Genomic DNA, 71,862 nt, shown 5'->3' with positions numbered 1-71,862 from the left:
GAAAGCTTGCCCCTTAAGAAGGCTTCATTAAACTTCTCATCCACAATCCTTATAACCTGCAGAGAAGCACCATGGCCTAACTCTACTTCTTTTAAGTTTTTCTTGATACTGAAAGCATCCCCTCGTGAACTGATTGCCTCAGATTGCAGCTTGGACATGCTCCTACCTAGACGAGCCCTGGCAATCTGTCCCCAAGGCAGACCAGACTTTCATCATACTACCCCAGCATTGACCATCCCGAGTAGTAAATGGACTTCCAGTGGAGAAAAGACTGTCTGGAAGGTGAGGCCAGTCCAAAGCCAGATCTCTTGGAGGTTGAGGAAACTCATTGAATCCATGTAAGGTGTTCTGTGACTCCCCTTGCCACACCAACTCCAGTGTCGTCCGTGTGACATGAACAATTATGTCAATAATAGCGGACGGGGGATACGTGTCCCACGGGACTAAGCTCCCTGGAGGTCCCTGGCAGAGTGCCCATGTTATGTCTTGTTCTCGAAGGAGACGTGCTTCAGAGATCATGAGCTCCCTGGGCTATGGGTTCTGTATAACTGCTTTTCTGATAATGTTCTAATTAATCTATAAAACACAGCCAAAATTAATGAATGCTTGGGTTGTGAACTGTGGAGGAAAGGGGAAGCTGGACATGGACCTTATTTAGATATAGCAGAATGAACTATTCCTTAAAGACCTCAAGCCTCAAGCCGCTAGATAATAGAAAGTATAATATCTCAGACACTTCTAGGGAATGAACACTCACCCACTAGGAATCCCAACTAAAGAGATTTATGGCAAAAAACATTATTTCATAGGAGGCAGATGGTGGGCCCCTCTGTTTAGGAAATTCAACATGGGAAACTTAAGGACTACAGCAGAACTCCTTCCCCTGACAGGTGTAAAAGTACAAGAGTCCATATTCCAGCAGGTAAAAAAGTTTTATATTAGAGGAGATATATGGTAAAGAACTAAAGAAATACTTAGGGAAGATCTGCAGCATCAAAATTGGCTAAATGGGTCATGAGAACCAGAAAAGTAAAAGTTCATAATAAACTAGAGAGCAGCTGAGATAAAGATGAAGGACACAGCCGCAACCGCAAAGAAGCCTCCACAAGTCTAGGGACTGTACTAAGTTTATAAAACACAGACTGCTCTTTAGGTCATAAAGTTCTTGTGAGTAAAGGGATATGTCTAGCGCCGATTAGCAACTGTGTGCTTGATTTTTTTTTTTAAAAAAAAGGAGATAATGTAATTGAATTATTGCCAAGCTCTTGTTGTTCCCTGTATGACTTGATAGTTTTCTTTTCTGTATATAAACTACTGATTTGCAGAAGTAAAATTGCAGCAAATTCAAACCACTTTTGAGTGTGTTTGTTGTCTGTCTGTCAGTCGCCGAATCCTTGCCTTCCTGACTACCCAAGCCCTGATTCTCCTACGGTCGTGGTACTCCCGGTGGGCCAGTCCGTGACATCCCCTCTCAGGTGTGAAATCAGAGGTTAGAGCAACAGTGTGTGTGTGTGTGTGTGTGTGTGTGTGTGTGTGTGTGTGTGTGTGCCAATGTGAACCACAAAGAAGAACACAGTGGAGGGAGAGAGCAACCATACATTCTCTTTCCTTACCTATCTGTTCCCTACTCCCTAACCTGATCTGCTCAGTGTCAAAACTCATGGTTCCTTCACTGACCTTGTTCTCTCTCTTCTCCATGTAGATAAAACACTGTAGTATCCAGGAATAACTTGTTTTATCCCTTACAGCAACTCTGATATCAATGTAGAAGTATCTCTTACATAGTCTCCAAATCTGAGTTAATTCAGAGATATTTGGATTGAAGTGGGGATCAGCTCTTCTTGAGAATGGACTATGACTCTTTGTACCAACTAAATATTTGATTTACATTTACTTTATTCTTTATGTCATGGTCTTCTTATGTTGCCCTGGATGGTATCAAACAGCCCACTTTCCTACTTCAGCCTCTTGGCTCATTCCATGTTTATGCTTTAAATCTTCTACCAAATGGTTCCTAGCCCACCAGGGATCTACAGCCCTTTATCAAATGGACCCTACACAGCAAAAAAAAACCACTATTTTCCTAGGGATCACTGAACATCTGTTTTGAGTGGATATTAATCCTAAGGAATAATATTGCTGTTGTGGCTCCTGAGGTCAGAAGGACTTATTGTGGTCAGGGGACAGACCAAGACTAATTTCAAGAAGGCTTTGTGGTCCACAAACACATTCATTTCTTATGGCCTTTTTGCTGGAATGCATCATGTAGCAGGTGCATTTAAAGACCTCCAAAACCCAACACGGACTCTGACCACAAATTGAGACTCACTGTGGTTAAGATGGGCCATGGAGAAGTCACTTGGACCTTCTTCTTCTGCCAAGATAGTAAAGTGGAAGTCACACTGCATGCTACAGGGCACTGTCAAACTTGGAGTGATTAAGAGAGACATATCTATCACACCCCCATTCTACTCACCTGACTGGAATGTTCAAAAGTCAGATGCACCTTGCAGAACAGCCATAGGTGATCCTAAAACTATTCAGAAGGTGACTATAAGATCAGCTGGTCCACAGCTGTAACTTGTTCACTGAATCATGTGAACACATTCCATGGTATTTGGGAAGCAGTCATTCATCTGCCTAATGCCTTTTTCTCTAGAACAGCTGGTAAAGACAGAAATCACTTCCCTCTTACCAACAGGAACAACAGGAAATCTTTGCAGCCCTACCTCGGGGCTTTCTGCTTTCTGTTCGAATACAGTGTAGTTCTCAGAGATCTGGCTGTTTTAAAATTTCGGAGGGGACCACTGTAAGTCACTGTGTTTGAGTTGTTGGCTTATGGTGTCTAGTATTCATGAGTACATGAGTGCAGAATGCCACAGGGAGACTTACACAAAGTGGAAGAGGTAAAGTCAACCAGAAGCTCTCAGGGGACAGCCACCACGGCGAGGCTCCTTGTGGTTCTAAAATGTGAGCAGTGTTGAGATGTATCATCTGGGTAGAGGATCAGCCACTACACATATAGCTCTTCCCATAAAAGCCAGTGCTGTGTGTGCGTGTGGGTGTTATATGAATGTGTTGGTGAGTACATGTGTAAGAGTGAGTACATTCGCCCATGTAAGTAAGTGCATGTGAGAGTTAGAGTTTGACATGGAACATCTTCCTCCATCCGTTTCTACCTTACTTTTTGAGACAGGCTCCCTCACTGAACCCTGGGGCTCACTATTTTGACTAGACTGGTTGTCCAGTGCAGTTATGAGATCAGCCTTTCTCCTCCATGCTCCCATGAAGAGACTGCAGCCATATCACTGCACCAGGCTTTTTTATGTGGGTGCTGGGCATCTGAACTCAGATCCTCGTGCTTCTGTAACAAGCACTTCACCCAATGTGCCATCTCCCTAAGCTGCTGGTCAATGTTCTTTACACCTTTCTAGTACATGTTGGCTGCCTCAAGCCAACAACAGATCCCAGAGTCTTCCTTCTTGTTTCAAGTGGGAACCATAATGATGGGAGGCCCTGTGATGGTTCTGCATACCACAGAAGCTGCGTGGCTCCCTGAGAATTCCACATTAGACAAACCAGTGTACTCACTGGATGCTCTGTCAACCTTCTTTTCCTTTCCTATGTACATCCCTGGGTTTGGACGTGGTAGTGCAATGTTTTGACAACATCTCTTGCAAACTAAGAGACTGGAATTTTGCTAGACATCACAGTCAGAGTTAACAATGCACACTTTAAGAGAACAACATAAACCGGGCGGTGGTGGCGCACGCCTTTAGTCCCAGCACTCGGGAGGCAGAGCCAGGCAGATCTCTGTGAGTTCAAGGCCAGCCTGGACTACCAAGTGAGTCCCAGGAAAGGCGCAAAGCTACACAGAGAAACCCTGTCTCGAAAAACCAAAAAAAAAAAAAAAAAAAAAAAAAAGAAGGGGGAGAGAGAGAGAGAGAGAGAGAGAGAGAGAGAGAGAGAGAGAGAGAGAGAGAGAGAGAGAGAGAACAACATAACAGCCAACCTAACTTGCCTTGGGTTTCCCATATGGTCAACTTTTATAACCTAATCCAATGCATAGCTATAATCTTAACTTACATACTCTGAGTCAGGTATCATTTTCTGAAGGCAGAAAATATAGAAGTTGAGAGCAACTTCCCAAAATCTGCCATAAAGGTTGAAAGCAACAATTTATGGATACTGGTTGATAAACAATAATGTTTGTTGTGTGGGTCAGTTGGGATCAGTTGGATCCAGTCAGTGACTTAATCCCTAATAAAACTCTATTAAAGGTTTCTATAAAGTGTCCCATTCTTTCCTCATGTGATTCCCTTCTGTGCTGTCCAATAAATATATAGTGAAGCCCTATGTGAGGGACAGGCAGTCACACTGCCCACATACAGACACTATACTCACACATTCACACACACACACACACACACACACACACACACACACACAGTCCATATAACAGCCAGCCAGCCATTGGGATAGATACACAGAGATGTGCCATCATGACTATCTAGATAAGTTTTTATACATATCAAGTATTTAGGGACAGTTGACCAGTGTGTGCAAAGACTAACAACTGTGGCTTCCTCCTCCTGGATGTTTACAACCTGAGACTTCCCACCCTCAGACACCTCCTATGGAGACTAATAACCCCTTCTTCTTGCTGCATGTAATAAACATGCTGAGGTTCCAGATTCCCAATGTATCAGTAGTGTTAGCAGAACCCCATCAGACCCCAGTTTTGTACATAAGTCTGTGTGTCTGTCTTTTCTTCACTACCTCTCTACTGCTAGGCAGGGTTCTGGGACCCAAGCCATTTGGGTCTTGTCAGTTCTGCTATAAGTTAAAAAAAAATGCTTTGAATTTTTAGTGTGTGATGTAATTAAGTATGTTACTGACCCCACCCCACCCCAAATTATACATTTAAAACTTGGAAAAAAAGCTCATATGACTAAAATACATTCTCTGAGCACTGGCATTTTTCAGAAGATCATCAGAACAGATCTGCTCCCTTTACTTGTCATATTGAATGTGCTAATCCACCTCTCAGATTGAGACCTGGGGCGGCACAGTATGAGAAATGGAATTCTCTCAAGTATCTCTCAGCACACAATATCTGCTCCACCATGACTATGCTACAACGGTGAAATACTGGCTCAAAGACCTCATCAGAAATAAATTGTATTCACCAGAATAGTGGCCAAAACACCTTGAATCCCAATGGCCTCATAAGGGAAAAGTCACTGCTCAGGGAAGCAGATGCTCCCGATTCTCTGGACTCCATATATCATGTGTACAATTAAATAAAGTAAATAGAAAATCCACCTCATGGGGTGGCTTCTGGGAAGGGCCTGCTGCATGGGGGCAGCCTGACCAACTTGGATGCTCTCTGGGCCCAGATCCGGTGCTTCGAATTGGTCAACCCCAACACTTACTCCATCCACGAGCTGCTGTACTGCAAGGAGGGGCCGGTGTGCTGCAGAACCAGACCCAGGAGCACATCATTGCCACAGAAGATGAAAACCTGAAGCATGGTTGTGATCAAAGAAGTCTCGGTGATGGTCCAGTGTTTATGGCGCTCCAGAGACCAGAGACCTTGAGCTAGACCAATGACTTGTGACAGTAAGTACTTGCATGTGTGGAAAAATTTTTTTTACTGAGTGACGCTCTGCAGTTTCCAATGCCACTGCGATGAACGAATTTGCGATGTAAGGGTGAGGAGGATGGCGGAATGGAGCAGTGCCTGTGTAGTGGAGGGAGGCTGAACCATGTCGAAGTCTGAGGCCTGAGATACAGCCTGTAGGACACCTTGGTGTGCTTATACATGCATAAAATACATACTTGTTTTTCATATTCATAAGGCAGGAGAGGGATTATTTCTGCTTTGTTTCCTTAAAATATAAATACATAAAATTCTGCATGAGGCCATGCATGGAGATACATGCCTTTAATCACAGCAGAGGCAGAGGCAGAGGCAGAGGCAGAGGCAGAGGCAGAGGCAGAGGCAGAGGCAGAGGCAGAGGCAGAGGCAGAGGCAGAGGCAGAGGCAGAGGCAGAGGCAGAGGCAGAGGCAGAGGCAGAGGCAGAGGCAGAGGCAGGCAGAGCTCATTGAGTTCAAAGCAACCCTGGTCTACCTATCGAGTTCCAGACCAGTCAGGGATACAGCCAGACCTTGTGTGGTGAGGCAATATTATAAAAACATCTCTTCCTTTCTAAGAGACTGGAACTTTTGCTTGACATCAAAGCCAGAGTTAATAATACATCTTGGGATCACTTAAGATTTAAGGCTGAGATCCTATTGTGTACTCAACCTGGTTTTTGTTTTGTTTTGTTTGTTTGTTTCAGATAGGATCTCTGTATATAGCCCTGGCTGCCCTGGAACTCACTCTGTAGACCAGGCTGGAATCAAACTCACAGAGATCCACTGCCTCTGCCTCCTGAGTGCTGGAATTAAAGGTGTGCACCACTGTGCCCAGCCTCATCCTATTTGTTTAATTTGTCTTAAGAGAACAATGTAACAATCAGCCTGACTTGTCTTGAATTTTCCTTGTCATCTGCTTTTACAACCTAAGCTAATGCACAGCTCTAATCTTAAATTCTATAGTCTTCCATGCCTCTGACCCAAGGTGATGAATGTGTATTATTTGCTGAAAGCAGCAAATACAGAAGATAAAAGCAGCCTTCCAAAATGAATGAATACCTACCATAAATGGATAATGATGAACACATTTGGATATTGCTTAATAAACAATGATGCTTGTAAAAAAAAATGCTTTGAATCTGATTCTGGTTTCCATGTATTCTCAATGTATCTCTGAAACTATAGTAGTCTAATTTGATAGCTTGCAAGTCAGATAAAAATCTCAGACTCATTTGGAGGTTCTTTGTCACTGCCTTGAAATGGTTCTCCCTTGACACTCAGAGCATTGTTGAGTTTCTTCAGGGGAGGAAGCTAAAGGAGTATTAGGAAGGATGGGATAATCTTTCTGATTCTGGTGTGCTGATACCCCCAGGTATCTGTAGCACATGGTTCTCAAGCATTGGGCTCTGCTCACAATAGCTTCTCTAACTGTACAGTCTACATAATGAGTTCTTTCTAAGTATCTGGCTTCTGACATCACACCCAAGGGCGAACAACCTCTCTTGTGTGATGGTTAGTGCTGTCAACTTGATGAGCTCCAGAATCGCCTAGAAGCTGGGTTTCTGGACATGCCAATTAGGGAGATTCTTTTAATTATATGAATCGATGTGGAAAGATTGTCTTAACTGCCATGACCATTCCCTGGGGAGGGGATCCTGGATGGTGTGAAGTAGAGGAAGCAAGTTGAGTTCTAGCATGCATATGCTCATGGCTCTCTGCCTCTTGATTCATTGTGACCAGCTGCCCCAAGATCCTGTTGCTCTGATTTCCCCCCACTATGCTGGGCTGTACCTTGAACTGTGAGTTAAAACAAACCCTTTCTGCTCTAAGTTGTTTTTATTCGAGTGTTTTATCGCAATAGGGAGAAAAAGTGAATTGCTTAATAACCACTCAGTCAGGTTTGCGGCAAAGTCAAGCTACTATCCCAAGACACTCCTAACACCAATGACATGATGCTGACTTACTTATGGTCATTCTCCAATATAATTGCCACTTCTTTCTCAAGAGCATCCTCTGTGCCTTGTATCTAAGAATCATTGTCTCCATATGTCTTCTGGCTGGAGCCTAATTACTCCACTCTCTAAAGCACTTTCTAATTTCTGTTCATAAGATGGAAACTGCAGAAGGTCTTCAGTGCAGCCGGGTGGGATGGGGTTTGGAAAACGGCTGTCATGGTTTCTGCACAGTGTGTCAGGGCACAATACAGGACAGACTGTGTCTACAATGGTGAATCGAGACTGCAAAGGTGTGCTACTTGCTGGCCCCGCCACAGAAAGGCAGATAGTTTTGCTCTTGCTGACTGATACGGAGAAAAGGGCACAGAGTAGGTGACCTGGTGCTTTTCCAAGTGTCTGGCACTGTGTTTACCTGATTCAGTGTAGACAGTACAGCTGGGGAGCACCTATAATTGGAGTCACCAAGTGAGTAACTTCCGGGTCATCCACGCTCATTCCTCAAGGTCTGTCTGACTTATGAGCATTTCAGGTGGATGAGTTAGAGCAAGGAACGATGTGTGCTTTTTTGAAGTCTTTTATGGTGATCTTGAGGTCCACAGTGCTTTGTGAAATACAGCATGGCTTTTCTTTATCATTTTTGCAAAGGGTAAGGTCCACAGGGCTCCCCACAGTGACTCCCATTCTGTGGCCAGAAAGTTAGTGGGCAGGTCTTTGAGTTTCCCAATATACCTATTGCATGGACAATAAAGCCAGCAGGTGGGCACACCAAAAAGAACTGTCTATGGATCAAGGAGCCCTGTTGAGGCTGGAGGTTGTCTGTCAATCACAGTAAGCCTCAGGAGCCTCAACAGCCATGTTATTCCTCAGTATTAATATTCATTCAGAACAGATGCCTAATGATTCCTGGAAAATGGAGAATTTTCATTTTTCCTGTGTAGAGTGAGTCTAAATTTCTCAGGATCTTCAGTATAAAGTTTTGGGGAAGACTTAAAACAGAGATAGAGCTGGATGGACAAGTTAGTCCTTATATGTAATATTAGTTCCCCAGGAAGCAAATCAAGGTTCCCAAGTTCAAGTCCAGGCTTACCATCATAGTAAGATCTTTCTCATATAATAAACCAGTTAATTAAAAATTAAATATATAGTTGTTGCAAAGATTCAGGGTCCTTCTTTATGGAGACTTGGTCTGTACTCACCTGTGTGGGATTGAGCAGCTCATGGCACTAGATTTGGATCATTTTTCTCTTACATACAATGATCCTCTAAAAATTTGGTAAAGAATTAATTTTAGGGTTACTATGGTTCTTCACTCAGTGCCAAAATCCCTGTGGGCAGATCATAATGACTGCTGGTGCATCCTTCCTACCTCTGAAGGTAAATTGTCTCTACTTAGCCCTAGTGAGGTCACTCCCCATTTTACTCCATGATCTCATCTTTTTAGCCCCCTGTCATCAGTAACGGGAAAGGGCTCATGGTGGAAAAGACAGATTACTCACACCTATTGTGATGAGAACAGAGTCTGGGGGTTAAAAATGGGATTAATAAGGGGTCTGGAGGCACATACCTTTAGTACTAGCATCTAGGAGGGAGACAGAGGCAGATGGACAAGCATCTCCATCCTATTAAGGAGCCTATCTTGATGTGGTATTCTACCATGATTACCCCTGACTTACAAGGATGAATACTCAAAAGATGTAGGTGTCCCCACCATTATGGTACAAGCAGATCTCTATGAGTTTGAAGCCAACCTGATCTTACATAGAGAGTTCCAGGCCAGCCAGTGCAACACAGTGAGACCTTTTCTCAAAACCAAACCAAAACAGCAATAACAACAGAGAGCCTTGTCCTTGTCTGGCTGGAGAGACTGATTAGTGGTTAAGAGCACATACTGTTCTTATAGAAGACCAGAGTCAGGTTCCCAGCGCCTGCCTATGCCAGGTAACTCACAACCACCTATGATTCCAACCCCATTAGAAAGAACTGTGTCGTTGGCCTCTTTTCCTCTCTTCGATCTGAGGAATTACTATTAATTGGGGACAATGTATCCAAAAATAGTACTTTTAGTTTTTAAGGAGTGTTTTGAAGGTTGATCTTGCAACCTCAAATGAGAAGTAACAGCATCGAATTGGCAAAAGTGGGTAAAACACACATTTGGAAAATAAGATAGCACGTTCGAAAGGAAAGTTTTAATCACCCATGAAGGAGCCGAATTTGACGGAAAGAATCCCAATGTGGTCTATAAGGGTCACAAGGGGGTGGTGCAAAATGTCATAGGTGAGTTTCTAGTACAGTTTTGTTTAAAACTAGCTGTGGTATGAAAATTTATGTTTCTTTTTAAAATATTTATTTTATTATTTTTAATAAGTTATTATGTGGATGTGGAAGGGAAGTTATACGCATGTAAGTATAGATGCCCAAAGAAGCCAGATGTGTCTGAGGAGTTTTAAGCATCTGTGAACCTCCCAGTATGGGTAGGTGCTGGCAGCCAAACTCAGGTCCTCTGTAAGAGCAGTGTGTGTTCTTAACTCCTGAACCATCTCTCCAGCCCTGCAGGAAATTATCTTAATGCAACAGTAGTTCCAAATATTATCAGGCATGAAATTCTGCTTGTTGCTGGAGAAAATGATCACAGAGCAACTTACAATGATACAGTCTAGTCACAAAATCCATGTACAGAGATAAGCAAGGGTAAGGAGATAAAACTATCCTGTGTAGCATGGGATGCTGGGGGTAAGAACTCACACCCACGATGTCATGGTTACACAATGTTCACATGCCTTCTGCCTCTGCCTTTCTTTACATTGGTGTATATAAGATGAGTGAGTCAGTCTAACAGATGGTGAGGCCGTCTGCACTGGAGACACAGAGAGGCAATCCTGCTGTCATTAGCGGTAAAGCCCTCGCCTACTCATCTGGGAAATTCCTGTGAGTTTTATCTGCATCCTTTTGGAAATGATGTACAGAGACATAATGAGCCATACTGGATATTACATAATGGGCAATCAGTTAGACATGTCATGCTCATGACCCAGGATTTAATCATTCAGTGCCTTTTTTACATAGATCTTATTTGTTTTTGTATATATCCATGCTAACATCTCTTTTAAATTATCATATTTTTCTTTTATTTTTGAGATTACAATATGATTACGTTATTACCCCTTCCCCTTCCTCCCTCCAAACCTCCTATATATCCCTTCTTGCTCTCTTTCAAATTTATATACTTTTTCATTAATTATTGTTATGCCCATATATGTTTATGTAATACACTAATATCTTTAGTAAGTGGCTGCTACCTCACTTACTGTCTATATTGAAAATGTCACATGACTTTTTGTGTCACCAGGGTACTTCTTGATTTACTGCCTACAGATATCACTCCCTAGACATTTTGTTTTTCAAGCTACCAGCTTATTCTTATGTCTGTACTTAACTTTTCTATTTCATCCACCCTTTTTCTTCTCTTGAAGATCAGAATCAAATATTCTTTATATGTTTTTATTTTTGTGTATGGATGTTTTTGCCTGTTCATATGTCTGTATACTATGTACAAGCCCAGTGTCTGCAGAGGCCAGAAGAGGGCGTATGATCCCCTGTAACTGCAGTTATAGACGGTTGTGAGCCACTGTGTGTGGTCTGGGAATGGAGCCTGGTCCTCTGCAGGAGCAGCCAGTGACTCTTAACTGCTGAGTCATCTCTCCAGGCACCAGAATTAATATTCTTAAGCAGTAAGACAAATACTCATTATTTCAGCCTTCTGTTTTCTCATCTTTCCAGAGAGCAAATTTTGTTTGTTTGTTTGTTTATTTTTCGAGACAGAGTGTCTCTGTGTAGCCCTGGCTGTCCTGGAACTTGCTCTGTAGACTACACTGGCCTTGAACTCATGGAAAACTCTGTCTATTGAGTGCTGGGATTAAAGGCATACGTCACCACCGCCTGATGAGAACAAAAAAATTTTGCCCAATCTGTCTCATAGAATGTACTTCCAGATCTTTCTAAGAAATGTGAGACAGAAAAACCATTAAACATGAGTGGGTTGGGAGATGTGAAATAACAGGTATTTAGTAATTGACAGAAGCTTTACAGTATGTAACTATGATCATTTGCTGTAAGATGAGGAACTTGGCCTTGGAGTCAGATTTGAACAGAATTGGATTTAAATCAAAGTGAATTTGAATTGGATGGGATTCCAGTCTCAGTGCTGCAGCCTCTTGCCAACTGGCTGGATGTGGCCAGACTACTTTGTAAATGTGGTTTTGCTTCTAAGCAAGATAGCAGACTAGAGGCAGCCTCCGTGTGACCACCAGGTGACAGAGCATCAGAATAAGAAAAACATAAACTTTGTCCCAAAGAAAGAAAGCAATGAAGAACCTCAGAAATTCACAAGAGTAACCCGAAGAGTATGGAGAGAAAAACAAAGTGGCACACAGAGAAGAAGCCAAGCCCAACACAGTTCCATGCGGCTCCCCAGCAGGCGGAGAGGAAGCAGAAGCCTCCTCCAATAGATCAGGCAGCCCTGGAGGTCCTTCCTTGGGACCAGCCAACAGTCCTCACAAGCCTCAAGACTGGTTGAGGGTTTTGATGAGACAGTGGCGCCTCTGGCAGTGCGATCAGCATTGCAGGGTGGTCACATTTTGTCACTCTATGGGACTCAGCGCACGTGGCCCTGGTGCCCTTTTGAGAAACAACCTGTTTGATACTGAAATACACTGAGGGCCCAAGACTGGGGGACAATTGGTGGGCAGGGAGCCTGAATGTAATCTACCAAAGTCATAGGAGACAATTATGAGAGGTAGATTTATAAAACTGGGAGGGACAAACAGTGATGAGCCCTAAGTACAGGTGGCCAGGGGTCACAGGTAGAGCAATGTCATTTAGAGGGGAAGATAGTCTTGCCTCTGATTACAAGGAGTAAATATCGCCAACTGGGAATAACCTGGTGTGTGATAGTTCTGGGCCCACTGCATTCCCCATCATGGTGATTAATACTTAGAAAATCTTGAAAATATGAAGACACCCCTACCCATGTACAGAGCTCAGTGCTGTGGTTCCTGCTCATACTGCCAATGCACTTGGGAAGCACCCCCGATAGACATCTAGTAGGTAGAAATGGGGGAGTCTCAGGAGGGTGAGAGAGCCTGCCCAGTTCACAGACTACAAAACTAAGTGTGGCCAGTCGAGGTCCCTGGTGTGCATAGAAAGGAAACTACCAAGAGAAGATAGCTCTGGTGGGCATTGAATGCTCATCCAATAGAGGCTGAACACCATCATAAACCACAGGAAAGACAGTGTCACGAGTCTAGCCATCCCTGGAACCAAACGCCGGCAACCTCCAGTTTCTGAAGAATCAGGAAGACTCTGCTACATTTCATTTTCTATTCTCCTGGTAATTTCTTTCTTTTTCCCTTTTCATTACACTTTCAACAGTAGTTTTTCTTACACACACACACATACACACACACACACACATACACACACACACACACACACACACACACACACACACACACACACACGAAAAGTTTTTCTTTTTATGAAAATTGGTTGACTGGATTTAAAAACTAGACCCAACTTTATCTGGTCTGTAAGAAACAGACTTCACTGCTAAAGACATCAACAGACTGAGAGTCAGACTATAAAAGCCCATCAAGGGAGAGATGGCTCAGTGGTTAAGAGCACTGGCTACTCCTCCAGAGGACTGGGATCAAATTTCCAGCACCCTTATGGTAGTTCCCAACTCTGTAACTCCAGTCCCAGAGGATCTGATGCCCTCTTCTGGCTTTTGCAGGCATTGCATGCATGTGGTGCATATACATATGTGCAGGCAAAACTTCATACACATATTTGAAAATAAAACAAATATTTTAAAACAATAAATGGATCATTTAAGAAAGCTCAGAATAAGATGGAGTTACTGACAAGTCATGCTATGACTTTAAAGAAGAGTTAATGTCAAAAATCCTCAAATCATTCCATGAAACAGAAACAAGAATACCACCCAGTCTTTTTACAAAGGCAGCAGCATCCCATACCAAAACCAGATAAATAAATAACAGTAGCAACAACAACAAAAATCCCTAGAAGCCAGTCTCCTTGATGACCATAGCTTTAAAAAAAAATCAGTAAATTTTTTGCAAGCCATATTTAAGATCACATTAAGAAAGTCATACACCATAACTAAATTGATTCAAGATTGGCTCAACATATACAAATCAATAAAAGTAATACAAAATATAAATAGACTCAAAGAGAGAAATTATACAATTATCTCCATAGATGCAGAAAAGACCTTTGAAAAGTACAACACACCTTTTTCTACACAGAGAATGATCTACATAAGATAGCTACACTCTGCTTGGCAGTGGTGGTGCACACCTTTAATCCCAGAATTTGGGAGACTGAGGCTAGCTTGGTGTACAGAGTGAGTTTCAGGGCAACCAGGGCTACACAGAGAAACCCTGTCTCAAAAAGAACCAAAACCAAAACCAAAACCAACAAAATAGCCACATTCGGTTTCAAGTGAGTGCGTTTATTAAGCATGTAGCAAGCATTAGAAGTGTTGGGTCCCGGGTCTCACAATAGTGGGGGACAGACCACCAAAGTCTATTAAACCAGAAGCAAACTTTATTCCAGAAAAATAAAAATTAAAAAACTAATCCGGGTGCCCCCTCGGAGTCTTTGGCTGGGCGGTGGTGGTGCACACCTTTAATCCCAGCACTTGGGAGACAGAGGCAGGTGGATCTCTGTGTGTTCAAGGCCAGCCTGGGCTACCGAGTGAGTTCCAGGAAAGGCACAAAGCTACATAGAGAAACCCTGTCTTGAAAAACCAAAAAAAAAAAGAAAGAAAAAAAAACTAAAGAAATAATAAAACACCACAGGGCACAAAAGCTTATCAGCTAGCTGAGACCGCAGCCAATGTTGGAATTCTGGGGCTGTGGCACCTGGAAGGGGGTGGCTATAGCTTCTTTTTATAGTAAGGGGTAAGCATGAGACATAGACAAATGGATTTTTACAATTTTGAAGCTAAACTTTTGGAGACAACTGGCTTCAGGTTTTTACAATTTTCTATTCACAAGGTTTTAGGGGGTTTTACTTAAACAATATTTGCATATCCCTGCAGCCCTTCCTGACTCAGTTCATTGATGTTTGTTCAAACCTGCAACTTCTCCTGACATAAATGGGTTCCCATAGAGGGTATACAAAACAATGCAAGGCTGGTTGTCATGTGAAACTCATTAAAAGTTAACTTTGGTTTCAGTAGTGAGTGGTAGGGGGTTATCAAGGACTAGCTAACTCCAGGGCTGCAAAGAACAATTTTTAGTAAAAGAAAACTAACGTTAGGGTTGCTGACAGAGCTGCCCATTGTAAAAAACAGAGGGAGCCAGTTAAAGGTTAATCTATTTATTTATTTAATTAATTAATTTAATTTATTTTGCTAGCCAAGCTGATGGCTGTCAGTTTTTATTCCTTAAGTTTATAATTTTGTATTTCTATATTCCTGAACCCTTCAAGAAGAACAGATAGCAAGTGGGTAGCTATCAGATCACAAAACATCATCAAATAAGATGCTTATACCATCCAGCAGAAACAACTGGAACAGGCTGATGGGGGAAGCAAGCAAAAGTCACATTATCAATTCTGGTACTTACAATATCCAGAATAAATGACTAGAAAACTCTGCTGAAATAGTATGGCGTGTCAGATTGAGTGATTTCCAGGCAGAGCAGAGCTTTTTCTCCATGGACAAGCTTCTGAGTTCTTATTCCCACCATGGGTGTTTTTATACAATGGGATAATGTATAAATGACAGTAGCCTCTGCTAGAAAGAGTTTCTCCTTCTAGATGTTCTCAAGGGCAAAAGGGTTTTACTCAAACAATTCACTCTCCTTCCATTATCAAGAGAACAATATTTTTACTCTTGAGCTGTTCCACTGTTCTCCTTTTTTTGCTTTGGTCTGGTATTTCCTTACCATTTTCAAGTTCTTCCCTTTTGGAATGGTGATGTTTACATTATAGCATTGTAATTTAGAAGTACGTAGACATAGATGACACATGATAGGAATGATATAGATATAAGGAATAATGGCTAAGGGACTACTTTGAATCTTAGAAGAAACTTTGAACTTTTGCTGGGATTGTAGGTTACAGGGACTTTTGAAGTTAGGCTGAGTGCATTTTACATGATGAGATGTCATGTGCTTATGAGGGTCAGGGACAAGATGCTATTGTTTGAATATGAAGTGTCTCCATTTTACATGATGAGATATCATGTGCTTGTGGGGGGCAGGGACAGAATGCTATGAATATGAAATATCTTCATGGGGTCATGTGTTTGAGTACTTGGTTCCCACCTGGTCACATTGTCTGGTGAAACTCTGGGACATTTGGATATGGGGTCTAACTGAGAGAAATAGAGCCACTGGCAGAGCTTGGGGATTCTAGGCTAGCTGGGCTCCCAATGTGAGCTCTCTGTTTCCTGATCCACCAAGATGTAACAAACTACAGTACAAGGTCCTGCCACCATTGAACTAGCCACTTTGGTTGCTGTGCCTTCCCCTGGCATGATGAACTGTGGTTCTGAATTGGGAGCCCAAAGAAACCTCTCCCTGATGTCGGTTCAGTCAGGTTCTTGTCACAGCAAGGGAGAAAGCAACTCAGGCAGGCACCTAACATGTCAAGTGCTAAACAGCTTGTGGGTAATGAACATCGTGAACCCTGTTTCCCTTGGAGCTTGAAGACAAAAGGGACTTTGAACAAATAAGTAAATATTCTGAGATGGTGCTGCATAAAACTTCCTGGGGAGGCCTGAAGAAACATCTGTTCGCCCCAGATAGGATACCTGCTGTCAGAGACCATAGGTGGGGAGCCTGCCCCTGGCAAGGACCCCTTTCAGATAACAAAGCCTGGAATGGAGAAGAGCCACAGGCAGGGCAAGTGACCACTACTGGATCACATACTAACTAGGCCCTTTGTTAGTCCTGGAACTCTTTATGGAGAAGGGCCCTTGGGACCCTTTAACATCTGTCTTGGCCAGAAATACAAGAAAAAACAATGTCTGTTAGCCTAGTTTAGTGATATCAGCTGAACTTGGATCCATTTCTTTCTGGTACAACATCTCTTCCTCCTTACTTTCTCCCAAAGGGCTTTAAAAAAAAATCACACCCTCTTCTCCTGAAGCTCTCTACTTCAGACCCCCACAACACTGTAGCCTGTCTGCCTGTCAGCACCTACAGCTCTTGCCTGAAGGATAATTCAACTTCATGCTTCTCTCTCCAGCTCCCCTTTTTTGTCTTTGAACCCTCAAACCCTAACACCAATGATAGACAAAATAATAATTCCACCAAAGTTAAATTGGCAGATTAATGAGGGTTTTTTTTTTTTTTGCTTATTTACACAGCATGGGTAAGAAGTTGCTACAGAAGTATGGGTCACCCCAAAATATCTATATCACCACATCCTTCTCCATCATGGTAACCTCATTGAAAGCTGTCATGGAAGTCTATCTTCAGTTAACATGTTTCTTATATACTGTAATGTCCCCCAAGATCACTTGAAGCTAGAGAAAGTATCGAGGTCTATGGGGGTCCAGGGACAGAATGCTATGAATATGAAATATCTTCATGAGGTCATGTGTATTCATTCTCCAAAGAATACTGATTTTATTTATTTAAGAAAAGCACTAAGCTGGGCGGTGGTGGCGCACGCCTTTAATCCCAGCACTCGGGAGGCAGAGCCAGGTGGATCTCTGTGAGTTCGAGGCCAGCCTGGGCTACCAAGTGAGTTCCAGGAAAGGCGCAAAGCTACACAGAGAAACCCTGTCTTGAAAAACCAAAAAAAAAAAAAAAAAGAAAAGAAAAAGAAAAGCACTGAAGAGGGGAAATAAAGCACAGGAAATTATTTGAAGAGGCAGGGAAGCATTTTTAAAAGCTCAAATCTACAAAATTACAAAGAACACTTTCAAGCAACAATTTGACAATATAAAGGGTGATGTCAGTTCAAAGTTTAAAGGTAGTTACTGGGCAGTTATCCTTGCAGGGAAGTTTTCTTTTTTTGTTTGTTTGTTTTTTGGTGTGTGTGTGTGTGTGTGTGTGTGTGTGTGTGTGTGTGTGTGTGTGTGTATCAAGTTTTGGTGACCTTTGGGCAAGGTTGAGGTTCTGGGAGAATTATTTATTTGTTTGTTTATTTTATATCTCCACCACAATTCCCCTCCCTCCCCTCCTTCTAGTCTCTTCCCCCCACCTCTTCTCTGCCTCCACCGAGGCCCCCTCCACTCCTCCTCCCTCTCTATCCAGAAAAGGACAGGCCTCCCATGGATATCGACAAAACATGGCTTATCAAATTATAGTAAGACTAAGTACCTTGACCTTGTATTAAGGCTCGGCAAGGCAACCCAGTGTGAGGAATAGGGTCCCAAAAGTCAGCCCATCAGGTAATCTGCAACAATGTGTGCAATGCCATCCTCTATCATCTCCTGGTTTTATTTATTTTATTAATGTTGATGCAAAGGACTCCATTTTGATCCTGACAACATCCACACCAGCATCTCTCTGGGTTTGACTTTCGCCCTGTTGGATACTTTCCTACAAAGTACAGAGGTGATCTAGAAGTGGAAGCTGTTTTTCCCTGGCAGCAGATGAGGAGAAGCACACGAACAGCCTGAAGACAGGATGAGTCATTTTACCCACAGCTTCCAGTGTTTTTCTCAGGAATTAAGAGTAATTGTTCTTGCAGAGGGTCCATGTTCAATTTCCATCACTCACTTGGTGCCTCACAACCATCTGTAACTCCAATTCTTGAGATCCACAACCTCTTCTGGCCTCTGTGAGTGCTGCATTTTCATGGAGCACAGATACATGTACAGGCAAAACACCCATATTCATAACATGAAAAATAAAGAGAGAAAAGTTTGAATCAAGCCAACTGAGCTGAACATGGTGCTGCAATCCCAGCAACTGGGTGGTGGAGCAAGAAGATCAGGAGTTCGAGGCCATCCTCACTACGCAATGAGTTGATGGATAAATCAAAGAATAATGATGCTGTTCAGTGTGTTGAGAGTACAAGAGTGATCGCTTCTGGTCTAGTCTGGATTGAGGTTTAAACTAACACAGCTGATCTGAGGGGTAACATCTCTATGCATCAAAAATATGAAAGTGTTCTCTCTTTTTTAAACTTAACAATCCTCACTTGGGTTTTTTTTTCTCCTACTGAGATAACTATTACCACAAGATTGAGGGAAAAAAAATCAGAAACAATCTAGATGTCTAACAATAGTTGATTGAATCAATTATGGCAAGTAATGAGTATTTTGTAGACAATGAAATTATATAAATAAATTAATTGGTATGAAAAGGACAAGAATAGGTTATAATGTCCCATATAAATACATGTGCATCTGCATGTGCCTGCACGCGCACGCATGTACACACACACACACACACACACACACACACACACACACACACACGCTTGTGTACTTCTAGGTTTGGTTTGGTTTGAGCTCATAAAATTTTGAGGTTTTTATTTAAGAAAAAAATATAAAGTTGTGAATCTGATTTAGATTCAAAAGTGAGTGAAGAATCATGGCACTTCTCTGTGATCACAACACTTTGTGGCTAAAGAAGAAGGATAGCCACAAGTGAAGCCAGTCTAGACTGGGTCACATAGTGAGTTACGGGCCAGTCTGAGCTACTGTTGTGAGACCTCGTCTCAAAATAATAATAATTAACAACAACAACATCACCAGTGTGAGTCTCCACTCTTAACACTGGCTTCTTTCTTCCTTTTTTTTTTACCCTTTTTGTTTCTTGAGGTTTTATCTTGCTATGGACCTTAGGATAGTCTTGAATTTGTGAGCCTCTTGTCTCAACTTCTCAGGTGCTGGAATTTCAGGTTTGAGCAACATGCCCAGCTTCCATTCTTTTATTATTTTTATTTCTTTTTCCAGTATTGATTTTTGTTTGTTTTGTCTTTTAATCCCATCCCTCTGGAAGCAGAGGCAGGTGGATCTCTATGAGTTCAAGGCCAGCCTGGTCTACTATTGAGTTTCAGAACAGCCAAGTCTACATAGAAAGACACCATATAAAAAAAAATAAGTAAACTAATAAATAAAAATACTCTAGGGACTGTGGATGTGTCTCAGTGGTAAAGTACTTGCATAGTAAGCCCTAGAGTTGGTCCTCAGTGTCACACACCCCAATGCCACACACAGATAATTTTTATTTGTTCGTAATATGTTTGTGTGAACATGAGTGTGCACACACCACGACTTCTGTGTGAAGGTCAGAGGATAACTTCTGGAGTGGTTCTTTCCTTCCTCCATGGGTTTCAGAGATGAACTCAGGATATTTGACTTGCACAGTGTGTGCCTTTATTTGCTGAGCGCCTCAGAATAATTTTTACATCAGTATTTCTGCATAGATAAGAGAATAATTTTTTTCTGTTGTGTAACAGGCTTTGGCCTAACATAGATTTGCAACCAGCTGCCTGTTGAGCAACCCATTTGCAGTTGCTGCTTAGATCGTGTCCTGATTACTCATGCTCCTCCTTGGAGCTAAATGGCAGATGGCTAAGCCTGTGTGGTCACTGGGAGTTTTATTAACTGAAATTTTGTCAATGCATAAAATAAGGAAGCACAATAGGAGCTGCCCTTGTCTGTGAAGTCCCCTGTGACAGTTATTAGGAGATTCTCTAATTTTCTGAAGGCTGCTCAACTTTATCAAGGCTCAGTTTTCTATCCATTAAGTGGGCACAAGACTTGAATCTCTTGAAACACAGACAGGGGAACTGTGTGTGTTGTGGTTTCTCTTCTAACTGGTCTTGGGGAGTCTGGAACAGGGCATGGCCTCTAGCCCTATCCTCATGAGAACTTGTCATCATGGACACAATGTTTTCCATGGCATCCGCCTTCATCTTGTGAAGACTCCTGCCTGACCTGGAGCAGGAAACTTTGGTCAGGTAGCCTTTGCCATTATTGTCTGGTTTGTGTCTGGCTCATCTTTATCAGGACAGACACTTGCTGGGAGAGTCCCGGCCAGGCAGAAGGCCAGGCTAAGGATGCCGTTAACAAGAGACACGTGAAGGTGACTCAGTGGAACACACACACTCGGTAGCAGAGTCACAGTATTGCACACAGGTTCCAAAGAGGATGGTGACATGCCTGGCAGAGACATCAGAAGAAGGCAGGCCACAGCTGGAGTCCATTGGGAGAAGAGCGCCTGTGGGTCAGAGTGCTTATTGGGGGCCAGTGAGATGGATGGTCCCAAGGCTTGCTACACAAGGCTGATTGGATCCACAAAACACATGGTAGAAGGAGAGAAGTGACTCTCAAAGAGTTGTCCTCTGACTCCACATGCCTGCCTGCCATATTTTCTCTCTGTCTCTGTCTCTGTCTCTGTCTCTGTCTCTGTCTCTCTCTCTCTCTCTCACACACACACAATAATAAGTAAAATTTAAATGAAAACCCTTGTTCAAATCCAGAACATTATTCATACATGAATTATTCAATCACTGAATTACTGCATGCCTACATGTGTGCCTGTGTGTGTGTGTGTGTGTGTGTGTGTGTGTGTGTGTGTGTGAAGGGGGGGCGGTGCATCAGAGGTTAATGTTGGGTGTCTTCTTCAATCACTTCTCCATCTTATATTTTTCTAATTTTTTTGACATTTATTTTTATGCATACATCCATGTTGTCCGTGTGTGTGTGTGTGTGTGTGTGTGTGTGTGTGTGTGTGTGTGTGTGTACCTTGCAGATGCCAGAAGAGGAGGTCAGAGTCCCAGGAGTTGGAGTTACAAGTGATTGTGAATTGCTCCACATAGGTGCTGAGTACTGAACTTGGATCTTCTGCAACAGCAGTACACACTCTTTAATGACTGAGCCATCACTCTAGCCAATTTTAAATCAGTTAGTGTGTGTGTGTGTGTGTGTGTGTGTGTGTGTGTATACACGTGTGTGTGAGCATACCTGTGGAGATCACAGGACAACTTGTGGAAGTTAGTTTTCTCCTGCCACAATCTGGGTCTCAGGGGTCAAACTCAGGTTATCAGGCTTGGTGACAAACCCTTACCTACTGAGCTGTCCTGACAGATCTCCATCTTATTTTTTGAGATGAGTCTTTCACGGAACCTGGTCTTTTGCCTATTCAGCCAGACTAGCAAGCCAGCAAGTGTTGACAAATTTCTAAATGGTCTTATTAAAAAAAAAAAAAAAACATGGAGCCAGATATATGGGTGAAACCCTGGGAGAGATCAGGGAACTGGGGAAAGCCACCAGCCAACCTTACTTTAGCAACTCTGCAGCTTCCAAATTCGAGTTACTTCCTGTTTACCCACGTCTATACGCCTTACTCTTCTGCCACCTGATTTGTTCTCTCCATTCAGCTACATCACTTCCTCTTCCTACACAGCTCTATCACTTCCTGTCTGTCGGTACAGACCTCCAGACCTCCATGGTTAACTAGTTTTGGAATTTAAGGTGTGTGTCACAGCCACACCTGGCTCTGTTTCCAGTGTGGCCTTGAACACACAGAGATCCTGCCTGCCAAGTCAGGTGCTAACACTGCATGACTTCTGTGTTGTGGCTGGCTTTTTCCTCTGATCTCCAGGGAAGCTTTATTTATTAAAGCACAAAAAAAATATCACCACATTTCGGCACAAATAAAATATCACCATAAGCAAGCTTCAGGAGTCCCCCTGTCTATGACACTCCAACACTGAGGATTACAGGTGTGTGCTGCTCTGCCTGGCTTTTAAAATGGGTGTTGGGAATCCAAACTCAGGTGCCCACCCTTGCATGAAACATTCTGTGGACTGAGCTGTCTCTCCAGCCTTCCAGAAGGGAGTTCTAAGTGGTGGGTTAGATATGTAGGTATGAGTCTATATGAGTCTATATGTAGGCCACACAAGGTTCAAGTGGCCACTGCAGCCTTTCTATGAAGCCCATGTTGGGTGTGGAGGTCAGTAGAGTGAGACGGGTGTTAGGACTAGTTGTTCCACAGAAGGGAGTTCTTAGGGTTTCTATTGCTTACTGTGGGATGGTCTGTATGTCAAATTGCTCTGATTGGTCAATAAATAAAACACTGATTGGCCAGTGGCCAGGCAGGAAGTATAGGTGGGACTAACAGAGAGGAGATTTGAGGAAACAAGAAGGGAAGAGAGTCACTACCAGCCGCCACCATGACAAGCAGCATGTGAAGATGCCGGTAAGCCACAAGCCATGTGGCAAGGTATAGATTTATGGATTAATTTAAAATGTAAGAACTGGATAGCTAGAAGCCTGAGCCATTAGGTCAAACAGTTTAAACAATATAAATCTCTATGTGTTTACTCGGTTGGGTCAAAGTGGCTGTGGGACTGGTGGGTGAGAGAGATTTGTCCTGACTGTGGACCAGGCAGGACTGGAGAAAACTCCAGCTACAATTGCTGTCCTAAAAAACTGTGCCCAAAAACAATTTGAGGAGGAAAGGGTCTATTTCAGCTTACAACTCTCAGGTCACACTCCATCGTTGGGGGAAGTTGATCTAGAAACTCGAGGCAGGAACCTGGGTGCAGGAACTGAAACAGAAGCCATGGAAGACTAATGCTTATTGGCCTGATCCTCCTGACTTGATCACTTTGCTTTCTTATATAACTCAGAGCTACCTGCCCAGGGGTGGGTGGTACACAGTGGACTGGGCCCTCCAACACCAATCATTAATCTAGAAAAAGCACCACAGACTTGCCTACAGGCAAATTTTAGGGTGGCATTTCCTCAGTTGAGAGTCCCTCTTCCCAAATGAGTTTGTGTCAAGCTGGCAAAAGACTAGCCAACACAGGTGAATTCACAAAAGACCAATATTCGGCTTAATGCCAGTGAACTAGAAGCAACAGAACCTTGAAACAATGTCAAGGGTGGCTGAGCCCTGATTTACGTACTAACAAGTTAAACCTGAATTTGTGGGAACTCACTGTCACACCTTAACATATGCAAAGGATTTGGTCCAAGGCTTGCCACAGAGGAAAAACAAAACCAAACCTCAGGCTTTGCTTTATAGATGATTAAAAACTGAGGGAGACAGAGACAAAGAGACAGACAGAAAGAAAGACCGACAGAGAGAAGATTGTCATCTTCCAGAGCTGTTTTCCATGCCGAAGCTGGGAGACAACAGCATTGAACTTCTGGTTCACATCAGCTCTTCTCACACTCTATGGCTGGGGATGGGGTAGCGTGGGGGTACTTACAGGTTATCCATCAGAACCAGCAGCTTTGGGCAGAATCCAGTACACAATTTACTGCAAGAGTGTCCTATAGTCAAGCTAGATTTAGAATCTAGCACCACTGAAGCCAATTGTTATTAAAATAGCCACCGTGAAAGGTGGCTACCAGAACAAGCAGCCTTGTATCTCTGCACCTCCATGCAATGTTCCTACATCTTGCATAAATGCCTCTGGCAGTGTCCTTCCCATCCCACCCCATGTCACTCCCCTCCAAGCTTGCAACAGGGATGTGACCTGATAAGACTCACTATCAGGAACCCTTCCTTTCCAGAGAGAAAGAGCACAATGGTCTCTGTGGATGCTCTTTAGCCAGGCATTGGAGGACTATGTAGACCCTCCATGGCCAGGTAGGGCCTCCAGCATCCCCACTCACACACCATTGGCCAGGATGCATCCCACGCTCCCATCCCCTAACAGCAGGGTCCAGAGCATTGCAATCTTGTGGGTCCACAAGGGACATGAATGTGTCTGAAGAATATGGAGGAAGTGTGTCAGTCATTGTTTCTATTGCTGCCATCTGTTGAGTGTGTGGCATGGCACACACATACTAATACTTTGTATTTGATGATGTGTTTTGGTGCACTCAACCACCCCGAGGAAATATTTAGAAACTGTCAGTAACTTGCTTCTTATTAGAATGCTTGGCATTGAGCAGACCCAACACTCAAATCCAAGTGACACTGATACAGGTTTTCTTGACCTCAGCTGTGTTGATTTGTTAGACCAGATACTTCTGTGTTGCAGGAGCCAATGTAAGTATAGAGATGCTTAGCACATCTCTGGCATCTGTCTCATTAGCATTAGAGATGCTAATACCCAGCTCATCTGTCACCCACAATATCTCTAGGCACTGTCCCGTTGTCTCCTGAGAGGTAAAATCCCTTTGTTTGAAAGCTTCTGCTCCATCACGAGGTTGGAGAATGTTCTAGTTCATTTCTGTGGCTGTAATAAAATACCCCAATGAAAATCAACTTAGGGGAGAAAAGTGATTACTTCAGCTCACAATCCCATGTTACAGTCCATCATTATGGGGAAATCAAGGCAGAAACTTCAAACAGCTAGTCACATCATGCCCACAGGCAAGAGAAGAGAGAAAAATTAATACATGCATACTCATCTGCGTACTTACATGTGCTTATCTCCATTTCTCTGCTCTTACACAGTTCAGGACCCTGGCCTAGGGAATGATGCTGCCCACAGTGGTCTGGGTCTTCCTCACATAGAGTAATTTATTTAAGACAACTCTCCGCAGGCATGCCCACAGGCCAGTCTAATGTGGGCAATCTTTCATGGAGACTTTCTTCCCAGTTGATTCTAGGTTCTGTTAGTTTGACAATTAAAGCCAACTATCACAGGGAGACAGGAGACAGGGCCCATGTCCCCATTACTATGATTATATAGAACCTCCTTGCTGGGAAAGGTTGTGAAAACTGCCTTAGCATCTGACCTGACCTAGAAAGCAAGCATACTTAAGCTTCTCTGTTTTACAATGGAGAGGAAAAAAAAACTGTTCATCAATCCCTCCATTTGGTGCACCTTTGCATAGTCCTGACAGAGATGCAGCCTGTAGGCACAAAACCATAAAGTTGGGGCCTAGAGAAAAGGCTCAGTGGTTAAGAGCATTGGTTGTTCATGAAGAAGACCTGGATTCAAATTTCCAGCACCCACACGGTAGCTCACAACCATCTGTAACTCTATTCTTGTGGATATAACACCTTCTTATGGCATCCAAGACACCAGGCAAGCATGGTGCACAGACATACATTCAGGCAAGATACTCACAACATAAAATAAAAATAAATAAGTCATAAAACAACAGTAACATAAATAATTCTGTATTCAAAATATATGTTCTACGGACAAGGGACTGGCATCCTGGGTGATAATAAAAGCCACAGATGAGAATGAAGCAGAGTGATGCCAAAGGGTCATGGGGCTGTTGGTAGTGAAGTATTACAATTTTAAATAGCTAGCTAGACAGAAGGTGACATTTGAACAGCAATAGGCAGGATAGGAAGAATAGAGCCCAGTTGGCATCTAGTGTGTGTGTGTGTGTGTGTGTGTGTGTGTGTGTGTGTGTGTGTGTGTGTGTGTGTGTGTGTGTGGCGGGGGCGGGGGGGGGGGTTGTTGCACAGAGAAACAGCAACTGCAAAATCCCTAGTGCCTCCTCATCTAGGTAAGGAATAGTAAGTGTGGCAAGACTAGAATTAGGGTGTGGGCGATGACGTTTGAGGGCAATCGTCTAATGACTTCAGTAACTCTGTGGCTTACCCAATGCCGTATCTAGCAGTGATGCCAAGATTTAAATAAGAGCTCTTGAGATCTCTTTCCAGCTGAATGAATGAATCTATAGGAGCCACTTTCTCCTCTACGTGTGCCCTGGTCTAGAACCACACCTTCCCCTGTGTCGGTGACTCCTTGTCTGGGCTGGCCCAGTGTTTACAGGAAGCGGGGAGGCGGAGAGGGAATCTGGTGATGTATAAGAGGCCTGCTGGCCTGCACTGCGTCTTCCATAGCCTGTGGCAGGCACAAATGACACTTGGCTTCCTCTGAGGTAGACGCAGCATGGTGGCTCTGGCCCTGACACTCCTGGTAGCAGCTGCTGCTGCTGCGTTCTCGCTAGGAGTTCTGCTGTGGGTGATCTGCATACAACTTTGGACAGAGCACATCCCCGAAGGCATCACTCATCCTGTGAGGCTGCGAATCCTCAGTTGCCTTTTACGTCTGTCAATGACATGGGTGAGTTTATGTTTTGCTTGTCTCCTTTGCCTGAGGGCTGAGGATAGATGTAAGGAAAAATCAGATACTGGATCCTTCAGTACTACACACAATTCAAAGAATTTTGCTTTCTCGATGTCTCAGTCAACCTCCCATTACTTTACCAAAATACCTGAGACAAAGGATTTACAAAGCATAAAGGTTTACTTAGGTTCATGTTTTTTGAGGTTGTAACGTGATATTGGCTTCATTGTGTTGGGCCTGTGGAAAGGGAGCATATCCAGTAGCAGCACGTGGCTGAGGAAAACTGCTTATGTCCCATGTAACAAAAGAAGGATTGAGGTCCCACAGTGCCTTTTCTTTTCATCTTGTATTTGTCATACGAAGGAATGGGCTCCAAGGTGTATTTTAGAGTACATGTGTCATTAGACTTTTTTTTTTTTGAGACTGGGTTTCTCTGTGTGACCTTGGCTGTCCTGAAACTTGCTCTGTAGACAAGGCTGGTCTCAAACTCAAAGATCTGCCTGCCTCTGCCTCCTGAGTGTGCCACCAACGTCTAGCTTAGACTTTGATCTTATCCTTTATTTTCCCTTAGTGTCCTATATCCCCAGTGACCTAAGGACCTCACACTAAGCCTTCTTCCTATAGCCTCTACCACCTATAATAGCATCACCCTGGGGCCTTTTCCACATGTGCCTCTGGGGAACACAAAATTGTGCAAACTATGGTACCAGTTAACACAGAGGAGAAAGACCAATCTCATTTCTTGTTAGCCCTCAGTACTTTGAAAAGCTCTGAAGGTAGGGATGAATTTTTGAGCTCCAGTGACTACAGACCTGCTAGCTAGAGTCAGCAAACAACAAAATTAAGAAAACAGAAAGCAAATTAATAAATTAGTTCAAGATATTTTCAGAACCATATAGAACACACCTTTTAAAAAACGTTAAAATGTATTTATGTTATGGGTACAGGTAGGGTTTTTTTTGCCTACGTTCATGTCTTTGTACCATATGTGTGCAGTACCTGCAGAGACCAGAAGAGGGTCTAGAGTTACGGATGGTTGTGAGCTACCACATATGTGCTGGGAATTGAACCTGGGTCCTCTGGAAGAGAAACTATCACTCTAAACTGCTGAGCTCCATAGAACATAACTTTAACAAATCCTTTGTTGCCTTTTAAAAAAACTATTTTTAAGTCCAGGCATGGTGGTGGCACATGCTTTTGAACCCAGCACTTGGGAGGTAGAAGAGGATGGATCTCTGTGAGTTTGAAGCCAGCCTGGTCTACATAGTGAACCCCAAGATAGCCATGGATAAAAAGAGAAACTCTGTCTCAAAAAAAAAAAGATAAAAATACCTAATTTTTAAACAACTGTTATAAAAAGTATTGGATTTCATAACATCATTTGCAAATAAAATTTGTTTTTGTAGATTCTCCCCCTAACTTGCTCTCTCTTATGCCTTTCCACCCTCATAACCTCCTGTCCACCTTCAAATCCCATGGGTCCTATTGCTCTGCCTCCCATTTTAACCCCTCTTTTCCTTCTCATGGTCTCCTTCCTATTTCACACTCATGACTTTTACACACACACATAAAAATAAGATAGGATCTAGATATTAGAGAGAACATGTTTTTTGTCTTTCTGAATCTGGGTCACCTCACTATAACACCCCAAGGATTCTACATCCTAACACACAGACATTTATGCATCCATGTTCACTGCTGCTCTATTCACGATAGCCAGGAAATGAAACCAGTCTAGACATCCATCAACAGATGAATGGATGAAGAAAATACATAATAGGAAACACACAAAGAAAAAAAATGAGACAAGGTCTCATTCTATAGACCAGGCTTGCCTTAAACTCAGGAGAGATCTACTATGGGATGTTCTGTATGCTGTGGATATGTGTTGCTCTGATTGGTTGATAAATAAAATACTGATTGGTCAGTAGCTAGGAAGGAAGTATTGGCAGGATAAGTAGACAAGGAGAATGCTGGGAATAGGAAGGCTGAGTCAGGAGTCACCAGCCAGACACAGAGGAAGCAAGATGTGAAGGCAGAACCGAGAACAGGTACCAAGCCACATGGCTAACATAAATAAAAATTATGGATTAATTTAAGTATAAAACCTAGTCAGTAATAAACTTGAGCTAATGGCCAGCAGTTATAATTAATATAAGCTTCTGGATGATTATTTTATATGCAGGTGAAGGATGGCATGGCTGGGTGGGACACAGAAAAACTTCCAGCTACAGAGATCTACCTGTGTCTGTGTCTTGAGTGTTGGGATTAAAGGTGTGCACCATCACACCCAGAGACAATGGAATTTTACTCAACCATTAAAAGAGGAGAGTATTTTTAGAAAATTGATGGAACTGGGGATCATTATGTCCAGTGAAATGTACCAGAAATAAAATAATTCCCAGGGCCTGCTTCTGCAAATGGCCAGACTAGAATCCATGGTTTTCCCCCTGGTGGTTTTTGTTTGTTTGTTTGTTTTGTTTTGTTTTGCAGTCTACAGTCCAGGTTCCTAGTTACATGACTCAGTTTCCCTGTGTGCTAAATAGGGAATCATAGCAGCCCCTACTGCATAGCATTTCTCAAGGATCCCAGAGTTGAGTTGAACTATCCAGAGGGCAGATTGCAACATCTGGGCTAGAGTAAGCCCTCCTTATACATCATACATTGTTACTGTTGATTCTTCTTGTAATGGTGTATTATGCAACCACTGTCTGTCCCAGTCCAGGATCTGAGTTCAGGTATAGGTGAAAAAGAAGGAGGAGGAGGAGGAGGAGGAGGAGGAGGAGGAGGAGGAGGAGGAGGAGGGGAAGAAGAAGAAGAAGAAGAAGAAGAAAGAAGAAGAAGAAGAAGAAGAAGAAGAAGAAGAAGAAGAAGAAGAAGAAGAAGAAGAAGAAGAAGAAAAGGAAGAAAGGAAGGAAGGAAGGGAAGGAAGGAAGGAAGGAAGGAAGGAAGGAAGGAAGGAAGGAAGGAAGGAAGGAAGGAAGGAGGAGGAGTCTGCCTCCAGGGAGCTTGCAGTCAAGATAGCAGAGAGCAGAGGCTAGCCAGTGTTAAGGAAGCTCAATAGGACTCCAGCTACAGAGAGCTTCATACAGGGGCCAGGCCCAGGAGAAAAGCATAGCAAGGCAGAGGGGGAGACATAAGCTTGCTTACTCAAGGGTTAGAATGCAAGAGACCCATATCTTTGATGAAAAGGATACAAATTACCCTATTTTTCACTGCTAACTGCTGATTGTAGTGTCTACTGCCACTGGGGGTCAGGAACTTGTGGATCTGCAGAACACAGTCCCCAGGGCAGAACTGTAACTCTCCCAAGAGAGGAGTCACAGATGTTTTGACTGAAGGATTATTTCATGTGCTGCACACATGGGAAGTGGTGGCCTTAACTCATCTGAGACCAGGGTGCTGACAGCAGCCGTTGCTTGTTTTGTTCAGGCATGTGCAATTGTTACGTCATACACGTCATTTGTCTGATGGCTATATGCATATGAAACTGCCTTCCTGGATGGATTTCGTATATTTATTAAGTATTTTAAAGAATGTTCTGTGGTGCTTGAAAGATAGTGCAGTCCATAAAGGGCCTACTGCTCACGCATGGGAACTTCAGATCCTGGAGCGAAGCATAGAACTGAGAATGATGGTGTGAGCTTGCGCCTGGGGAACAGAGGGAGGGAGGCAAAGAGACAAGTGAGTCCTTAAAGCTCATTGGCCAGCCAACCAAGTCCAATTGATGAGATACATTTCAGGTTCAGTAAGGGACACTTTCTCAAAAAAATAAACTAGACAGGTTTGTGAAATGGCACAGTGGCTAATGTCACTTGTTACCCAAGTTCTATCCCTGGGCCCCACATGGTGGAATGACAGATCAGACTCCGCCAAGTTATCCTCTGACCTCTGCACATGTGCTGTGGCCCATGCATACCCATACATATCCACAAATAAATAAATGCACTAAAATAATAAATTACTGAATAAATAAACATGACACAATCAAGGAAAGACACCCAGTGTTGACCTCTGATCTCCTCATGCACACACAGATATGCATACACCTACATTAATAAGTACATACACCACACACACCCAACACACTATACACACAAAAAAAATGTTCTGAGGTGAGTCCACAGGCTTCAATCAGAGCCCAAATGATTGTGGTTGAGGACTAGAAACTACTGGAAAGATCCAGGGAATGCCCACTTATTTATTTGAATGTTTTTTTTTTTTTTTTGGTTTTTCCGAGACAGGGTTTCTCTGTGTAGCTTTGCGCCTTTCCTGGAGCTCACTTGGTAGCCCAGGCTGGCCTCGAACTCACAGAGATCCGCCTGTCTCTGCCTCCCGTTATTTGAATGTTTTTTTTCATACAGTATATTCTGATCATGGCTTTCTCTCCCTCATCTCTCAGATTTTCCCTGTTTCCCCACTCATTAGACTCCATGCCTCCGTTCTCTCTATCTTTAGAGAACAAACAGGCCAATGAAGAACAAACAAACAAGAATAAAGCAAAACAAACAGAAAAACAGAGGGAAGCCAGGTAGAGGTGATGCACCCCTTAAATCCCACCACTTGAGAGGCAGAGGCAGGTGGATCTCTGAGTTCAAGGCCAGCTGGTCTACAGAGCAAGTTCCAGGACAGCCAAGGCTACTATACAGAGAAACCCTATCCTGAAAAAAAAAAATAAAGGAGAGAGAGAGAGAGAGAGAGAGAGAGAGAGAGAGAGAGAGAGAGAGAAGAAGAAGGAGGAGGAGGAGGAGGAGGAGGAGGAGGAGGAGGAGGAGAAGGGAGGGAGGGAGGGAGGGAGGGAGGGAGGAAGGAAGGAAGGAAAAGAAAAAACGGGAAGGGGGTAAAAACAAAGAAAAAGCAGGAAAAGCACACAGACACACAGACACACACACACACACACACACACACACACACACACACACACCATAAAAACACAAAATTGGAAACCATAATAGATAATTGAAATACAAGCAAGGTTAATAACAAAAGGCCAAAGTATTATGAAACAAAACATCTCCAAAAACATCATTGAGTTTATTTTGTGTTGCCCATCTACTTCTGGGTGTGGAACTGCCCTAAAGTGTGGCTTGTATATCCATTGAGACTCCAATGGAGACAACTCATTTTTCCTTTTGGAGTGGTTGTCAATTGTAGATGGTGTCTTGGTTAGGGATGGGGCTTGTGTTTACTTCCCCTCTGAGCACCGGGACCCTATCTAGCACGGATATGTGTAGGCCTTGTGCATGCTGCTGTGCACAGTCTATGTGAGTTTGTATGTACGCCAGTCCTGTTCTGCCTGGAAGATATGACTATCCCCACTGACTCTTACAGCCTTTCTGTCTCCCCTTCCTCCTGAGCCCTCAGGGGAGGGTTTTGATGGAGACATCCCATCCAAGGTCTCTTGCTTTCTGCACATTTCCCAGTTGTGGGTCTCTGTATTCATTCCCATCTCCTGCAGGAGGAAGCATCTCTGATGATGGCTGAGTGAGGCTATGGATATAGAAGGATGTTGTTTATTAACATTTATATTTATTTTTAAAACCTTTAGCTAGATCTCAAAGATAACACAATAACCTGAAGAAGCCTCATTTGCAACAATCAACATTGATATCGCTGACCCCAGTTAAACACGTACACCTTCTGACTTCCCCCTTCATTCTTAATTTTCCTAAAAAGAAACACCTTTCACATCACATATTTTCAAAAAATATTTCAGTAGATGCCATGGAAAAATAAGAAAACACCCCTCTTTCCCTCTTCAAAAACATCACCTCCATAGCAATCAATATTTGGGAGACCCAGGATGTCTTCCCTGGAGAGAAGACCATGTCCATTCCCCAGGTAGAGCAGGTGTCTTCAAAAGGGTTGGCCAGAAGCCTGGTTTGTCATGTCTGGCATGTTAAGTGTCTAGGAAGAGTATGATTGGGAGGAGTGGGTCTGGTGATGGAGCCACATGGCCTAGGTAGGTGTGGATTTAACTGCAGGTGCCTCATGAGCATGCTCAGAGAGGGAGGAAGTGCAGGAGGTCTGTGGTCGAGTCTGATCAATATTTCCCAAGCTCGTTCTTGGCACCTGGGGAGGGTAACGTGTCTGACAGGCTTCAGGCTGCATGTAAAATGACTGATTCATAATCCTTCTCAACCCATTGCCTCTTCTCTCTCTGACAGGGGATGATTTTTGAGAAGCTGGGACTGTGTTATGCACCCCAGTTTGCCAGTTTTGTGCATGATCTGAAGCCACTCAAGAGAGATCCTGATGTTGTGGTCACAGATCTTCGCTTTGGGACAATCCCTGTGAAACTATATCAGCCCAAGGAATCCTCCTCCACCCTTAGGCCTGGCATCATCTTCTTCCATGGTGGTGGAACCATCCTGGGGAGCTTGAGTAAGAAAGCCTTTCTTCTGGCTTCTTCAAGCCCCCTGTCACCCTGATAAATGGGCTTGAAAGAATGGTCATTTTGTGGTAATTGGAGAGATGGCTCAGCAGTTAAGAACACTTTCTGCTCTTCCAGAGGACCCAAGTTTAGTTCCTAGTACTCATCTAGGGCATCATACAACTCTAGCCTATAACTCTAGCTCCAAGTGATCTAGCTCCTTCTTCTGGTGTCCATGGACACCTTCACACATGTGTGCACAACACATACACACAAGTAAAAATAAAGTAAGTCTTAAAATAAGGATGGTCATTCTCCCTGGTAGACAGTCTACTGTTATGACCAAGAAAGCCCAGGGCCATGAGTAGGCACAGATCACTTTGGTGGCATATTATGCAATGGTCTGGCCTGTTCTTAAATTGATATGAGAATACCACTATCACACACTGAGCCACTGCAATCGATTCACTTTCAGATGTTTTTGATAAGTGGTAGAGTACATCAGGTCATGGGCATCTTGGAGAACATTGTCCTTGTAGCTCACAGAAGCAAAACAGTAAGAAGTTGGAAGGATATTTACTCAACAGTCAGAAGCTACTTTATGACCTGCTCAGCTAACTCGGGCACTCTATTTACAATAGGAGAATGGCCATGAAGGCTGAAGGAAAATGTCCTAGTAAATGTGACGTTTGATTTTGTTTTCTAGGAACCCACCACAGCATATGCTTACGTTTGTCCAAGGACTGTGACTCTGTTGTTGTGGCAGTTGGGTAAGGAAGGGGACAATGGGAGCACATAGGCAGATAGCCCTGATTTGTAGTGATGGGGTCTGAAGGTTGAACCTGAAGCAGATGGATTTGGTGAGGAGAATGGGGGAGGGCTGGGCTGTGAGAACCCACTAAGGAGAAGCAAGGAATGGAGGAGAGAGGGATAGTGGACTAGACCCCCTTCCTTAGTGCATGAAATATTTGTGGATAAAGGCATCATTTAACCCTGTCTTTTGGAGCTGATGGGAATGAGGGTGGCACTTTGATTTTGTTTGGAAGAATTCCTTAGGTCTAACAGCCCTGTCCGTGCAGACAGGTAACATCTCCTCTGCCTAAAGCCTACAGTGCCACTGAAACATCTAAACAACATCACATCCATTCTCAGTGGATGGCAATTGCTTCCTCTGAGCTAAATGGCAAGCAAGAAGGCTTTATGTCTACTATGTGTTTGGGTCCTTGCCTATCTCCTCCTATTCAGGCTTCAAAAAGGGATTTGAGATACAAGATGTTAGACAAGGGTCCTTTGGGTTTGAGTAAGCATTGGGCATAATCTATGGTCCTTCATTCCTCTTTAGATACCGAAAGTCTCCCCAGTACAAGTACCCAGTAATGAGAGAGGACTGCGTGGCAGCCACCACCCAGTTTCTGAAATCATTGCATGTGTATGGAGTGGATCCAGCTCGGGTTGTGGTCTGCGGTGACAGCGTAGGAGGGAACGCGGCCACTGTGGTCTGTCAAACATTTGTGAACCAGGCAGATCTTCCTCGGATCCGGGCTCAGGTTTTGATCTACTCCTCACTGCAAACCATCGACTTTGGGGGCCCTTCTTACCAACAGAATGCCAACATCCCACTGCTCTCTTGGAATCTGGCCTTCTACTGTTACTGTTGTCACCTAGACGTGAAGACTTCCTGGAAAAGCGTCATCAAGAACCGCGCCCATTTGCCTCTGGAAATCTGGGAGAAATACAGAAAGTGGTTGGGCTCAGAAAACATCCCAGAGAGGTTTAAGAAGCGAGGCTACCAATGCATACCCCCAGGGCCTGTGAATGAAGATGCTTACCAGGAGGTAAATGTCATACTGAACACAACATGCTCACCCCTCATTGCAGAAGATGATATAGTATCTCAGCTCCCAGAAACCTGCATTGTGAGCTGTGAGTATGACCTTCTCCGGGACCATTCACTCCTATACAAGAAGAGGCTGGAAGATCTGGGGGTGCCTGTGACGTGGTATCATATGGAGGATGGTTTCCATGGAGTGCTTAATACCCTTGACTTTGGCTTCTTGAGCTTCCCTTGCTCTTCAAGAATTATGGATGTGGTTACCCAGTTTATTAGAAAGTTGTGACCCTCATTCCTTCCTGTGGTGGCTCCATCAACCTAGTCTGGGTCCTAGAAGAATACAATGTATGCTCTTTATGATGAGTAGAGAGGAGACAGGCTGAAGAGAATGGAGTGAGGCTCTATGTCCTTGTTCACTCTTTGGGGAAAATCTGAGCTGACCATCTTCAGCATCTGGTTGAGAGACTGAATTTATACATGAAGCTTTCCATAATCCTCTTAGCTAGAAGTCAGGCTGTCTAGGCTGATTGAGACTGTATGATAGGTGTATCTGGTTGACTTGACCTTGAAGAAAACAGGTGTGTTGTGTATAGTCTCATTAGGCTCTGCCAGTGTGGCTCAGAATGTAGAATTGTGATGCCCAAGTTTGTTGGGTGGTGGGTGGTGATGACAATCTCTGGGTGCCCAGCTTGCTTAAGCTGAAAGCTATGAGACAGCGAACAGATTCCCCATGGTACAGGACTCCTAGATAAGATGAATAAAAACTGCCAGAATTGTGTGCCTATGGAAACTTGGAAGTTCTGGGTATCGGGGTTGAATTCCCAACAAACAACCCTAAAGTAACATTATAAATATTAAAAGACCAGAGTGGGAGGGAAGCTTGAGTGCAACCAAACTCAGACCACTTGAATTCAAGTGGGAATTCTAAAGAGAGCCAAGGGAACAGATATGATAGTGCAGACTATTTGTTCTAAGACAAAGAATTAATGCATATTGCCCCAAGTAGGTGTAAAATGGATTGGCATATGTAGCTGTGAGTGTCAGGTATAAATCAGGTGGGGCCTGATGTAGGGGCTCTAAGATAAGATCACTAGCTTGCCCTCTCTTATCTCTGCCCTTCTCTGCTCCTCGCTGATGTTTTCATCTCTCTATATGGTGGCCCTTAACAATACCCTGCTAAGAGTTATGTTCATTTTTATGGGTATATCCTTTTTTCCTCAACAGTCTCAACAAAAATGTCATAGCAATTTACTGTTTCTTGTGTTTTTCTGAGTTGTGTGTGGTGGTTACAAACAAGGGAATAGAAATTTCTGACTGTTCAGTACTAGGTCTATGCTATCCTTGGAGTAGAGTATGTATAGTTGGTTGATTTGTACTCTTTGGTTCTTTGAAGGGCCTACCACCCAGCTCCCAAATAAATCACACACAGAAGCTTATTCTTTCTTATAAGTGCCTGGCATTAGTTTGGCTTGTTTCTTGCCAACTTTTCTTAAATTATTCTGTCTACTTTTTGCCTCTGGTCTTTTACCTTTCTCTATTTCTGTATATCTTTTTTCCCCTTATTATTCTGTGTCTGGCTGTGCAGCTGTGTGGCTGACCCCTTCTTTTCTCACTCCATCTTCTATCTCAGATTCTCCTCCTATTTATTCTCTCTGCCTGCCAGCCTGGCCTAATCTTTCTCTGCCCTGCTATTGGCCATTTGGTTCTTTATTAGACCATCAGGTGTTTTAGACAGGCAAAGTAACACAACTTCACAGAGTTAGACAAATGCAGCATGAAAGAATGCAACACATCTTTGCATCATTAAACAAATGTTCCAGCATAAATCTTAAAATAATATTCCACAACAAATATGAAACAACCTCCCCTGGTATTTGGACTGAGTCACAGATGAGGGTGGGGAAGCAATGAGTGCTTTCCTAGCGGAAAGCTAGATGGTTATTGGGTGGACATTAGTATTCACTCTACTGTGGAAGTGAATAGAGGCCCAATGAATCAAGTTCATGGAAGTGGCAATAGGTGCCAGAGATAAGATGATCAACTGCCCCTTGGAAGTAAAAATTCCTTTGAAGGAGATGACCACGTGGTCCTCCTATCTTTAGGAAGATTTGCCCTTGTTGACCAGCACCTTTCAAAGGCCAGCATCCAAGTCCACTCACAATGGAATCCAGGCATGCCTTAACTTGCTTTCAGTTCATTGTGCTTAAATATGGTCAGAAAGGAATTCTCATGGGTGACTTGTTGAGCTATTCATAACTGGGTAGCAGGTGGCTGGCTTTGGAGAAAAATAGGAACTAGCCACTGAAAACAGATATTGTAGGAAGCAATGGAATCCTGGGAGCATGGTCCTCCCTGAGACAGTCCTTTGAGTTGAGACTGAATAGGTCTTCAGACTGGAGTGACTTTTGTGCTGTGTTACTCCAGTCACTGGAGGCACACGGAGTACGGATTGGCCTTCCAGGTAGATGGGAGCTTGTCTCTTCTATTGGGAGGAGGTAAAATTGATAAGCTGCTGGAAGACTGGCCAGTAGAAATGGCTGGTGACATCTCAGGGCTGAGGGTGCATTTCCACAATGTCTTCCTTCTGTAGATCAAGAGAAAGACAAAGGACTTTTACCTTAGTAGGTGGCTGAGGACCCTAGTAGCAAACCTGTACACCTTTCTGCTAAGCCATTCATTTCTGTCATCATTGCAACGCATTCATGAGGGCCACCTCCTGTGTGCAGAGTATTCAACTTCTTTGTTCCTTACACCAGTTCTACAAAGTGAGTACTCCTCTCTCTCTCTCTTTCTCCTCTCTCTCTCTCTCTCTCTCTCTCTCTCTCTCTCTCTCTCTCTTCCTCCCTTCCTTCCTTTCTCTCTTTGTTTCCATTTTAATTTCAGACAGGGTCTCACCATTTGTGACGATCCTTTTGCTTCATGCTTGACTTCAAAGTGAGTATTATTTTGGAGAGACAGACTCATACCCTATAGCATAGACTGGCCTAAAACTTACTATGCAACCCAAGCTGATCTTGAACTCACACTGATCCTTCTTCCTCAGCCTCCCCATTGCTGAGATTACAGACATGAACCATTGTATCCAATGTTCTCAAAATCACCTTTAAAATGAGGGAACTGGGGCTCTGAGAGATTAATAACACCAATTTCTTGATTTCTCCCAGTGCAACTCAAAGCCAGTCGATTGATTAAACGTGGTGCCCCCAGTGGGCACGGTACATCACAGCCTGACAGGAAAACTTTTGGTTGTACCCAGTGGCCTATTAGCCAAGAAAAGAAGTCCTTTTCTTTCCTATTATTCATTAAAATAAGGGAGACACCAAGCCTGTCATCTTGAGTCATTCCTCATAGACAGGCATCAGATTTTATCTGACTTGAGTTAGCCTGAAAACATCAAGTATTTTTACTCTGTGGGTCCTCTGCTTTCTTGACTATAGCTCTTTCCGAGACTGGATGGCTTTGGCCACCATAGGAGCCCCCTTGGATTACTACTAAGGTGGCCAGCTGCGAGTGCTTAGGAAATGTGGAAACCCATATACTTTTAGGCCCAGACACTTCAAGTTGAGAGTGTTTTCTCAGTAAATTCCAAATACGTCTCTAGCAAGCCCTGCCTGTTAGCTTATGATCAGAACCATCTGATAAAGGACAGAGAGCTGGATCCCAAGATGCTTTTTTTCCCCTCCACAGACAGGGTCTTATGTGTTCTAACCTGGCCTTGAACTTGTTCTATAGCCAAGGATGGCCTTGAATTTCTGATTCTCCTATCTGAGCAGAGATTACAAGCATGCATATCTGAGTTATACAGTGCTGGGAACCACACCCAGGGCTTCATGCATGCTAGACTTGACCTGCTGAGCCACACTCCACGCCCACCGTATTGCTTTCTCTGGTCAGCAGACAATTGAGATAGAGGAATTTGGAACCTATTGAAGATAGTCAAGTTTATCTATGCTGCTCTTCATCCCACTTTGCCTCCACTGTCTGTGACAAACAAGACTCTCTGGCCCTTATCTCTTTGTCCCCTTGAACTCTGCTCTGAGTAACTGCTTGCTCGCTCCTCTTATCCCTAGGTGAGCAAACACAGATCAGGCAGTGCCAATGTCTCCACAGTTCCCGAGGCTATGACAGCAATCATCTATTTCTTACACTGCACTACCTTCATAGGCCGAAGAGGAGTTTCACTTCCACCCCCATACCCCACCCCCAGTAGGGTAAGGGGCAGGCTCTAGGCAAAACATCTTTGGTCTTGTGGCAAAAGGAAAAAAGTATGGTAATCCTCATCCATCTATTCAGATTTCTGCTCTGAGGGATGTGCATGGCTTCTGCTCACATGGCCAGAACAGGCACATGGCCAAAGCTAACCTCAGTGAGACAGAGATGCAAACTCCTCCCCAGGGAAAAAATTTAGAGCTTGGTATACCGTAACGTGAATCTTAAAAGGTCATATTAATAAAAACAAACCTGGGAGCCAGGTATTGGGGTAAATTCTGAAAGATCAGAGAGACAGAACCAGTCACAGCTAACCTCACCTTGCCAACTTCTCAGCTGATCCTGTTTCCCCAGACTGGAAGCCTCTGAGTCCTTATCCAAATGGATCTCAGCTGAATTGCTAGGCTCAAAAGCCTAAAAGCTTAACAGAATCTAGTTCCTGGTTTTCACACCTTATATACCTTTCTGCTTCCTGTCATCACTTCCTGGGATTAAAGGTGTGTGTCACCATGCCTGGCTGTTTCCAGTGTGGCTTTGAACTCACAGAGATCCAGATGGATCTCTGCCTCCAGAATGCTAGGATTAAAGGCGTGTGTGCCACCATTTTCTGGCCTCTAAGTCTATCTAGCTGTTCTGTTCTCTGACCCCAGATGGCAGAGGGTGTGACTCAGCTGTGGGGGCTTGTCCAGCATGCTCGAGACCCTAAGTGCAGTGCCAAAAACCAAACACTTTCCAGCTACATTAGTGACACAGGAATACATCTTCCTTTTAAGTCAAACCTTAAAATATTAGAAATATGGCTAACCTTTACTTTTAAAAAAAAAATAAGATTTACTCATTTTTATGTGTACGAAGGTTTGCCTGCATGTATGATGTATGTGCATCACATGTGCAGTGCCTGGGGGTGGCCGAAGAAGAGGGCATCAGATCTCCCGGAACTGAGTTACAGGCAGTTGTGAGCTGCCCAACCTGAGTGTTGGGAACAGATTCTGTGTGCACCACTGTGCCTGGCTCCTGCTTTGATTTTTATTTATTTATTTGTTTGTTTCTGTTTCTGTCCTTCCAGACAGGGTGTTTCTGTGTAGGGTGTAACTGTGCTGCCACTCATTCTGTAGATCAGGCTGCGTGCCTCTGCTTCCCAAGGGCCAGGATCAAAGGCCTGTGCCGCCTCCACCCAGCTACTTTGGTTTTTTTTAATGTGATATTGCAAATCCCTTAAAACCTGTTTCTCGAGCCGGGCGGTGGTGGCGCACGCCTTTAATCCCAGCACTCGGGAGGCAGAGCCAGGCGGATCTCTGTGAGTTCGAGGCCAGCCTGGGCTACCAAGTGAGCTCCAGGAAAGGCGCAAAGCTACACAGAGAAACCCTGTCTCAAAAAAAAAAAAAAAAAAAAAAAAAAAAAAAAAAAACCTGTTTCTCCATATTTACATATGCACCTATAGAAAATATATATTATTTTGAGAGATGATTTTGGAAAACACTATTACATAAAATACATTATTCTCTTCATGTTGTCCATCTTGTGCTATTTCAGACAACAATTCATCTTAGAAATCTAATTTAGTAAAGAGATTTATCTTAGTTTTGTTTATTATTTTTTAAGTTATATATGGATGTATCTGTGTGTAGATATGTATACGTGAGTGCAGGTGCCCAAGGAAGCCAGCCAGTGGAATCCCCTGGAGCTGGAGTTAGGAGCTGTCTGACATGGGTGCTAGGAACCAAACCTAGGTCTTCTGGAAGAGCAGCAGAAAGTGCTCTTTACCACTGGGCCACCTCCCCAGCCCTGACTCCCTTTCTCTTTCTCCTTCAGTCTAGATCCCCAATCTATGGAATGGTGTTCCTTCACTCAACTATGCTAATCCAGAAATCCTCTCCCAGCCACGCCCAGATAGTTGTTTCCATAGTTACTCTAAATCTCACCAAGATCAATCATCGGGTCTAGTGAGATGGCCCAGTGGGTAAACGCAGCTGCTGCCAAGCCTACCAGCCTGAGTTAAGGTTGTCACAGCCCCTAGCTCCAATAGACAGTAGTTAGCATTTTACCTCTGCCATCCTTGCCTTTATCTTACAAAGCAAAGGATGCCTGGAGTCAGAGAGCCAGCTCCTCCCTGCATAAGCTGCCAGGGCTTGTTCTGTTCTCTGGGCCAAACTCCGAGCTCCAGTGCCACAACTGGTTGACTTGTTCTGAAAATTGCTGGACAAGGTTGGATCAGGAAAAGACAGGGTCTGGGTTCAGTTTCGAAGTATTTCTAGTCCTCGGGAAATCCTCAAGGAAGGGAGGGGGAGCTGCTTCACTGGCAGAGCACTTGCCGAGCATGAGCAAGGCCCTGGGTTCAATCCGCAGCACACAAAAGCAAACCAAACCCTACAAACAAAAACACAAGGGGCAGTCTCTATTAAAACGAAACAACATTCTGCGAATGCCACCACTACAGAGACGTTGCTTTAAAAATTTATTGTTATTATTTTTAATTGTGTGTATGTGGGTGTGGGAGAGCTTATGTACATGTGAGTGCAGATGCCATTGCAGGTCAGTGGCTTCAGATTCCCTGGGACCGGAGTTTTAGGCAGTGCTTGGACTCAAATCCCCTGCAAGAACAATACATACTTACTAAGCCATCTATCTCTCCAGCCCCAACAGAACCATTAATGGAAGGACACTTTCTGGCACTGGGGAAGTGACTTGGTTTCTGGAATACTTACCCAATGTGCACAGGCTCGTGGTCAAATAACACTGGGCACAATGGTCCACACGTGTAATCCTTGTAGAACATTCAGGAAGTAGAGGCAGGGGGTCCCAGTGCTCAAGGTTAGCCTTCCCAAATAATGAGTTTAAGCCACACAAAAGGGAAAGAGAAGATGGTGGGCGGTGAGAACAGGTTCTGGCCTCTCTTGCTGTGTTTGCAAGGCCCCCCAGCAGGCAGACAGTCATTTACCTGCCCTCTTAACCTCTTAGTTTTCCTGCTTGCCAACAGAAGGGCTTGCTCATCTCTAGTGTACCTTGATGCTCATATCAGGAATGCTTACTCGCCCAGTGGGAACTGTGATTAGAGTCCATGTTTTCATCAGACTCAGCTAGAGAGGTGCTGGCTATCAGATTCACAGCAAAGCCTCTGGTGGGGTGAATGGGTTCTTTTCTAGGCCACTTGGAGCACAAGGAGAAGTCAATGGAGTGTTCACCTCTGAGGCCTTGCTGTAGATGTTATCTCCTGCGAATTGCCTCTGCACTAGAGCATGACACACTGCAGTCCCTCTTCCATAGTCCCGAGCACATGTTGTTCTGATTACACAGTAACTTGTTTGAATTAAAGTGGCCCCTAACTTCTCAGGTGGTTGAAAAATCAAGTCTGGAGGAAGATAGTATCATTCTTGACCTTAAATCACTTTTATGAATAACTTTGACAGTATCAAGCAGAGGAGAAAAAGTGGGGGGGGGGGGCACTGGAAATAAGAATCTGCTGAAATTATAAAAAAGGAAGGAAGGAAGGGAGGAAGGGAGGGAGAAGAAGGGGCTGGAGAGCCAGCTCAGCAGTTCGAGTTTGAACAGCTCTCGCAGAGGACCTGAATTAGGTTCCCGGACTCAGGATCTAGCACCCCCTTCTGGCCTTTGTAGTGACTGCATACACATGGTGCTCATACACCTATGCTGGCACCCATACATACACGTAAAATAAAATTAAAACTTTTTAAAAACACAGTCCCTTTGTGAGTCTCTGTTAGATCCTCTGCATATACATTTATGGCTGTGCAGTTTGGGGTTTTGATGGGACTCCTAACAGTGGGTGTGGGGGGTGTCTCTGACTCCTTTGCCTGTGCTTGGGACTCTTTTCCTCCTACTGAGTTGCCTCATCCCGCTTTGAGACGAGGGTGTGTGCCTAGTCTTGTAATTTGTAATGCCATGTTCAGTTGACACCCCTAGGAGGCATACACACACACACACACACACACACACACACACACACACACACACACCAAGGAAAAGGAATGAATCTGGGAGAGAGGATCTGGGGGAGAGGGGAAAGAGAGAGAGGGACTGGGAGGAATGGAGGGAGGGGGAAACTGCAGTTGGGAAGAAGAAAGACACATGATTGTCTCACAGGTCTGCTGAGGATCTGAGCATGCTCAAGAAGGTAAAAACCTGAATTTGAAAACCAGGCTAGGACATTATAAACAGTAACTTGAACTTTTGGAAAGTAAAAAAATATTTAAAAATCAAAACTGTAAAAACAACATGGTAATTTCTCTCTCTCTCTCTCTCTTTCTCTCTCTCTCTCTCTCTCTCTCTCTCTCTCTCTCTCTCTCTCTCTCTCTCGTGTGTGTTTGTGTGTGTGTGTGTATGTGTGTGTGTGTGTGTGTGTGTGTGTATGAATCAAGCACATTTTATTTTATTTTTGGAAAACTTAGCCCAGGCTTGCCTTAGACTTATATTCCTGACTCAGCTTTCTGAATGTCGGGAATTACAGATGTGTACCATAGACTTGGGTGCATACAGGTTTTATTTTTTATTGGACAGAGTCTGAAGATGGCAATGTCTGTGGTGGACTCTAGGTAGAACTGTTTGAATCAACATGAAGGGACAGAAGAATAGAAAATAACGAAGAGGGCACAGGGCCCTGGGGATACAGTGATAAAGTAAGACAGGGGCATATTGCTGTCCCAGAAAGGGAGGGGAAGGGTGGTAGGAGGATCTCTGTGAGTTCAAGGCTTGTCTGGTCTACAGAGTGAGTTCCAGAAGCTACAAAGAGAGACCCTGCCTCGAAAACGAAAAATTAATAAATAAACAAACATTGAACAAAACAAAAACCCACCCACTGGGCTGGTGAGATGGCTCTGTAGTTAATGTGTTTGCAGCGTCAGCTTAACAACTTGAGTTTGATCCTCAGACTCCACATGAAAGGCCTGATGTAGGTTGGAGAGAATGCTCAGCAGTTCAGAGCACTTACTGCTCTCCCAGGGGACCCAGGTTTGATTCCCATCACCATATGGTGGCTCACAACCCTCTGTAACTCCAGTTCTAGGGGATCAGACACCCTCTTTTGACTTCTGTGGGCACTAGATACACACATGGTACACATATACATAGGACAAACACTTACACATATAAAACAAATAAATAAAATAAAAACCAGATGTGGTAGCACACATCTGTAATCCCAGTATTCCTTCAGTGAGATGGGTGGTGAAGACCCAAGAATCACTGGGAATCTTGAGGGTCAGCTAGCCTGGAGTACAAAAAAGGACAGGACAGAAACATGAGAGACTCTGCCTTAGCAAAGTTAGGAAAGAGTGAAATGATCCATTCAAAGTATGACCAAAATTAACCATCAACAAGAATTCTGTGTTCAATAAAAATGCTCTTCAAAGTAAGAGCAAAGATAAAATAAAAACAGAGGAAGTTTGGTGCAATCAGAATTGAATCAAAAAGGAAACTTATTCTGCAGAAGAAATGAAAAATGACCTCACCTGGGAAGTCAGAGATGCAGGAGGGAATTAAAGTATGGCAACGAGAGGATAAACCAAGACCATCAGGTCTCTCCAGCAACCAAGCTAATGGATAATGGAATTTTCCCAAGTTCCTGTCCTGAGAAAATTCCTCCCAGAGTCCTGGAAAGATGCTACATATGGCGAGGGGTATCTGAGGGAAAGGAATCTATGTACACCATGCTCTTTAGTCCACTTAACTTTATTCCTTTATGACAAAATTCTATCTACACAGCTTCAGCCCTGTCCTTGTTAGGATTCTGCTGCGCTCCAGTGGCATGACCATACATGTGCAGTTCAGGAGTTAAGCAAAGGATCTTGCATCTTACATGATCAGTGTGCGCTGATGACTACGATGTGGTCATGCAGTCAGTGCATGCATGGTGTAGCTCTGTGGGGCCACCTGTGCCTTAAAGAGCGGTGACTCAGCCCCCCCCCCGTCCCCCCTCCCTCTCTCTGCATGTGCTTTCCTCCCCATGCCTGGTTCTCTTGTTGTCCCCCCCCACTCCCCACCCCACTTCCTCTTAATAAAGCTCTAATACTAATACTGGGTTCTGTCATGACCGTGACCTTTCCTTGCGGTAGCGAGCATTGCCTCCAGTGCCATTTATCATTTATCACTTCAGTCCTCACATTCAGCTCCTCTCTGTGCCCAGTTTTCCTGTCCTCATAGTTTTAGTAAGCTCCTATGCTTTTCACCTCATCTTCGTCCTCTGTTCCTTCATCCTCCATCTATATCCTTCCTTACCCCTGGCCCTGATAAACTCTACCACAGATCTGCTTTACCCTCCTCTCTTCTCTCTGGGTTCTGTCCTTCCTCTGGAATTCCACTCCGATCCTTACTGTACTTGGTTATGCAAAAAGCCCTGTTGTCCTCAGTCAATCTCTCTGTTATGCCCCTAGGCCTGAGGGAAGGAGATGGTATTAGCTCCATTTGCACAAGAAACAAAGCTATGCATCTAGGAGCCTGCTTGTCTCCTAGGCTAGGGGCAGGAGGGAGCTAGTTACCTAGAAGTTTAGCAGGTCCGAGGAGCTGAACTGTTTGCCAAATGGTCTGGGAATATTTGGGCTTGCAAGAATTCCATAGCAGAAGACAGCTGGAATATTAAGGCTGTATAACACCAAATATTCCATGATAAATGGCTTCCCATTTGACAGACCCTTGGCTGGTCAAAGTACGGCTTTAATACACAGCTAAATCTCTATAATATATTCTTGCAGCCTGCAAGACCAAGCAGTCCTAGGACAGAATTCAGGCTGTCATTGTGCCTCAACCTAACAAGCCATCACACTGGCCCTTGTTTGTAACTCTTCTGATCATGCATGTGGGCAAGATCCAAAAGTGCCTCCAGTCCAGGTGTTTCTAAGGGAAAGGGGGGACTTGGGGGTATCCTGGATGTGCTTGCCAACCCAGAAGCTCCCTGAACCCATCCACTTCTAGCTTTTCAGGTGTCATACAGAAATGGCTGAAAACATCATTAGGTACTTGTGACTAATTCAGCCTTCAAACTCTGGCCCCTGGCTCTGACTCTATCTAGGAGTGTGCTCAGTCAGCTCACTAGCACAAAATTCAGAACTGGTGGAAGGGAATTTACGATGAGTGGATGTTTCAGGAACTGGGGCTACATACCTACTTGATGGATGCTGTGGGGCAAGCCTTTAATCCCAGTGCTCAGGAGTCAGTCGGAGGCAAGTGGATCTGTGAGTTCAAGGCCAGCCTGTTCCATGGATTGAGTTCCAGGCCAGCCAGAACTACATAGTGAGACTCAGTCTCAAAGCAAACAGAGCTTGCAGTTAGCTGCAAGGGTTATGTAAGGGCTTCTCTCCTAGCTATGTATATATGCAAGGATATGAAGTGTGTTTCCTTTCTTTGAACAAAACACTGTCACAACAAATGAATGCAGAAGAATGAGTGAGGATTCAACTGCTTCTTATCAAGCTCAGGCATTAAACATGCTCGCAAAAAATGAATGCATAAAACCATGCCATTCTTCTCACACATTTTTGCTTGAGGAAACAAAGTTAATTATGTCATTTGCTTTTCTTATTTCAAAAGTAATAAGCCTATTTAAGATTTGTTTCAATTTTTAATATGGCAAGTATCAGAAGCTGTCTGAGAAACAAAAAGTCAGTCGATATACCCCAGTGTACAGCTTGTATTAGCCAGGGTTCTCTAGAGGAACAGAACCAATGCAATGAAAATGTGTCACAAAGGGGATTTATTCGGTTGGCTTATGTGATGCAGGCTGGATAGTCCAACAATGGCTGTCTACATGCTGAAGAGGTTGAGAACCTGTTGGCCCTTCAGTCCATGTTGCCGGATGCCTCAGTCTGGTGCTGAATGCCTGGAAGACTCCTGGAGAGCCACTGGCTGGAAGCCCATGGAAACTGGGTTCTCATGGAAGTACAGCAGCCACAGCAGTGGGTAGATGCACTCGGCAGCAAGAAGTAGAGGCTGGCATGAGTGGCCCCGTCTTTCTCCCGGATTTCCCTATCTCTGGACCAGGGCTGAAAGGTGCTGCCCACTGTGGGGAAACAATCTCCCCCCTCAGATAATCCCTCCTAGAAATACTTGCCCAAACCCCTCGAGAGGCACATCACTTAGTGGATTCTAATCCAATCAAATTGACAACCAAAATGAATCCTCACAGCAGCATTTGCCAATTCTGTGATGTAAATATTCCCATTGTGACAGATTTAAAGCAACTAGTGTGATTTCACAGCATTCGGAGGAGACACAGCTGCTCTTGCAGGTCACAGCCTGGTTGTAGCTCTACTCAATATAATGTTTATAAAGAGGTCCTGAGTGGGGCTGGAGAGATGGCCCAGCGGTTAAAAGCACTGACTGCTGCTGCAGAGGTCCTGGGTTCAGTTCCCAGCACCCATGAGGTGGCTCACAACTGTCTGTAACTCCAGTTCCAGAGGATCTGATGTTCTCTTCTGGCCTCCATGGGCAATAGGCATGGATATGGAACACATGTAAGCAAACACACATACACGTGAAACAAAATAAAACTTAATTTTTAAAGTTTCCTCTATTTATTAGTGCATCTTTTTTTGGTTAATCCTTTTCCTTTGTTCTTTCTCCCCTTTTTTTTCTCTTTTCCTCTTTCCTCTTCCTCTCCTATTCACCCTCTTCTTTCCTGTCTTGGCTAGGGTTTAAACTAAGGGACTTTTCACGTTAGGCAAGTGCTCTGCCACTGAGTTACATAACATTCCCCTAGACCAGGCTTTCATAAGAGTTATAGAACATTGCATCATATAGACAGATTCCACCGTAATGAACCAGCCCTCTGTAGATAGATATCTTGATGGCTCCTGATCCTTTGGCCTAGAGAATAAGCAAAAATGGGGCTCTGTCCCACTGAACTAAGCTGAGGTCTATTCATTAATGCATTGCAACCTCACCTTAGCACCCAGGACACAGAATGTGAAGCGCTTATGGAATGAATGAATGAAGACTGAATGAATGAACCATATTGCGTTAGCTGCAAACACAATGCAGGATTCTTCATGGAAGCCCCTTAGGCAGAGTTACAGACAGGGAGTGGATGGAAGCCAGAGACTGAAGCTGGAGTTAGAATGAATGGAAGTCTCGATTGTCCCACCAGGGAGCTGGGTGACTTTAGGCACCTGAACCTCTCTGTACTTCAGTGTCCTCAAGTACAAAGCAGATACCATTATGGCACCAGCCACCAAGGGGCACTGTGAGTGGCCGTCTGTCAGTGTCTTAGCATGGACTCACTTATCAGGATTAAGGAGTATTAGAACAACTTACCTTCAAGAAAGAGTCCAACTCACCCCAGTTACAAAAATGCGGCAAGTGTGGTACCCCTCTTGTAAAGGGAGACACCTGGCCTTTCACTACTGTTTTCACGGTGGTGCTTTTCAGTTTGACGCCTTTATGTGGGGCCAGCTCTGCTCCTCCAGAATCAACTGCCTCCTAGTGAAGAGGATCTGTGGCCCGTGTCTGTCGCCATGGAGACAGTCAACAAAAGAGAATCCAAGTCACATCACTCTGCCTGGAGGGAAGTGAGCTCTCCAGGCTTGGTTTTAAATTTCCTGAGCTGGACAGAGTGTTGGCAGATAAGGAGATGAACACTCGAACAACCCCCCAATACCTCTCTGTCCCCTGAACCTGCCAAGTCAACCGGACGCCTGACAGATCCTTACCATGTTTACGACTGCAAAGGTTCCTCAGACGTTTTCTACCCCGAGCTGGCAGATTGAAAAGCAGTATTCAACGAGAGTGCTCGTTGGAAACTGGGTGGAAGAGAGGAGGAAGGTAAGACAGGAGAGCCAGTGGGAAAATAGCTCAGAGAGAGGAGTAAAGTCACGGCTATTCTCTAGTGTGAGACAGCGCACCGCCGAATCTTAAGATTATGGTGCTAGGTACAGTCTTTGTGCTCTACATAGGAAAGATGCTTTTACACAAAAATTAAGGTCCTCCCTTATATCTTAGAGAAAAGACACCATAGCAGGGGTATTAATATAGTTGTACCTCTAACTCAGTTATAACTGGAATGTTTCAAGGTATCAGAATATTCCCCAGTTTCTTCGCACTTTTAAATTGCATTTATTATTGCTTGTTTTGTTGTTGTTTTTGTTTGTTTGTTTGTTTGTTTGTTTTTTTGGTTTTTGAGATAGTCTTTCCACATACTCCTGGCTGTCCTAGAACTCACTATTTAGTCTAAGCTGACCTCGAACTCACAGAGATCTGCTTGCTTCTGCCTCCCAAGTGCTTGGATTAAAGGCCTGTGCTACCACCTTCATACTTCTTTAAAGTTTTTAACTGGGCTAGAGACATGGCTGAGCAGTTAGGAGCACTTACTGTTCTTGTAGAGGCCTGGAGTTTGGTTCCCAGCCCCTGCCCTGATAGCACTTCACATACAACTCGGAGGGATCCAATGTTCTCTTCTGGCTTCCTTGTGCTGTATGAACATGGTTCACCTACATACATGCAAGCAAACACTCATACACATACAATTAAAATAATGCATAGATCTTTAAAAACAATAATTTTTATTTGTGTGTGTGTGTGTGTGTGTGTGTGTGTGTGTGTGTGTATGTGTGTGTGTGTTGTGAGATCAACATCTTTTGAACTTTTATTTGAAGACTTTCTACTCTTCTCAGCCTGGCCTTTCCCTGACCATAGCACCTACTGAGGCAGTCATGGCATGTCCTGCAGTGACGTCCATGGATATGTAGATATGGTATCTATATGTATATGTGTATATACATTTTTTTTCTTTTCAGGGATACCTAGACATCCTCAGATAGTCTTGGGAAATGAGAAAGGAACCGTGGTTAAGACAGAGCTACCAGCTTTGGTATAGGGAGAATGGGGATAGTTGGTGGTACTTTATGTTGACCTAAGCAGACCTGTCTATAAGACCTGGGGTTTGAGAACCTTAAAAATAGGGCAGCCTACAGTCTAATGCTGCAGACAACTTTACTTCAATCTCATGTACTTCTATACATGAATGAAACAAAGAAGGCAATGATCTAAGGAAGGTTGTTTGAGTTCAGAAAAACATGTAAATAAATGTCAGTAAGCACATACTAATTATCAACAGAGCAGTCCTTTCTCAGGACAGACCAATTTAAACACAATGTCTGGCATGTACTGTAGATTGTATTTGGGAAAGCATGAAATCAAGGCAGAAGGCCGTATCCAGATTCAGGGTACACTGAGGATAGTACTCAGCATAGTCTTCACCAGATTGGGTTCTATAGCTATGTTCTGACATCTAACAAGAATAAACATGTCTTATAAATTGAATGTAAATGTTTGCCTCAGGAGGTATAAAATGACGTCCAAGAACATTCCAGGGATCAAAATACACTTGAGGTAAAAAGTCCTCTGACTTTTTTTTTTCCTGGAGCCTCTCTCATAGTTCCCCAAGGCATTGTTCACCATGCATCTTTCTTTTGACTGTGTTCCATCACTTCGGATAACTAGAAAAGATTGTTTCCATGGAGAACATTAGCCATCACCAGACATGGCATGAGTCATCATTAACTGTAGCTGTGCTTGACTGATGTAAGGAAGAGAAGCACCAAGGGGAAAAAATTACCAGATGAGCAATCAGTTAGGGTTCTCATAGGAGAAAGCTGCAAGGGACTCCAATCTATAAACAATCAGTTACAGTGCCTGTAGGAGAAGCTACAAGGGAGTCTGGACTATAAATGTCTCAAACAGGAGATAATGGGTAGAGAAGGTCAAAGGTGGTGCATAGCCTTAATCTCAGTACTCAGGAGGCAGTAGGCAGATTTCTATGAGTTGAGGCCAGCCTGGGCTACATAGGGAGCTCCAGGCCAGCCAAGGCTACATAGTAAGACTTTTTTGGGGGTGGGGAGGAGAGGAAAGAGGAGAATGAGTAGAAGAATCCATTATAATACCCAAAGAAAAAGCTAGGGTTTGGTGGCATATATCTATAATCTCAATACTTGAAAAGGCTGGGCAGGAGGGTTGTAAGTTCAAGGCCAAGATAGGCCACGCATTGAGACCCTATCAAGAAAAGAAAGAAAAGGGAGATAGTATTTTAAAGGGAAATTAAGTTAATTAATAGGAAGTGTGTATGTGAACATAATAAACTACAGAAAAGCCCAGGCAGGATGTATGCCAAGAAAAGGCTTGAGAATTGATTCAGCCTTCTTGTTGGCTGGCGCTGAAGACCAGCTAGTTAAAAATAAAAAGGTCTTCCCCTTGCATATATCTGGTCAACAAAGAGTGGGAACGTTGTTTTTTCAGCAATTAAAAAATCATCAGGCATACAAAAGAAAAGGAAATCATGCCGAAAGAATAAACAAGGTAGCAACCTTTCTAAAAAAAACAAAGAGTATTAATATACCCTTAATTCCAGCACTGGGAGGTAGAGGCAGGCAGATCTGTGTAAGTCTGTGCATCTCTGAGTGTGTGACCAGCCTAATCTATACAGTAAGATCCTGTTTCAAAAAGAAAGAAAGAAAAAGAAAGGAAGGAAGGAAGAAAGGGAGGGAGGAAGGGAAAGGGAAAGGAAAGGAAAGGAAAGGAAAGGAAAAAGAATGGCTGAAAATATCGAAAATATCGCTTGAAGAAGTACATAGCTTTGTGAATCCAAGAAGTTCAAGAAATTCCAAGGAGAATAAATGTAGAGAGACACACTGGTGATAGCCATGGCAATCAAACTATTAGAAATCAAAGACAACAGGGACTCTTGAAAACATGAGACGAATGGGTAGGAGAGGTGGCTCAGAGCACTTGCTACTCTTACAGAGGGTCCAGGTTCAGTTCCCAGCACCACCTGCAACTCCAGTTCCAGGGGATCTCATGCCCTTTTCTGACCTCCAAGGGCACCAGGCTAGCATGTGGTACACAGACATACATGCAGTCAAAACACTCATACTCATGAACTAAATAGAGCTACAGAAGAAGAAGGAGAAGGAGAAAGAGAAAGAAAGGTAAATAAATGAAAACAAAACCCACAAACATTGACTTGTCCAGTAGGAGAAGAAAGAAAGATAGAAAGATACATAAAGAAAACAAAAACCATAGACAATGACTTGTCCAGTACAGGACAGTAACTTATCAGAGAGTCTATCAGTGGAGTTTTTCAGCAAAAACCTAGAAGCAGTGGGGTGATATATTCAAAGCATAACAAAAAGTAAAAACTGTCAATTGAGAATTCTATAGCCCACAAACTTTCCTTCAAAATTGAGAAAGTAATGAAGACATTTCCAGACAAGCAAAAGCCTAGGATATGTATCTGCCCAGAGCTCTGGAGATCTGGAGACCCATCTTTGAGGTAATCAGTCAAGTTGAAGTGAAGGAATGTAAGCTCACTTAAGTGAAAATACATAAAGATGAAAACCAATATTGTGTAACTTAAAATTTGTAAATGCCTATTACTTTCTACACAATTTAGAAAAATATATAAAAACTGTAGATTTATGCAAATAAGCACACAACCCAAAATGGTGGAATTTGTGACAGCAATAAAATAAAACAGCCCTTGCAAGATGGCTCTGTGTGTAAAGGTGCCTGTCACCAATCCTAGTGACCTGAGTTCGATCCCTGGAACCCACATGGGTGGAAGGAGAGAACTGACTCCTACAAGTTGTCCTGTGAGCTCCACATGTGTGTCATGGCATGTTGCCTTCCCTCTGCCTAGTCCCACATGCATTTAAATAAATAAAATGTGATAAATTTTTAAAACACACTTTTGTTTCATCTTAACAAATATACTTAATAACCAATTAAATCATGAAATAAACCTTTTAAAATATTGCTTTCATTTGCTTCAGCAAATCTCAGCTTTTGTAGCTCCATCTGCACAGCTAAATAAATAATATGTAGTAAGAGTCTGAAGAATACTTGTAGCTGGAGACAGGTAGAAGTTTATAGTTTAACAATCCTTATACTGTGCATGTTTCTTCTTACAAACTGTAGGTTTTGGCTTCTTGGGGTTTTTTGTTTACATTGGCAGAACACTGATATTGTGACTAATTGGGAAACTTGCTTACAGATTGTATATGCCCATCAGATAGATCCCTATATCATTGTTTACTTTAGCAATGCAATTGCTGATAGGGAGGCAGGTGGGAAGGTAGAGCTTGAAATGTGTAAAAGGTAAATTTTAAAGATAGCTTTATTTTGATGCTGGAAATGGAACACAGGGCTTTGTGAATGCTAGGCAAGCACACTGCCATTGTTCTATATTTCTAGAGCTCCAAAAATATAATTTAAAATCTTAGCTGGGCATGGTGGTGCATGTCTTTAATCCCAGCACGTTGAAGGCAGAGGCAGTGGATCTCTGAGTTTGAAGCCAGTGTAGTCTACAGAGTGAGTTCCAGAACAGCCAGGGCTACACAGAGAAACCCTGTCTCAATCAATCAATCAAACAAGCAAAAGTTACATTCATTCATTTATTTACATTGGGGTCAATGCCCTTGCCCTGAGACACTATGGGAGGAGAACTTGTGGAACTCAGTTCTCTTTTTCCACCATGTGGACTCCAGTTATCCAACTCTGGTCATCAGAGTTCATGGAAAGCCAATGGGCCTTGAAGAAACGTTTTATGAAGTTTGCTTTCAATGTGGCAAAACTAGCCATTTTGGCAAGAAACTGCTGTTGTCTTGACTGCTGACAGTATGCTGTCCAAATTGGACCAACAGGACACAAGGAAAAGCAGACTGCCAATTTAGTCAAGACAGGGTAGGACAATCCTTCTAAAATTCACAGAAAAGTCTGTCAGATATTCTAGGCCTCTAGGCTGAAGATGGATGCCTCCATGTTACACAGGAACCTTGGGTGACTGTCCAGGTAGCCAATTGTGTGTTGTTTCTTTTAGTTTTGGAAGTTGCTTGCTCTGTACTTCCTGTTTACTAAGGTAATATTATATCCTTCTGGGGTCTTTGATGGAGTTGAAGACTAGATAGTCACAGTTATAGTTTTCCTTAGCTATGATAGGTATAGAGTTTTGCACTCATCAAGATAGAATAGATAATGGAGTATTTTCTCTAAATATGCCAAATACAAATGGGCCAGATATTGTAAATGTAATTCTTACCTGATAATTGTCCCTATTGTTTCTAGCTTTATTATGTTAAAACAATTCCTTTTTCTTTAGACAAAAAGGGGGAAATGTGGAATAATCTTTTTGTACACTGTGAAGAAGGGTCACTTGAATTGGTTTTAATAAAAAGCTGAACTGCCAATATCTAGGCAGGAGTTTTGGGGCAGAGAGAATGCTGGGAAGAAGGACGGAGATGGGGGGAGTCACCAGCCGGACATGGAGTAAGTATGACAGGTAGAAGATGAGGTCACAAGCCATGAGCCACGTGGCAGCAAGTAAATTAATAGAAATGGGTTAATTTAAGTTACAAGAGCTAGTTAGAAACAAGCCTAAGCTATCAGCTGAGCTTTCATAATTAATACGAAGTCTCTGTGTGGTTATTTGGGAGCTGGCAGCCACAGAGAAAGACTTGTTATAGAAAGCACCTTCGCTGGCTGAACCATCCTGGCTGCCCTGTAATTTTAAATGTTAGAAATTCCCTACTTGAATTGGGTTCAGTTTTCCCACTGCTTTGAGAGGAAGAGTGAAAACAAACATGGAAAACAAAACAGATTGTGTCTGTTCAGTCTGAGGCTCTTGCTGCTGATTACATTCTTGTTAAGTGTGTGACAGTTCACTAATAAAGTCAGTTTACACTTTGTTGAATATCATTGTTGTAGGAAGTTATATGGTGTGTTGTTCAGGGCTTGAATATCTAGGTTTCAGAAACTTTGTATTAAGTGTTTGAATATGATAAGAAATTACAATATCTTTTTGTTTAGTCTAAATCTGTGCCAGGCCTTGGAATACATCTTCACTAAGTGATTAAAACAAGGGCTGGGCAGACAGCTCTGCTGTTAAGAGCACTGGCTGCTTTTGTAGAGGATCTGGGTTCAGTTCCCAGCACCTACAGAGTGGCTCACAACCATCTGTAATCTGATGCCCACTTCTAGCCTTCACAGGTCCCAGACACATACACAGTACACATACACACATGTAGGCAAAACACTCATACACATAAAATAAAAATAAATACAATCCCCTTTTTAAAAGTATATCAAGATGAGTGGTGGTGGTGCATGAATTTAATCCCAGCACTTGGGATGCAGAGGTAGGCAGATCTCCGAGTTCAAGGCTACCCTCGTCTACACATCAAGTTCCACCACAGCCAGGACTGTACAGAGAAACCCTGTCTCAAAAAACCGGGGGGTGGGGGGTGGGGGTGGGGTGTCTCAATGCTACACATTTAATATTGGGTAGAACAATCAGACGGAAGGTCAATGTGGAAACAAAGGGCTTAGACAACACCAGAGACTGTCTAGACCTAATGTATTAATGTATCATTCCACCTGACAAAACAAGGATATACATTCTCAAATACCCATGAAAAATTCCTAGGACAGACCATGTCATACACCACTAAACAATTCTTAACAACTAAAACAAACAAACAAGCTTGAAATCAGAAAAAGAGCCTTTTCTTTTTTTTGGCAGTAGGGTGGTGGTGGTGGTGGAGGTTCTCTGTGTAGCTTTGGAGCCTGTCTTGGAACTTACTCTGTAGCCCAGGTTAGCCTTAAACTCACAGAGATCTGCCTGCCTCTGTCTCCCGAGTGCTGGAATTAAAGGCGTGTGTCACCACCACCTGGCAAGAGCCTTTTCTTGAAGACCCTATGTAAAATTAAATAAGAAATCAGCAGCAAGGCTGAAACCATGGCTCATCAGTTAAGAGCAGATACTGCAGAGGACCCAAGTTCAGTTGCCAGGACCCACCTCCAACAGCTCGCAACCACTGGTAACTCCAGCTCCAGGGCACTCAGCACCTCTGGGCTCTGCAGCCACTTGCACACACATTCACACACGCACACATGCATGGGGGGGGCGCTGGGGGAGGAGAGAGAGAGAGAGAGAGAGAGAGAGAGAGAGAGAGAGAGAGAGAGAGAGAGAGAGAGAGAGAGAGATTAGATAGCAGGAGGTAGTAGCACTTGCTATATAATCCTAGCATTCAGGAGGCTGAAGCAGGGAGATAGGGAAAAATTGGGGGCAAGCGTGGAGTGTAATATAGTGAGTCTGAGACCAGCCTGAGCTATATATTGTGGCCCTTTTTATTTCTTAAAGGATGGGGCAGGAAAACCATGAAAACAAGACTTGGCTAATTGTAAATATTGACAAGGGGTTGGAGAGAGAGCTCAACAAGGGAAAATGTTTGCTTGCCTTGTGTCATAGCTTGCTTCCTGTTGTTGTGACAAACATCATGACCAAAAACAGCTTAGGGAGAAAGGGTTTATTTGACTGGCGTGCCCCAACCACAGACAAGGCAGGGCAGGAACCCAAGCAGGAACACAGGGAGGAGCGCTGCTCACTGGCTTGCTCCCCGTGGATTGCTCAGCCTGCTTTCTTTCATAACCCAGGACCACCTTCCCAAGGCTGGCATTGCCCGCAGTAACACCTCCTCCCACAACCATAATTAATCAAGAAAACGTTCCCGTAGACTGGTCTACAGGCCAATCTAATGGAAGCATTTCCTCAATTAAATTTCCTCTTCCCAGATGATTCTAGCTCAGTGCCCAGCTGACAAAAATCTAACTAGCACATCACGTAAGACTAAAGACCTGAGTTCAGATCCCAGGAATCCATGTCGAAGCTGGCTGTGCTGGCAAATGTGCGATCCCAGCACCTGCAGCAAAAGGAGAGAAAGAGACAAGCATCCTCTGAAGCTTGCAGGCCAGACCAGGCTGTGCAGTTCAGTGGCCAGCAACGAGAGACCCTCTTCAAACAGGGAAGGCAAAGAACGACACCAAATGTCCTCTGGCCATCACATGCACAGTATGCAAACATGGGACAACACATGTCACACACCACACCCACACCCACACACCATATACAACACATACACACCATGTACAACACACACACACCATATACAACACACACACACCATATACCACACACACACACCATATACAACACATACACACACACCATATACAACACACACACACCATATACAACACACACACACCATGTACAACACACACACACCATATACAACACACACACACCATATACCACACACACACACCATATACAACCCACACACCATATACAACACACATACACCATATACAACACACACACACCATATAAAACACACAAACACCATATACACCACACACACACACCATATGCAACACACATACACACCATATGCAGCACACACACCATATACAACACATACACTATGCACACCATATGCAACACACATACACACACACCATTTACACCATACACTATACAAAACACACACACAGCCTACAAAAACCATACACACTACACAAACCATAAAAACTCCACGCATTCCACACACTATACATACCATATACACTGCATACACACACATACTATGTAAATACTCCATATATATTACATACATCATATACCCCACACACACATCATACATTTCACACACATACACACACCACACTATAAATACCATACACCCCACACACACTGTGCACACTCACAAGTACTAATAAATATTTGAAAAAAGTTGGACAAAACTCACAATCTGTTATATATGCAAAGGAAAAAACTTCAAATAATGAAATATAAGTAGGGAATCATTATCAATTTCCACAGAATAAAAGATTAAGAGAATTGTACAAACAATTGTACACTAAACATTATTTTCTAAGACTTGTTTGGTTTTTATTTCTGCATATGTAATCATATGCTACATGCATGCAGTGCTGTGGAGACCAGAAGAGGGAATAGGTTGCCTTGGAACTGGAGCCACAGGAGATTGGGTGCTGGGGGCTCCTTTCTTCTGCCAATGCAGCAAATGCTTTTAGACACTGAGCCGTCTCTCCAGCCTCCAGAAAACTGCATAATCTGTATGAAATAAACAAATTCCCAGAAACATACACTCTATCAGGCTGAATTCTAAATAAACAGAAATGCCAGATCGATACACAATTATCAGAAAATTGGATTTGTTGAAAAAAATACTAGAAGAAAAAAAACAAGACAGATGAACTCACTGGGAAACTTTATCAAACATTAAAAAAAGGAGGAAATAAAAAATTAACACCTGGGGCAGGCGAGATGGCACAGCAGGTAAGAGCACTGGCTGCTCTTCGAGAGGACTCAGGTTTAATTTCCAGCACCAACATGGGTGCTCACATGAGTCTTCTAACTCCAGATCCAGAGAATCCAATGCCTCCCTCTCTGGCCTCTCTGGGCACTACATGCACACGGTGCACCAGCATACACACCAGCAAAACACGTGGGTTTTGTGTATAAAATAACTTTTTTTTTTTTAATTACAAAGAAGTAATAACACCAATCCTTCTCAAATACTTTCCAAAATTTGAAGGGGAGGAAATAAAATGAAAGAATAAAACCAGCATGACCCTATCAAGACAAAGATGTGATAAAAAATAAATAAAACTAATAACCTCTTAAGAATAATGATACAGTAGGTTGTAGGGACACATGCCTACAATCCCAGCACTCAGAGTCTGAGACAAGAGGATCACCAGTTCAAGACCAACCTGAGTTACTGTATAAAAACAAAATAACAACAGCTAGGGATGCATCTCAGTGGTGAGAGCCCCATCCAATCTTCCTAACGTTTAATCCAGTATGTGGGAAGCCGAGGCAGGGGGATTCTGAATTTGGGGCCTGCCTGGGTTATATAGTGAGACTTTATCTCAGAAGAAAAAAGAAAGGGAGGAAATGGAAGGAAGAAAGGAAGGGAGGAAAGAAGGGAGGGAAAGAAAAAGAGAACAGAACAGACTCCACCCACCAACAAAGAACCACAGGCAACAAATAATGCTGAGACCTGAACAAGCAGTCCTCCTCAAAGACCAGCTCCCTAAATGGATACCTAATGTCAGTGATCACCTTGGATACCATATACAAGCAAGTAGCACTAAACATGCTGGGCAGGCTGTACTTATATATTTAGGGGTGTGTGCTTGCGTGTGTGTGTGTGTGTGTGTGTGTGTGTGTGTGTGTGTGTGTGTGTGTGTGTGTGTGTGTGTGATAACTAACAATTTTTAAAAAAGAGGTCGTGGTTTCCAGAGGATGTAATGTGGGGTACATGGGAGGGATTGGAGGGAGGGAAGAGAAGAGGGGATAAATGACATAATTTTTAATTAAACAAAAATAATAAATTTTTAAAAAGGAAAGAGCAGGTGGCTGACAAGATGGCTCCGTGGGTGAAGGTGATTGCTGTGAAGAGTTATGACCTGAGTTTGATCCCCAGATTCCACATGGCAGAGGAGAGAACTGATTCCCAAGTTGTCCTCTCACCACCACATTTTCATCTGACACATGTACACCCCAACCCCCCATCAAATAAACACATGTTGAAATGGTTGTTAAAGGGCTAGAGAAATGTCCCTCAGTTAAGAACATGAATTGCTTTTCCAGAGGATCCCAGTTCAGTTCCCAGCACCCACATCAGGCAGCTCAACACCCCCCACCCCCGCATCTGTATTTCCAGCTCCAGAGAGATTTGATACCTCTGGTCTCTTCAGGCACCTGTACATATGCACACTCAGACATACACACAATTATAATGAATAAAAATTAAAAATTGTTTTTAAAACAGACTGTTTAGCTTTTTATTAAACCAAATTGTTCATTAGCATTCAAAAAATTCAAAATCAATAAGACACCATACAGGATCCAGACTCTCTGTGTATTTTCCATCTTTACATGGCTTATCTTTTTCATATTATTTTATTCTCTTTATAAAGCCTTTATCTTATTATTTATAAACTATTTTTTCTATGTCTGTCTATACCTATTTTCTTTTCTTTCTTAAGCCTATGCACATATTTTTAAACACACTGTAACTTGTTTAGAGATTTTTTTCCATTTGGATCTGTCTTTACTGAGCAGTGTTCTCTCACAGCATGAGACAAATCTTAAACTGCCATGTCAGCTGCCACACAGCTCAGGTTAACACATGGCACTGGTGCATGGTGCTGGTGGCTGACTCCAGTCTGCAGGCAGCAGCCTGTAAGGGAGCCTTTTTATGCTGCCAAGCATCAGTCCGCCTGAGAGACTGCAGGACTAGAAATCTACATCAGGCTCCTTGTCCAGAACTTTCCCTAGCTTTCTCAGGCATTTTTCTTTGGGCGGCCAGCTCTCTCTCTCTCTCTCTCTCTCTCTCTCTCTCTCTCTCTCTCTCTCTCTCTCTCTCCTCTCTCTCTCTCACACACACACACACACACATACACACACACACACACACACACACACACACACACACACACACACACATTATTATTAATTATAAAAGCTCAGCCTTTAGCTTAAGCTTGTCCCAGTAGCCCTTATAACTTAAATTAACCTATTTTTATTCATCTACATGTTGCCATGTGACTTACTTTTACCCCTCCTCCTGTATGTCTTGCTTCCTCTGTGTCTGCCTGGCCACTTTGCTTTTCTTCTTCCCAGAGCTCTCTCTGTCCAGAAATCTCACCTATACCTCCGGCCTCGCTATAGGGTGTTTAACTTTTTATTACACCAATCATGGTGACACATCTTCACACAGTGTAAAGGAATATTCTACAACAAAGGGGCTGGAAAGATGGCTCAGTGGTTGAGACCACTGGTTGCCCTTCCAGAAAACACAGGTTCAGTTCCCAGAACACACATGTCAGGTCACAACCACCTGAAATTCCAGTTCCAGGGGAATCTGGTGCCCTCTTCTGGACTCTGAGGGGCACTGCACACACACATACAGGCAGGCAAAACACCCATATGTATATAAAAAAAATTGAAATAATGAGAATAAAATTTTTAAAAAATTAATTTCCTAAAAGCAAAAGGGGGAAGAATAGAAAGAATTGGACACAACACAACCATATGACCCACCAGTTCTTCTGAATGTAACCTGAAAAGAATGAAAACTCAGGTTCAGAAAGATATTTCTAAGCAATGTTATTCACATTTAGTCCAAGAGGAGGCACAATGCAGGTGACAATACTCACCCGTCGATGGATAAAAAAACAAGATATGCTAGGTCACACAGCCTCTATAAGGAAGGAAATTCTGGACATCCTCCCACATGAATGAATGTTGAAGACATGAGTGAAAGGAGTCAGCTGTAATAGGACAAACATTGTGGGACCACTTCTTCCGGGTGCCTCGGGTATGTCCATTCATAGAAACTGAAAGCAGCATGGCCAGGGGAGCCTGGTGTTTGAGATGTAGACCTTCTAGATACTGGGGGTGGCTGAGCAACAATGGGAATGTGCTTAATGTCATTACACTGTACACTTAAAAATGACTAAAACGGAGCTGGGCGGAGGTGATGCACAACTTTAATCCCAGCACTCAGGAGGCAGAGGCAGGAGATCTCTGTGGGTTTGATCCCAGCCTGGTTGACATAGCAAGCTCCTATGGACAACCAGGACTACATAGAAAAACCCTATCTCAAAATACAAAATAAAATAAAATGGACTAAAATTCCTGGACCTCTGCATTCCTGTAACCCTGGCACACGGGGATAGAGTGAAGAGGGAAGACCATGACTTCAAGGCCAGACTTGGCTATATTTTGAAACTGTGTCTAGGCAGAAAACAAGCACACAAACAAAACAGTCAAACTAGTATATACTTACTAGTTTACCGTATCAAGAAAGCAATCAAAAAACACAACACGAAAAATAAGGATGGTGGTGCACCCCTTTAATCCCACCACTTGGAAGGCAGAGGCAGGTAGATCTCTGTGTGTTCGAGGCCAGCCTGGTCTACAGAATGAGTTCCAGGACAGCCAGGGCTGCACAGAGAAACCATGTCTTGAAAAACCAAAGGGAAAAAGAAAAAGAAAAAAATAAGAAAAGAAGATGGTGAATGGGGAACTCAAAAGAGAAAGGAGAAGCAAAAGACTTACAGTCTAGAGCATTGATTCTCAACCTGGGTGTCAAATGACCCTTTCAGAGGGGTCACATATCAGACACCCTGCATATCAGATGTTTACATTATGATTCATAACAGTAGAAAATAATAGTTATGAAGTAGCAATGAAAATAATTTTATGCTCGGGGGTCACCACAGCATGAGGAACTGTGTTAAAGGTCAAAGCATTCATTAGGAAGGTTGAGAACCTCTGGCTTAGAGGAATTCTGAGAGCAAGAGAGGACAAAAGTGGGCTGGAGAGATGGCTTAGTAGTTGAGAGCATGGGTCTCAATTCCCAGCTTCCACATGGCAGCTCACAACCGTCCATAGCTCCAGTTCCAGGGGACCCGACATCCTCATAATACGGGCAAAACACTAATGCGCTTAAAATCAAAATAAATTTTGAAAAAAAAAAAAAAAAGAAAGGACAGAAGAAAGTCACCAAGGGAGTCTGGAGCAGGCTCTGAGCCCCTTAGCTCATGTCCTTCCTGTGTTATTGGGTGTCCTGGGCTCTTACTCAGTCTGTTCTGGTGTGGTGGCTGGGGAACACAGCAGGGGGAAGAGAGGCAGCCACTCAGACATTCTCACTCATATGTGTTCGTTTCCAGTTCACCAAAGCCACTGACCGCACCCCGCAGTGCATTCACAGGAAGGAATATGTCCCCTTCCCAGGCCACAGACCAGACCATATATCCAGGTGGTATGGGAAAAGGAGAGTGGAGGTAAGTGACATTTATTATCCGGTGGGATTGTGCCAGAGGCTCTGGGATCCTAGCACCTCCAGGTACAGCAGGGTAGCACACCTCCTACACAAGTTCCTCTGGATGGCTCCCTCCAGGCTTGCAGTGGGGATAGCAAGCTTGTCACCATCATCCATAGGGCACAGCTGTGCTCTGTGCCACCACACTCTGAGAATCCCAAGTGAGCATCCTGAGTGTTTTGTTTTGCCAGCCTGTCATCATCTCATCCTATGTACCCCAACATCTCTTTAAAGTCAGGCCAGTTTCAGGAAGGAGTGAGGTGTGATTTGTGAGAATCAGAGCATTTTAGTGTGGGAAGGGCCCCCAAGAGACCAGCTGCTCGTAATCCAAAGGCAGGAAACGAATCCTTTGTGTGGCTTGATGGAAAGGGAACAAGCAGATGGCTTTTCTAGAAATCAGAGACAACTAATGTGTCTCTTTTATTTTTAAATTAATTAATTTATTTATTTATTTATTTATTTATTTTCAGAGCTGAGGACCTGACCCAGGGCCTTGCACTTGCTAGGCAAGCGCTCTACCGCTGAGCTAAATCCCCAACCCTTTCTTTTAAACTTTGGGGGGTTTTTTGTTGTTGTTTTTTGTTTTGTTATGATTTGGTTTTGTTTGTTTGCTTTTCAAGACATGGTTTCTTGTCCTGGAACTCATTCTGTAGACCAGGCTGGCCTTAACTCAGAGGTCTGCCTGCCTCTGCCTCCCGGGTGCTGGGATTAAAGGTGTGTGCACTGCCACCACTGATACCATCACCACCGGGCTTCTTTTAAGTTTTCATAAAACACTAATTTGTCCATTTCCTGTGGGAGCCATCTGTGCATGTGTGGAGGTCAGAGGACAGTTTGTTGAAAATGGATCGCCCTCAAGTCCTCAACTTGGCAGCAAGCAGCTTTACTGGCTGAGCCATCTCTCTAGCCTTGAGGCCTGAATCAAAGGATTTTATTCCGTCACAGACTAAAATTCTTGTTTCAGTATAAACTGAAGTTCCTGGGGGGTCGGGGGGAGGCCACACCTACATTAAAGATTCTACCAGCCTGGCTGACTGGTCAGAACTTCCTAATTATAATGGGTTGGAATGTTGCAGATCAAGAGCCAAATTATTTGAGGCTATCTTTAGTCCTCTTAGCAGCTACTCATTGCCCTTGTGTTTGACCTAACATCCTTGTTGCTAGCTGGTAAAAATTTTCGAAATGTATTAACTTAACTTCCACCTACCCAAGCTGAGAATGTCATCAGACAGCATCTGGGACTTAGGCAGAGACTTCTTCCCTTTGCTATAACACACCTACTTGACGCTCCTACTAATGCATTTGGAAAATGCTTTATGACTTTATTTTGTACCTATAAGAAAACTTCACAAGATTCTAGGTGTGGTAGTATATACCTTTAATCTCAGCACTCAGGACACAAGAGGCAGGTGGAGCTCTGTGAATTTTAGGGCAGCATGGTCTACGTAGGAAGTTCCAGACCAGCCGGGGCTACACAGTGGGACCTGGTCTCAAAAAATAAAAACAAACAAACCCCAACGACAAAACAAAACCTCCATAAGGGTCAGCTTGCAAGATAGTACAGTGAGCAAAAGGCTCATGCCACCAAGTCTGACAACCTGAATTTGGTGTCTGGAATTCCCTTTGCTGGAAGGAGAAAACCAATTTCTGCAGATTGTCCTCAGATCTCCATAGACGCTTATACACACACACACACACACACACACACACACACACACACACTTGCGTGCGTGCCTATACACAAACAAATGTTCGGCTTTTTTTCACATAAATGCAAGAAAAGATTAATAATATGGATTCTTTAAAAAAATCATGAAATTGTTTCTACATACAACCTACTATTATTCTTGGTGACATGAACTTGTGTTCCCAATCCCTGATCACTCATACTTGGTTCAAGAATAAACTATCCCAAGTGAGCTCCAGGAAAGGCGCAAAGCTACGCAGAGAAAGCCTGTCTCGAAAAAAACCAAAAAAAAAAAAAAAAAAAAAAAAAAAAAGAATAAACTATCCTGGGGCTGGAGATAGCTAAGAGCACTGGCTGCTCTTCCAAAGCTCCTGAGTTCAATTTCCAGCAACCACATGGTGGCTCACAACCATCTGTAATGAGATCTGGCGCCCTCTTCTGGCCTGCAGGGATGTGTGCAGGCAGAGCACTGTATACATAATAAATAAATAAATAAATCTTAAAAAAAAAAACGAAGAAGAATAAACTATCTTTTATTTCCTTTGAGATGAGAGCTGGGTTTTGCCTTGACACTGCCAGAGATGACTGTCTTCTGCCTTGGGGAAAGTCACATCATAATAAGTGGTGTCAGACTCTCTGTTGACATCCCTGAGACACAAGGACACTGACATCCCCAGACCATGCACGCATCTCTAGTCCACACTGCCATTCCTAGCTGCGTTGGTGTCTGTCCCTGGACCGTGCAGCATCTCCAGGGCACGCTCTTGGATTCTTGAACTTCACCACAGCTTTCCACACGGAAGAGACAAAGGTGTTTTAACTGAAGGAAGTCAGAATAAAAACCCACAGCCTGGGGCTCCCAGTCCCCAACCACATCCTGTTATCCCTGCTCTTCCATAAGAGGTCATTACCCCACAGCTTCTTGGCCTTTGGCTATGATAAGCACAGAGCACTAGGCAATCTTTTAAAGAGACCTTTGGTCTCATTGCAAACCCTGACCCCAAGTCATGGTTCAATATGGTTAAAACTAATTAGTTCCAGGGGCCGAGAGATGGCTCAGTGGTGAAGAGCCCTTGCTGCTCTTACAGAGGACTTGAGTTTAATTCCTAGCACCCATGTCTGTCGACACACGGCCCTCTGTCACTCCAGCTGCGGGTGAGAAGTATTGACTTCCTCTCCTGGCCAGCATGGGCATCCTCCTCCCAACCCTCAACACACATATACATATAAATAAAAATAGAATAAATCTGCCCTTAAAAGTTTCCCTGACAAGCCAGGCGGTGGTGGCACATGCCTTTAATCCCAGCGCTCTGGAGGCAGAGCCAGGCGGATCTCTGTGAGTTCGAGGCTAGCCTGGTCTACAGAGCGAGATCCAGGACAGGACCCAAAACTACACAGAGAAACCCTGTCTCAAAAAAAAAAAAAAAAAAAAAAAAGTTTCCCTGACACTCCACCACCACCACCACCACACACACCGAAACAAACAGAAATCTCTTCCTCAAGATTCTTTCTGTTCCTAAGGCTTCATTCACCAAACCCCATCCCTGTCTCAAGTAACAGCTGTCCCTGGCTGGGGCTCTGCTCCCTCGTGTGGCCATATGTGGTATTGCATTCCCCCTCATGATTTTGAGATATGCAGAACCCAAAGAAATGCCAATAAAACCCCTGTTGGGCCCTCTCCTGCAGGTCTGCCGCCCAGGGAAAAGCACCAGCTCACTAGCTGGTTTAGAAAGGGACTCCTGGCCCCTGGTGGTGCCGATCTTGGGAACTGTGCATTGCATTCCAGCCCAAACCCTTCGAGTCTCTCTGGCATTGTGCTCTGACTTATTTATGGAGCGACTCTTAGAAGCCTGGGGTGTAGGGTGTCTACGGTCCATGATGAATCAACCTCCTTTCAATTAGTCCGGCTCCCTAAAATTCCCTTCTTCCTTAGGAAAACCCCGATTTCAGACAGGCATCCCAGACAGAAAAACACAGCTTTCTCCTTCCTGGTAAATAACTCCTCATCAAAGAAACAGCTCCTTGCTTTGCAGCCGAGGGGACCATAAATCCTTCCTGGGGGAAGGTGATTTACAGAGACTTCTCTAGCTCTCCCCACCCTAACTGAAGGAAATATGAAGCCCAAATGTCCCTTGCCTTGGAAACGGGCAGTTGCCGGGAGCAAGGCAAGACCGAACCAAAGAGTGCAATGTCAGATCCCAAAGCTGCATCCTGAGCGGCGCTGGCAGCTTCCATTCAGTTGAACATCTTGACTTTAATTTTAATTTACCATGGTAGCTCACCCTGGGGACGAATGGACTTGGCCAGAGACCTGAAAGCGGCTAGCTGGAGTATATAACTGAAAGAGCAATGTGTCCCAGTGGGTCAGACAGCTCTGTGGCCCTTGGGGGGGGGTGTCTCTGGTGACCAGTGGGGGCTTCCTCTTCACTGGCGTCTCAGCTCCGTGAGAGGTGATTACTGCCAGCATCCTGGGCTGGAAGGGACACCTTGCTCCGATGGGTAATGTGACCACTGTTTGTCCTTCCAGGGTCTCCCATACAAGCACCTGATCACCCACCACCAGGAGCCCTCTCATCGGTACCTGATCAGCACCTACGATGACCACTACAATCGACACAATTATAACCCCGGGGTGCCCGCCCTGCGTACCTGGAACGGACAGAAATTGCTGTGGCTGCCAGAGAAGTCTGACTTTCCCCTTCTTGGTACTTTTATAATTGGAGATTTTCCCTGTGTTGGTCTATAAGGGGGACCACAAAGGCACAGGGCTGAGGTGTGCTCGAATTACAAAGACCTACAGGAGCAGTGGGGTGAGGTCACAGGAAAATGAACCCTGCTTATTGCTCAGGACTGCACCTGCCTTCTCCCCTTGACATCAGGGATAATCCTGTAATGAAGGCCTCACCTCTAACGAGGACCAGAGGTGGCTGAAAGCAACACACTCTCTACTCCCATGCCAGGCATTCCCTCTAGGCACAGTGAGTGAATCTTCCTTGGGGTTCCTGGGGGACATAGTGGCTGACAAGCACAGAATGCGCCTGTCCTCAGGGAATTGATAATCCAAGAAGGAGACAGACTTATTAATAAATAAGACTGAGTAAAGATTTAGATAGGGGTGTGTACTATAAAAAAAACAACAAACAAAAACAAAAACCAGGTAAGGGGCAGAGTATTTGAGAACTTCTTTTATTTATTTGTGTTTTGAGACAGGGTTTCTTTGTCTTGCCCTGCCTGTCCTGGAACTCGCTCTCTAGACCAGGCTGGCCTCAAACTCACAGAGATCACTTGCCTCTGCCTCCCAAGCACTGGGATTAAAGGCGTGGCCCACCGCTGCCCTGCTTTGAGGATTGTGAGGACTTTTCATGTGTCTCCGGCCCCTGCCCACCCTGTCAGCCTTGGTTCTGTATATAACGGCCTGGAAAACATGGCGGGAGTATGGGGCAATTGTGTCTCCTGTCTGCTGGCCCTTGCGTCTCGCCCCAGCAGCTCCTAGAGGTGCTGTCTCCATTAGCACATCAGTGGTATGATAGGCAACTCTGGGCCATTCCAGAACCAGATGGCTGTCCTGCCGATGGGTGATGTGAGTGCCATGCGCGTTCTCATAACCAGTGTGTATAAGAGTCCTGGAAGGCCTGTGTCACCCTCACCCAGACCTGCTTTCTCTTGCAGCGCCCCCCACGAACTATGGACTGTTGGAGCAGCTGAAACAGAAGTGGCTTGTGTCCAAGACCAGCCCGAGGGAAAGCATTTATACTACATCCTACCCCAGGCTGCCGGTGTGTGCGATGTCCAGGAGGGAGCATGCCATCCCGGTCCCTCCCCCTCGACTGCACCCCACCCCACACTTCTGAGAACTACCACTCCATTTGCAGTCCGGCCAGAGCCAGCAGGAGACCCACGGCCTCACTGGACTTGTCAGACAGCATCTGCAGATGTGGCCCAAGGATTAATTATGGACCATTGTTGGGGTGTGTGTGTGTGTGTGTGTGTGTCTTGGAATCATGATCTGTATTTTGTGGTACCTTCTCTCTAAACTCATAAATTGTTTTTGTTTCCACCCCATAATTAAAGCTCCTTTACAAAACTGCAAAACCAAGTGTGTACAGAGGCCAGACAGACACTGTAGGAGAAAAACACAAGTCTTGACCTCATTGACTGTTTCTGGTCACTGTGACCAAACATCTGACAGACAATACCTTAAGGGAGGAAGGGTCTGTTCTGGCTCACAGTTCCAGGGCTACAGCCAGCCCATGTGCTTTGGAAGACAAGGTGACAGAAGCTGGAGGCAGCTGGTCCCCTTGCATCCAGAATCAGGAGTCGAGAATCAGGTGGGTTCAATAGCTCACCTCTTTTTGTCTCAGAATCCCAGTCCATGGAATGGCGCCACCTACAGTGAACTCAATTTAGCTCATCGCCCACAGGCATGACCAAGGCTTGTCTCTTAGGTGAGTCTAGAGCTTGCCAAGTTGACAACCAATATTCACCACTGCATTGCTCTTTAAAATTTTACCTATTCATGTTTGTGCATGCCTGCATGTGGAGATCAGAGGACTACTTTTGGGAGTTGGTTCTTTCCTTCTACCACATGGGTCCTGGGACTTGAACTCACATTGTCAAGCTTAATCAGCAAGTGCCCATACCCACTGAACCACCTCATCTGTCCCAGTCACAAGTCCCTAAGTTTGATTTCCCATATGTAGTGATGTTTTATTTGTACACCCCAATAAAGCTTATTTGAGGATCAGAGGAAAAAGCCAGCCACTATATTAAACATAGAAGTCAGGCAATGGCAGCACACACCTTTAATCCTAGCATTCGGGAGGCAGAGATTCATCTGATCTCTGTGAGTTCAAGGCCACACTGGGAACAGAGCCAAGCATGGTATCACACGCCTTTAAATTCCAACACTAGTTAACCATAAAGGTCTGGAGGTCTGTACAGACAGACAGGAAGTGACAGAGCTGGGCAGAAAGAGGAAGTGATGTAACTGGGCGGAGAGAGGAAGTGAGAGGGCAGCGACAGAAAGGCGTGGATATTACAGGAAGTAGCTCTCTCTTGGGCTGAGGATTTCCCAGGGTAAGAACTTGTGGCTGTGGCTTGTTCTATTCCTCTGATCTCTTGGCTTTCACCCCAATATCTGGCTCCAGGTTTGTTTGTTTGTTTTTTAAATTAATAAGACCGTTTAGCAATTTGTCTTACACCCATGTTCCACAGAAGAAAAAACTGAGGCACAAAAAGGCGTTAGACTCCCTCAGATTTTTGCACATTGGTATGTATTTTCAAGGAATGTCAGGTCCAAGGGTAAAAAGCAGACTTTGGTCTGAGACCCAGGAGGAAACTGCAGAGAATAGAGACAGCATCCTGAGGACAGTGTCAGAACAGCAGGTGGTAAGGAAGGAGTCTCACTGATGTTGCTGAGGTTATAGGAGAGGTGTGCGGGTACAAAGGGAATGTCACTGGACATTGTCCTCTGCCTCTGGGTTCTCAGAAGAGGGCTTTAAGGAGGTTGGAATAAGAGTGGATTTCCTGCAGTTGGAGAGATAGCTCAGTGGTTAAGAGTATTGGCTGTTCTTCCAGAGAACCTGGGTTCAATTCCCAGCACCCACATGGCAGCTCACAACTGTCTGTAACTCCAGTTTCAGGGGATCTGGCACCCTTGCACAGACATACATGTAGGCAAAACACCAATGCACATAAAAATAAATCTTACCCGCCCAAAAAAAAGAGTGGGTTTCTTGAGAAAATAATATAGTTTTGTTCTTAACCAGAACAGGGATCCACCTGCCATGGGGACCAGTCACAAGCTAAGAATATGCTTCTAATTTAGCACCTTTTTACTGTATTTTTATTGGGGTTGTTGATCATGTGTGCACCACAGTGTATGTGATCAGAGGACAATTTATAGGAGTCAGTTTTCTCCTTCTACCGTGTGGGTTTCAGGGATTGAATTCAGGTCATCAGGCTTGGCAGAATAGTTACAGCCCAGTCTTGTAGTTTCTCTCTGGGTCTTCCAAGCCCCACAGTTCTGCAGCCCACTTATAAAATAATCACTCAGAAGCTCATATTAATTATAATTGCTCGGCCATTAGCTCAGGCTAACTATCGACTAGCTCTTACATCTTAACCCATTTCTATAAATCTATACCTTGCCACGTGGCTCGTGGCTTACCGGTATCTTTACATCTTGCTTCCACTATGTCTGGCTGGTGACTCCTGACTCAGCCTTCCTCTTCCCAGAATTCTCCTTTCTCTTTGTCCCGTCTATACTTCCTGCCTGGCTACTGGCCAATCAGCACTTTATTTATTAACCAACCAGAGCAACACATTCACAGCATACAGAGAGATATCCATAGCACAGTTTTTCTCTGAAAAGCCTTTCTTTGCTATGTGCCCCTATCCCTACTCCAGTTGTGGGCACCCACTACTGTGGGCACAGTACCCTGTATACAGAGGAGGCTTTACTGAGTGTGCGTGAATAATCTGCTGTCTTTGGGGGCTCCTCTTGGACCATTACTCTAGTCCTTTGAGTATCTGTCATGCTGGACCTTTGGTGGAATTCATAAGGACTAGCTAACCCAGTCCTAGAAGCCCCTGTTCTTCCCAGAGCTCAGATGTTCCCACTACAGCATCAGAGCAAAGTGCTTCCTTAGGACTCCCTTTGCCAATCTAGGAGGGGACTGACTATACCTCACTGTAGCTCTGTCCTTAGCATTCCCATTCATCCATCCATGCTGGTCACAGAGGCTTTGGAGAACAGATCTGTGGGACTGGAAACTTTGGGAAGATATGAGGGTGTGCCAGAGTAAATGGGAGCCATGACATCCGTGATGGAGAGATATGATCCTGTCAGGTAGGGACAAGGAAGATTTTCCTGGGGAAAAGATGTTTAGGTCAAAGTGGCAAAGCTGAGGAGATGGAAGGGAGAGGGTGGCTCAGGCCACAGCAAGATCACGTAAGGACACCTTGCCAGGGGCGGTCGCTTGACAGCTGTGGAAAGCTCAGCACGCTAGCGTATGGATTTGCTGTTGCTGCGGTAACAAAACACAACCATCCCATGGCCTTAAAGGCATGTGTACCTATGTTCTTACAGTTCTGGAGGTGAGAAACACTTCTAGAAAACAAGAGGTCTAGAGGGCTACATTTTTTCTGAGGGGTTTCAGGATGAGTTCTTCCCTTTGTGTGTATGTGCGTGTGCATGTGCGTGTGTGTGTGTCCCACACACCACCCCTGGCCAGAGACACCTATACCCATGGTTCACAAGTTCACAGTCCCATTCCTATCTGTTCTGGGCCATTCTACCATGCCCTGTCCAGCTGGCTGAGATGGTTCTGGGGGAGGAAGAACTGACCTTAGCCCCTGGAGACTAGGGCTGCCTAACATATACATGTGCAGTGTCTTAGGGTTTCTGTTGTTGTGAAATACACAACAGAAGCAACTTGGGAAGGAAAGGGTTTATTTGTCGTACGCTTTCATATTGCTG

The 71,862-nt window shown here is 43.9% G+C and overlaps 2 protein-coding genes and 1 long non-coding RNA gene across 4 annotated transcripts; 2 read left to right on the top strand and 1 right to left on the bottom strand.

Moving 5' to 3' along the window:
• The first annotated feature begins 26,192 nt into the window (after positions 1-26,192).
• On the top strand, positions 26,193-36,229 carry Aadacl3 (arylacetamide deacetylase like 3). The gene is made up of 4 exons (XM_006989065.3): positions 26,193-26,586; positions 32,757-32,973; positions 33,669-33,732; positions 34,305-36,229. The coding sequence occupies exons 1-4, from the start codon at positions 26,413-26,415 to the stop codon at positions 35,077-35,079; spliced, it is 1,230 nt and encodes a 409-aa protein (XP_006989127.1). The 5' UTR covers positions 26,193-26,412; the 3' UTR covers positions 35,080-36,229.
• LOC121827476 (uncharacterized) lies at positions 29,581-48,450 on the bottom strand. 2 transcript variants are annotated; one of them, XR_013049446.1, is made up of 4 exons: positions 48,287-48,450; positions 34,561-37,377; positions 31,919-32,079; positions 29,581-30,240 (listed from the first exon to the last, which is right to left on the bottom strand). It is a non-coding gene; the product is annotated as an uncharacterized LOC121827476 (long non-coding RNA). The 2 variants fall into 2 exon arrangements; XR_013049445.1 differs by lacking the exon at positions 29,581-30,240 and having other exon boundaries at positions 31,483-32,079.
• An 11-nt stretch (positions 48,451-48,461) lies between these two features.
• Cfap107 (cilia and flagella associated protein 107) lies at positions 48,462-68,474 on the top strand. The gene is made up of 4 exons (XM_006989038.4): positions 48,462-48,770; positions 62,544-62,657; positions 66,910-67,087; positions 68,052-68,474. The coding sequence occupies exons 1-4, from the start codon at positions 48,660-48,662 to the stop codon at positions 68,231-68,233; spliced, it is 585 nt and encodes a 194-aa protein (XP_006989100.1). The 5' UTR covers positions 48,462-48,659; the 3' UTR covers positions 68,234-68,474.
• The last annotated feature ends 3,388 nt before the right edge of the window (positions 68,475-71,862 follow it).

This window comes from Peromyscus maniculatus, chromosome 2 (genome assembly GCF_049852395.1).
Source record: "Peromyscus maniculatus bairdii isolate BWxNUB_F1_BW_parent chromosome 2, HU_Pman_BW_mat_3.1, whole genome shotgun sequence".
Taxonomy (NCBI): domain Eukaryota; kingdom Metazoa; phylum Chordata; class Mammalia; order Rodentia; family Cricetidae; genus Peromyscus; species Peromyscus maniculatus.
The sequence above is the reverse complement of the archived record's forward strand: the minus strand, read 5'-3'. Positions and strand labels throughout refer to the sequence as shown.

Bases quoted from the DNA above. Each gene is read 5' to 3' on its own strand.
- Cfap107 (XM_006989038.4), top strand. From the start codon at position 48,660: ATGTTTACGACTGCAAAGGTTCCTCAGACGTTTTCTACCCCGAGCTGG. The intron at 62,658-66,909 runs GTAAGTGACATT...TTGTCCTTCCAG, and splicing joins ATGGGAAAAGGAGAGTGGAG to GGTCTCCCATACAAGCACCT. The intron at 67,088-68,051 runs GTACTTTTATAA...TTTCTCTTGCAG, and splicing joins GTCTGACTTTCCCCTTCTTG to CGCCCCCCACGAACTATGGA.
- Aadacl3 (XM_006989065.3), top strand. From the start codon at position 26,413: ATGGTGGCTCTGGCCCTGACACTCCTGGTAGCAGCTGCTGCTGCTGCG. The intron at 26,587-32,756 runs GTGAGTTTATGT...TCTCTCTGACAG, and splicing joins TACGTCTGTCAATGACATGG to GGGATGATTTTTGAGAAGCT. The intron at 32,974-33,668 runs GTAAGAAAGCCT...TTTGTTTTCTAG, and splicing joins AACCATCCTGGGGAGCTTGA to GAACCCACCACAGCATATGC.